The sequence below is a fragment of the Scylla paramamosain genome, chromosome 32 (assembly GCF_035594125.1).
Source record: "Scylla paramamosain isolate STU-SP2022 chromosome 32, ASM3559412v1, whole genome shotgun sequence".
NCBI classification, from domain to species: domain Eukaryota; kingdom Metazoa; phylum Arthropoda; class Malacostraca; order Decapoda; family Portunidae; genus Scylla; species Scylla paramamosain.
The window spans coordinates 9,785,696-9,857,784 of NC_087182.1; the positions used below are offsets into that span (position 1 = coordinate 9,785,696).

Here is a 72,089-nt window from a genome sequence, read left to right on the forward strand (position 1 = left end):
GATAAAAAAGGAGGGAAAGTACTCTATATGGGAAAACAAGACATTACCAAAACGTCTCTTTATGGTGTTTTTGAGCTACTTACGTACCAAAAACGCTGAAACGCTTGCAAAAAAAAAAAAAAAAACATGAAGAAAAGTATAAGTATCAAAAACGTGTTTTTGTTTGTTTTTGAGCTTAGTACGTGGAAAAATGCCAAAATGCAAGCAAAAGACTCTGTAATATTAAACGCAAAGATATTAGGAAAAAGGTGTATTATGAGAGTTTTAGAGCTTCTTAGGTAGCAAAATACTAAAACGCATGAATTTTATAGTGCACTTTATATCGACAAATAAGAACAACATTAAGAATAATTTGTATTTGGGTGTTTATTTATTTTTTTTTTTATTATTAGGTACCAAAATGCCAGTCACCTATATATGGAAACAAAACTACATTACTAGAAAAATGTTTTTTGAGGGTTTTTTATTTATTTATTTATTTTGTTTTTTTTTCGTATTAGGCATCATAACGCTAAAAAAAAACATAAAAATCACCCTATATGGGAATATACATGTAAAACAACATTACGAACAAGTGTCTTTTCAGGGTTTTTGAATTTCTTTAGCACCAAAACTCTAAAACATGCAAAACACACTTTATAAAAGAGAGAGAGAGAGAGAGAGAGAGAGAGAGACAGAGAGAGAGAGAGAGAGAGAGAGAGAGAGAGAGAGAGAGAGAGAGAGAGAGAGAGAGAGAGAGAGAGAGAGAAATAATAACCTTACGAAAAACAAATATTTTGAGTTTTTTTGAGTTTGTTACGTAAAGAAGCGCCAAAATATATGCAAAGTCCTCTATTTTGGGAAACGAAAGGACATTATGAAAGATCTATTATAATCGTTTTTTTTTTTTTTTACCTTTTTAGGTACAAAGACGCTAAAACGCATTGACAGCACTTAAAAAAAAAAAAAAAACATTACCTAAAACTTATATTTTGAGTGTATTTAACAAAACGCCAAAATGCATGCAAAGCATATCTGGCAATATAAAACATCATTACGAAATAAACGTGTCTTTTGAATGTTATAGAGCTTCCTACGTACAAAACGCTGTAACGAATACAAAACACTTTATGGAGAAAAAGAATAATATTACAAAAAATAACTATTTCGAGTGTTTTTAGCGTGTTACGTACAAAAAATGCAAAAATGCATGAAAATAACGTTATATGGGGAAACGAAAGGACATTACGAAGAAAATCTATTATAAGTGTTTTGAACATCATAGGTAACAAAATGCTGAAACTTAGGAATAGTACTCGATATCGAGACCAAAAAAGGTGTATTTTGAGTGTTTTCACATTAATAAATAGCAAATCACCAAAATGCATCGAAAATCCTCTATATGGGTAAAAACGAGATTTCCAGAAACGTATCTTTTAAATGTTTTTGAACGTGTTAACACCAATACGCTAAAAAGCATGGAAATCACCTTATTTGAGAATACAAAACGACTTAACGAAAAATATGACTTTTTGAGTGTTTTTGAACTTCTTATGTACCAAAAAGGTAAAATGTATGCAAAACACCCTTTATGCAGAAACAGAATAACATTGCCAAAAACAAGTATTTTGAGTGTTTTTGAGCTTGTTACAGAATAACACCAAAATATATGAAAAGTATACTATTTGGGGAAACAAAAAATACATTAGAAGTGTATTATAAGTGTTTTTGAGCTTCCCAGGTACCGAAATGCGAAAACGCGTTAATACCACCTTATACAAAGAAACAGAACAACATTACCAAAAACCGCGTAATTTGAGTGTTTTTTTTTTTCCACATTGTTAAGTACCAATATATTTGGAAACGATACTACATTTCAAGATATTTTTTTTTTTATTGTTTAAAATGCAATGGTAAACACCCTAAATGGGAATAGAAAACAACTTTACCAAAAAACGTGTCTTTTCAGTGTTTTTCACCCTCTTACGTACCGAAACCCTAAAAAAGCATGCAAAACACCTTTTATGTAGAAGAATATCATTACCAAAAACAAGTATTTTGAGAGTTTTTTTAGTTTGTTGCATACAAAAACATTAAAATGGATGCAAAATACTCTTAATAGGTAGACGTAATGACATTACGAAAAACATGTATTATAATTATTTTTTTTAACATTTTAGGTATTGAAACGGTATACCTATAAACAGCACTCTATGAAAAAACAGAACAACATTAACAAAAACGTGTGTTTTGAGTATATTTCACATTATTAGGTACCGAAACGCCAAAATGCATGGAAAGCCCTTGATATGGGGAAATTAAATTGTTACAAGAAAGCATGTTTCGAAACGAAAAGACTTTACAAGAAACGTGTATTATGAAAGTTTTTGGTTCTTAGGTACAAAAACGCTAAAACGCATGAATAACACTTTATATGAAGACACATAACATTATTAATAACATATATTTTGAGTCTATTTCGCTCAAAAAGACCGAAGAGAAACGTTTTTGGTAATGATGTTTCTTTTTTTCCATATAGGGTACTTTTCATGCTTTTTTAACCGTTTTGGTGCCTAACACGCTCATAAACACTCAAAAAACACATTTCTAGATATATCGTTTCCTTTTCCTATAAAGTGTGCTTTGCGTACATTTTGGCATTTTGGTACCTAACCATGTGAAATACACTCAAAATTCAAGTTTTTATAATGTTAATTTTCTCCATATATTTAGGCGTTTTAGCGTTTCAGTACCTAAGAAACTGAAAAAAACACTCATAACACAAGTTTCTCGTAATGCGTTTTTGTTTCTTCAGATCGTGTAATCAAGGATTTTTGCGTTTTTCTAGGAAATAAGCTCAAAAACTCTCGAAATACTTGGTTTCAGTAATATTATCATGTTTTCTACATGAGTGTTTGCATGCATTTTTGCGTTTTGGTACTTAACAAGATCATAATCACTCAAAAAACATGTTCCTGGAAATGTCTTTTTTTTTTCCTCATATAGGGTACCTTACATGTATTTATGCATTTAATTACTTAACAGTGTAAAAGAATACACAAAACACGTTTGTTTTTTCTTTTGATGTTGTTCTGTTTCTCCATTTAGAGTGTTATTACAGGGTTTTCGCGTTTTCGTAGACAGGAAACTCAAAAACACTCATAACGCACATTTCTCGCAATGTCTTTTCATTTCCTCATTCGTTGCATGCATTTTGGCGATTTTGTACGTAACAAGCTCAAAAGCATTTAAATACTTGTTTTTGTTAAGGTTATTCTCTTTCTATTTAAAAGGGTGTTTTCCATTCGTTTTATGGTTTTTGTACATAAATAGCTCAAAAACACACCAAACACACGTTTTTAGAAATGTTGTTTTGCTTTCCCCATAGAGGAACTTTTCCATGCCTTTTAGCGTTTTTATGCCTAACACGCTCATAAACACTTAAAAAAATAAATAAAATGCATGTTTATGGAAATGTCGTTTCGTTTCCCTAGAGAGGGCACTTTGCATGCATTTTGGCGTTTTTGCTATCTTACAATGTGAAATAAAACTTAGAAATCACGTTTTTTGGTAAGTGTTTTTATTTATTTATTTTTTTTCCATATAGAGTAATACTATTTATGTTTTTTAGCGTTTTGGTACCTAAAAAGCTTAAAAACACTGATAATACACTTTTCTTGCAATGTCTTTTCGTTTCTTAATATTAGGTACTTTGCATACATTTTGGCGTTTTCGTAGGTAACAATCTGAAAACCCTTAAAAATACTTGTTTTTTCGTAATTTTATTGTGTTTCTCCATAAATCATGTTTCACGTGCGTTTTAGCTTTTTGGTAAGTAAGTAGCTAAAAACATTTTGGTGCCTAACACGATCATAAACACTCAACAGACACGTTTCACGAAATATCATTTTCTTTCCCAACTATAGCCTATTTTTTCAGTTTTTTTTGGCTTTTTGGCACCTAATAATGTGTAATACACATAAAACACAAGTTTTTGGTAATGTTTTTTTTTTTTTTTTCCATTGAGTACTATTAATACCTTTCAACATTTTGGTACCTAAGAAGCTCAAAAGCACTAATAATACACGTTTCAGGTAATGCCCTTTCATTTCCCATAGTGTACTTTGTGTGCATTTTGTCGTTTTTGTAACAAACTCAAAAACATTATTTTTTTCACAAATATATAATGTTTCGCCATAAATTTTTTTTTTTCATGCCTTTTAGCATTATGATACGTAATTACCTGAAAACACTGAAAAGAGACGGTTTCGGTGACGTTTTGTTATCATATAGGGTGTTTTTTATTTTTTATTTTTTATTTTATTTTTTTTTTTTGTCGTTTTGGTACTTAACATGCTAATAAACTCATAAAAGACACGTTACTAGAAATTTAATTTCTTTTCCCTATATAGGGATCGTTGGATGCATTTTGGTGTTTTGGTATCTATGAATGTGAAAAAAAAAGCACTCAAAACACGTATTCCGTAATGTTGTTTTGTATCTTCATATAAAATGTTATTCGTGGTTTATTGCGTTTTGGTACTTAAGAAGCTCAAAAACATTCATAACACGTTTCTTGTAATGCCTTTTCGTTTCTCCATATAAAATTTTCGTACCTAAGAAGGATGTATTTTGGCGTTTTTCCACCTAAGCTCACAAAACACCCTCAAAAAACTTGTTTTTGGTAATATTAGTCTTTTTCTCCATAAAGTGTGTTTTGCATGCGTTTTTTGCGTTTTTGGTACGTAAGATACTGAAAAAACACTCAAAAGAAACGGTTCTTCGTACTATTGTTCTGTTTTTTTTTTTTCATATAGAATGTTATTCATGCGTTTTAGAGTTTGGTACTTTAGAAGTTCAAAAAAACAGATTTCTCGTAAAGGCTTTTCGTTTCTCCATATCGAGTGCTTTGCATGCATTTCGCTGTTATATCTCCTAATAATATGAAATACACTTAAAATACACGTTTTTTGGTATTAATCTTTTTCTCCAAATCAAGCGCTATTCATGCGTTTTAACGTTTTGGTACCTAAGAAGCTAAAAAAAATAAATAAATAATGATAATAAACGTTTCTTGTAATGTCATTTTGGTTCCCCATATAGGATAGTTTGTATGCATTTTGGTGTTTTTAACGTATTTAATAACTCAAAAACACTCGATACTTATTTTCCATAAGGATTTTTTTTTTTTACCGTTTTTTTAAAACTATTTTCCTTGCTAATACGTTAAAAAGACTGAAAATATATGATTCTGGAAACGTAGTTCTGTTTCCCTTTATAGGGATATTTCCATGCACTTCACCGTTTTGATACCTAACAATGTTAAAAACATTCAAAATACAAGTTTTTTTTATAATAATTTATGTTTCTTTTATATAGTGTGATATTCATACATTTTTTTTCTGGTTTGGTACCTAAGAAGCTCAAAAACAATCATAATACACGTTTCTCGTAAAGTTCTTTCGTTTACCCTTATAAACTATTTTCCATGCAATTCAGCGTTTTTGTACGTAAAAAGCTGAAAAAAATGCAAGTTTTTTGCTAAAGTTATTTTGTTTTTCCATAAAGCATTTGCATGCGTTTTATCATTTTACGACGTAAGTAGCTCAAAAACTCTCAGAAGATGTCTTATTAATGTTCGTTTTACGTTTTTTTTTTTAGCATTTTTGTGCCTAGCACGCTCACAAACACACAAAAGACCCGTTTCTTGAAATCTCGTTTTCTATCCCGATATAAGGTACTTTCCGTACATTTTGGCGTTTTGGTATCTAACAATGTGAAAAATCACTCAAAATATCAATTTTTGGTTATCTTATTATGTTTCTCTATATAGGGTGCTATGCATACTTCTTCTCGTTTTGGTACCAAAGAAGCTCAAAAGCACTAAAAATACACGTTTCTTGTAATATCTTTTCGTTACCAGATATAGGGTAATTTACATGCATTTTGGCGTTTTCTACGTATTGAGTTGAAAAGCACGAAAAACACGTTTCTTTTGTAATTTTTTCTATTCCTTTATACGTTTTTTTTTTTTTTTGCATGCATTTTAGCGTTGTGCTACATACCTCAAAATACACTGAAAATAGATGTATGTAGTTATATTATTTTGTTTACTCATACAGGATGCTTACATACATTTTAGGGTTTTGGTGCTTAGCACGCTCATAAACACTCAAAAAGACATATTGCCTAACAATATGAAATGCAGTCGAGATACATGTTTTCGATAATGCTTTTTGTGTTTCTCCATATAGAGTGTTATTCATGCACTTTAACATTTTGGTACCTAAGAACCTCAAAATACTCATAATAGAAGTTTCTCATGAAGTCTTTTTGTTTCCTTTGCATGCATTTTCGCTTTTTCTACGTAACAAGCTATAAAAAAAATAAAATAAAAAAAATGATGATTTTGATAATATTATTCTTTTTCTACATTAAAGTTTTTTGCATGCGTTTTAGCGTTTCGGTACGTAAATAGATGAAAAGACTCAAAAGGCACGATTAATGTAATGTTGTTTTGTTTTTCGAAATAGAGAAATCATGTATTTTGAGTGTTTCACATTGTTACCCGCCAAAACGCCAAAATCCATGCAAAACCCTTTATAATAGGAGAGGAAGCGACATTTTTCAGAAAAAAAAGAAATAGTGCTTTGAGGGTTTCTAAGCCTGTAAGGCACCAAGGTGCTTAAAATCACTATGTATGAAAATTCAAAACATTACGAAAAAAAACGTATCTTATGAGTGTTTTTCAGCTTCTTACGTACCAAAACTCTAAATTACATGCAAAAACAGCCTTCATAAACACAATAACTTCAAAAAGAAATATGTGTTTTAAATGTTTTGAGCTTGTTACGTTGAAAAGTAAAAATGAATGGAATTTACTCTATACGGGGAAACGAGAAATTACGAGAAGCGTGTATTATGAGTTTTTTTTTTTTTTCTTATATATTCTTAGGTACTGAGTGTTTTCTCACATTATTAGGTAGCAAAACAGCACGAGGCAAGGAAGGTTTATATATGAGGAAACGAAACAGCATTACCAGAAACGTGTCTTTTCAGTGTTTTTGAGCGTGTAAGGCACCAACACGCTTAACAGCATGGAAATCACCTTATATAAGAATACAAAACAACGTTACGTACATGTCTTTTGAGTGTGTTTAATCTTCTTACGTACTGAAACGATAAAACCCATATAAAACACAGTTCATGGTGAAACAGAATAATTTTACCATAAACAAGTATTTTGACTGTTTTCAGGTTTTTTTACGTACAAAACCGGCAAAATGCATCCAAAGTTCCCTATATGTTTAGACGAAAGGGCATTGCGAGATCCATTTCTTAAGAGTGTTTTTTTGGGGCTTCTTAGGTACAAAAACGAGAAATCGCATGACTAGCGATCTCTTTGGAGAAACAAAACAACATTACCAAAAACGTGTATTTTAAGTATATTTCACATTGTTAGGTACCAAAACGCCATTGTCTATGTAATGCACCCTAAATAGCGAAACGAGTTTTCCAGAAGTGTCTTTCCAGTGTTGATGAGCGTGCTAGGCACCAAAACGATAAAAGCGAAAACGCTTTGTGTGTCCACTATATCTGGGAAAACAAAACAACATTACAAAAAATGTCTCTTTTCAGTGTTTGTGAGCTACTTACGTTTCCAAAAGCTAAAACGCATATAAATATGCTTTATTCAGAAACACAATAACTTTATTTAAACTTTTATTTCAATTGTTTTCTGAGTTTGTTACGTACAAAAAAGAAAAAAAACCGTGCAAAGTACTCTCTATGATGAAACGAAAGGACATTACGAGAAAGTGTTTTTTAAGCTTCTTAGGTACCAAAACGGAAAAATGCGATAATACAACTATATATGGAGAAACAAAACGACATTACCAAAAACACGCATTGTGAGTGCTTTTTACATTACCAAAATACCTGAAAAGCCTTTATATACGAAAATGAAACGTGATTACAAGAAACGAGAAACGTGTATTTATGTGTCTTTCAGCACGTTAAGCAACAAAACGCTAAAAAGCATGGAAAATTACCTTATAGCGGAATACAAAACGTTACGAAAAACGAGTCTTTTGAGAGTTTTGTTTTTACTTTTTACGCTAAAACTCATGCAAAACACCTTTTATGGAGAAACAGAATAACATTAAAAAAAAAGTGTTCTGAGTGTTTTCGGCTTGTTACTTGGAAAACTCAGAAACGCATACAAAGTATTCTATATGGGGAAACAAAAATGCATTACGAAAAACATGTATAATGGATGTTTTTAGCTTTTTAGGTACCAAAAATGAGGAAAAGTAAGAATAACACTTCCTATTCAGAAACACAACAACATTAGTAAAAAACGTGTATTTTAAGTGTTTTTCGTATAGTAAGATATGAAAACGACAAAATGGATGCAAAACTCTTTATATTCAGGAACGAAGCAATATTACAAGAAGTGTATTCTTTTTGTGTGTGTTTTTGTGCATGTTAGGCACGAAAATGCTAAAAAGAATGGAATACACCTTATATGGAAAAACAAAACAACATTACTAATATTGTACATTCTGAGTCTGTTTTCAGCTATTTAGGTAACAAAACGATAAAACGCATGAAAAAAAAAACTAGAAACATTGCCATTACCAAAAAAAAAAAAAAAAATGTTTGTGTCTTTTTCAGCATATTAGGTCAATATGCATGCAATGTACAATGCAATAGGGATTGGAAAAGGCATAACGAGAAACTTGTATTGTGTTTTTTTTTCAGATTTGCATGAGTAGGACTCTATAAAGAGAGAAACAGAACAACATTATCAAAAACGTGTATTTTAAGTGCATTTCATATTTTGAAGTGACAAAACGCCAAAATGCATGCAAAGCACTTTATATTTGGGAAAGGTAACGATATTTTAAGAAACGTCTTTTTAGTGTTTATGAAAACAAAACAACATTACCAAAAACGTGTCTTTTCATTGTTTATCAAGTTACGTACTAAAACGGTAAAACGTATGTAATAAAAAAAAATGTATACATTTACCCCCCAAAAAAAATCGTGTATATTAAGTGTTTTTGAGTTTCATGCGTAGAAAAATGCCAAGATCATGAAATTACCCTATATGGAAACAAAAAGGCATTACGAGAAAAGTGTATTATGAGTATTTTTGAGCTTTTTTTTACCAAAACGTTTAAAAAAAACATGAAAACCACTCTATATGGAGAAAAATAACAACGAAAAATTGTGTGTTTTTCACATTGTCAGTTACCAAAACGACAAAATGTATGCAAAGAACTCTATATGGGAAAAGAAACGAGAATTACAGAAACGTGTCTTTTGAGTTTTTATGAGCGTGCTAGGTACGAAAACACACACACCAAAAAAAGCATGGAAAGCACCCTAAAAGGCAAATCAAAATACCATTACAAAAAAAAAAATGTACCTTTGAGCTTTTCACCTACCAAAATCCAAAATCATATGCAAAAGACCTTTCATGGAGAAACATGATAACATTACAAAAAAAAAAAAAAAAAAAAAAAACTATCTTGAGTGTCTTTGAGCTTTTTACGTAGAAAAACGACAAAATGCATGCAATGCAAAGTATTTCCTATGAAGAATCGAAATGACATTACGAGGAAAGAGCATTATGAATGTTCTTGATTTCCTTAGGTACGAAGACGCGAAAACGCTTTAATACACTCTATATGAGGAAAGAAAAAGAAATACTTTCAGAAACGTGTTGTTAATGTCTAATCAACATTACCAAAAACTTGTATTTTGTGTGAATTCCTCAATGATAGGTAGCAAAACAGCCTACATGTTGAAAGGAAACAAGATTTTCAGGAAAGTGTCTTTTTCGTGTTTATGAGCGTAATAAGCACCAAAACACTGAAAAGCATGAAAAGCACCTTATGTGAGAAAACAAATCATTACGAAAAACGTCTCTTTTCAGAGATTTTGAGCTGTTTACGTACCAAAACGCTAAAACGCATGCAAAACACCTTTTATGAAGAAACAACGATTACTCAAAAGAAATATTTTGAGTGTTTCGGATCTTCTTAGATACGTTCCATACATTTTGGCTTAGGAAAACGCCAAAATGTATGGAGAAACGAAAATACACTACGAGAAACATGTATTATGAGTTTTTTTGAACTTCTCAGGAATCAAAACGCTAAAACGTATAAATAGCTCTCTATATGGAGGAACAGAATATTACCAAAAACGTGAATTTTAAGTGTTTCCACGTTATTAGGTGCAAAAAAGCCAAAATGCATGCAAATTCCACTATATGGGAAAAAAAAGACATTGCAAGAAACTTCTCTTTTGAGAGTTTTTTAGAGTCTTAGGCACAAAAAGCTAAAAAAGCATGGAATTTTTCCGTGTATAGGTATACAAAACAATATTACGAAAAAAAATTGTTTTTTCACTGTTTTTGAAATTCTTATGTAACAAAACGCTAAATGGCATACAAAACACACTTAATGGAGAAATACAATAACATTATCAAAAACAATTATTTTTAGAGTTTTTAACTTATTACGTACAAAATCGCTAAAATGCATGCCAAGTACCCTATATGAGGAAACGAAAAGACATTACGAGAAACAAGTATTACTCGTATGAAAGTTTTTGAGCTTCTTAGGTAACAAAACGCTAAAAGACATGAATAGTTTACTATACTGAGAAACATAACCACATTAACCAAAATGTGTATTTTGAGTATATTTAACGTTGTTAGGTATAAAAATGCAAAAAAATACATGCAAAGCACCCTCTATGGGGAAAGGAAACTAGATTTCAAGAAACTAGTCTTTTGAGTGTTAATGAGCGTGTAAGGTACCAAAACGATAAATAGCATCTAAAGCACCCTATATGAAAAAAAAAAAAAATAGTGATTTTTCAGTGTTTTGAACTACTCACGTACCAAACCATATGCATGCAAAACACCTTATATGGAGTAAGACAATAAACAGGTATTTTGTGTGCTTTTAAGCTTAAGTACAAAAACGTCAAAAACGTACTTCTATATGAGAAAACGAAGACATTATAAAAAAAAATCGTGCATTCTGATCTTCCTAGGTGCTAAAACACGAAAACGCTTGAGTCTATATGTAAGAAAAAAAAAGAAAAGGAAAACAGAACATCATAAGAACCGTGTATTTTAAATGTATTTTACTCTGTTAAATACTAAAATGCCAAAATGCATGCAAAACATCTTATATGGGGTCAGGAAACGATATATATAAAAAAAAAATGTATCTTTTGATATGTTTTTTAAGCACTCTTTAGGGACAAGCTAATAACATTACGAAAAACAAATGTTTTTAATGCAAAATGCAGGCAATGTACCTTATATGGGGAAATAAAAGGACATTACCAGATACGTGTATTATGAGTGTTTTTAAGGTAAAACACTAAAACACATGAATAGCATTCTATATGAAGAAACATTATAACATTAATAAAAAGGTTAATTTTCAGCGTACTTCACATCTTTGGGTACCAAAACTCCAAAACAATACCAAAACGTGTCTTTTGAGTGTTTATAAACGCGTTAGGCACCAAAACGCTCTAAAGCATGGAAAACTCTCTATACAGGGAAACAAAAAAAAAAAAAAACGTTTTTTCTGAGTGTTTTGAGCTACTTCCGTACTAATACGCCAAAATTCCTGTAAAAACTCATTTTCTGGAGAAAGAGAATAACGTTACCAAAAACAATTATTAAGAGTGTTTTCATCATAAAAAATCCATGGAAAGTACCCAAAATGGGGAAACTAAAAGACATTACGAGAATTCTGCATTTCAAGTGTGTTTAAGCTTCTTAGGTATCAAAACTTTAAAAGATATGAATAGCATTCTATATGTAGATAAAGAACTTTACCAAAATGTGTATTTCTAGTATTTTCACAATACAAAATACTTTTTATGGGGAAACAATAACATCAGCAAAAATGCTTTGAATATTTTTTTTAGGTTCTTAGGTAACGTCAAAATATATACTGAAATAAATGATATAATCGGGAACCGGTATTATGAGTGTTTTTCAGCTTCTTAGATTTCAAAAGGCAAAAACGCGTGAAAGCAATTTATATGGAGAAACAGAACAATATTACCAAAATGTGTATTTTTAGTGTTTTTCATAATGTTAGGTACCAAAACGCCAAAATGCATAAAGAGCACCCTATACTGGAATACAAAACAATATTACCAAAGGAAAAGTCTTTAGGGTGTTTAGGAGCATCTTACGTATCAAAATACTAAAACACGTGTAAAACAACCTTTATTGAAAAAACAATAACATTACCAAAAATTTGTATCTTTATTTTTTAGCTTATTACGTACAGAAACGGCGAAAAAAAAACATATAAAGTACCATATATAATAAAATAAAACAACATTATCAGAGACGTTTATTATCAGTGTTTTTGAGATTCTTATGTACCAGAATCCTAAAACGCATGAATCGGATTCAATATGAAAATACAGAATGTGGGGGAGATATGGGGAAACGGTACAGTATTTCTAGATACATGCCTTTCCGGTGTTATTTACGTTTTAGTCACCAAGATAAAAAAAAAAAATCAATAAACTTGTTTCCATGCGTTTTAGCGCTTTGGTACGTAAACAGCTCAAAAACTCTGAAAAGAGACGTTTTGGTAATGTTTTGTTTTCTCACATAAGGTGCTTTTCATGCTTTTCAGTGTTTTGGTGCTTATTACGCTCATAAACACGAGAAAGACACTTTCCTGGAAATCTCGTTTCCTTTTAACATGTAGGGTGTTTTGGCACCTATCATTGAGGAATTCACACAAAATACAAGTTTTTATTAATGTTGATATGTTTCTCCATATAGAGAGTTATGGGTTTTAGAAATTTGGTAATATAGAAGCTCAAAAACACTAATTTCTTTTAATGTGTTTTCGTTTAATTTGCAAGCATTTTTGCGTTTTTTTACGTAACAAGCTCAAAACAATAAAAAATATTTGTTTTTGGTCATATTGTTTCTGCATAAAGTGTACTTTCCAGGCGTTTTAGCGTTTTCGTACATTTTCTCCATAATTGGGTGTTCTTGCATACGTTTTAGTGTTTTGGTGTGTAAGCTGAGAAAAACTCGACACGTTTTTGGTAATGTTTTCTACTTATATATATGGCACTTTCCATGCTTTTTACCGTTTTGGTGTCTAAGAACCACAAAAACACACAAAATATACGTTTCTTGAAATGTCGTTTCGTTTTTTTTTTTTTTTTAATATAAACGGCTTTTTCCTATGCATTTTGTCGTTTTGGTATCTATCAATGTGAAAAACACTCAATTTACATTTTTTTTGGGGGGGCAATGTTCTTCAGTTTCTAAATATAGAGTGGTAACAACACGTTTTCGCGTTTTATTACCTAATATGCTGAAGAACAATAAATATATGAATACCGCTCTATATGAAGAAAGAACAACATTACCATAATACACGTTAATAGTAATGGCTTTTTTTTTTTTTTTTTATTACCAGAGACGTGTCTTTTTTAATGTTTTTGAGCGTTTTAGATATCAAAACGCTAAAATACATGGAAAGCACCCTATACTGGAATACAAAACAATATTACCCAAAGAAAGTCTTTTGGGTGTTTAGGAGCATCTTACGTATCAAAATACTAAAACAACCTTTATTGAAAAACAATAACAATACCAAAAATTTGTATCTTTATTTTTTAGCTTATTAGGTACAGAAACGGCGAAAAAAAAATACATATAAAGTATCATATATAATTAAATAAAACAATATTATCAGAGACGTTTATCATCAGTGTTTTTGAGATTCTTATGTACCAAAATCCTAAAACGCATGAATCGCACTCAATATGAAAATACAGAATGTGGGGAAAATATGGGGAAACGGTACAACATTTCTAGATGCATGCCTTTCCGGTGTTATTTACGTTTTAGGCACCAAGATAAAAAAAAATAATAATAATAAACTTGTTTTTTTTTGTAATGTTATTCTGGGTTATGAAGAGTGTCTTGCATGCGTTGTAGCGTTTTGGTACGTATCTCAAAAACACTCAAAAGACACTTTTTTGTTAATGGTGTTTTATTTTACAAAATAGGGTGCTTTCCATGCTTTTTTAGCGTTTTATTGCCTATTTCGCTCATAAACAATGAAACACTTTTATAAATCTGATTTCCTTTCTCCATGCATTTTGGTGTTTTGGTACCTAAGAATATGAAATACATTCAAAATAACGTTTTTGATAATGTTCTGTTTCTACATATGGAGTGACATTCATGATTCTTAGCGTTTTAGTATCTAAGAAGCTAAAAACCAGTCATAATACACGTTTTTTGCAAACTTTATTCGTTTCCCCATGTAGGTTACTTTGCCTGCATTTTGGCTTTTTTTCTATGTAGCAAGCTCAAAAACATTTATAATAGTTGTTTTTTTTGGGTAATGTTACTCTGCTTCTAAAGAAATCGTTTTTTGCTCTTTCTTTTTTCTCGGGTTTTGGTACGTAAGAAGTTTTATAAGCATTCAAAAGACACATTTTTTCCTAATGTTGTTTTCGTTTCCCATATTGAATGATTTTCATGCTGTTTTAGCGTTTTGGTGTCTAACACGCTGATAAACACTCAAAAAAACACGTTTCTGGAAGCGTTTCGGCGTTTTGAACCTATCATTGTGAAAAAACATATATAGACTGCTATTAAGGTTTTTTTTCTAGCTTTTTCGTACCTAAAATCTCAAAACCACGTATCTTTATTGAAAAACGATAACATTACTAAAAATTTGTATCGTTATTTTTGAGCTATTTTTGTGCATTCTGATACAGGTTTCTTTTTCTATCTTTTCGTTTCCCCATATAAGGTACATTCATTTTGTTTTTGCAAGTAACAAGCTCAAAAACACTCACATATTACGTAGACAAACACCAAAATGCATGCAAAGTACCCTATATGAATATGAGAAAACTTTACGAGAAACATGGATTATTAATTGTTTTCAACTTCTTAGGCATCAAAACGATAAAACTCAATATGAAACTCAATATGGAGAAACAAGAACATTACCAAGAGTGTGTATTTTGAGTACAAAAAGTGTATTTTAAGTACCAAAAAGTCAAACTGCATGCAACACAGGGGGAAAGAAAAAAGAAATTTCTAGAAACGTGTCTTTTAAATGTTTATGAGCATTCTAGGCACTAAAAAAAAAAAATGGAAAGCACTTCATATAGGAAAAAATAAAAAAAAATATCCAAAACGTCTCTTTTTAATTTTTTTTCCTACTTATGTACCAAAACACTAAAATACCTGCAAAATACTCTTTATGGATAAGCAGCATAACTTTACTGAAAAACGTATATTTTGAGTGTTTTTGAGCTTGTTACGTAGTAAAACGCCAAAATCCATGAAAATTACCCTATAATGGAAAACAAAACGAGATTACCAGAAACATGTATATACTATGAGTGTTTTCGAGGTTCTTAGGTTTGAAAAAAAATAAATATATGAATACCGCTCTATATGAAGAAAGAACAACATTACCAAAAACGTGTATTTTGAGTGTTTTTTAAAGTTACCAAAAAGCGAAAATGCATGCAAAGCCATTTTGCAAAAATGAAAATGGAGAAATAAAACGGCATTATCAGAAACGTGATTTTGTGTTTTTAGCGTGTTATATACATACATATATATATATATATATATATATATATATATATATATATATATATATATATATATATATATATATATATATATATATATATATATATATATATATATATATATATATATATATATATATATATATATATATATATATATATAAACGAATCTACATTACCGGAAACTTTTCTTTTCCAGTATTTTTGACTGTTAGACACCAAAGCGATAGAAAGCATGAATTCACCCTGTATGGGAATGCATAACAACATAACGAAAAACATGTATTTTAGTGTTTTTGATCTTACCTACCAAAAACCATAGCGCATGCTTACTTTATACACGCATACTTTATAGAGAAACATAGTTACATTATCAAAAATAAATATTTTGAGTGTTTTGTCTTAGTTACGTAGAAAAACGCCAAAAACAATGCTAAGTACCCGAAACGGGGAAACGAAAAGCATTAAGAAAAACGTGTATTTTAATTGTATTTCACATTCTTAAGTACTAAAACAGCAAAATTCTTAAAAACAAAGCTACATATGGAAAGGAAAGGAAGTTTCCAGAATCGTGTCTTTTCAGTATTTAAGACAAAGCTGTACACCAGCAAGCTAAAAGGTATGGAAATCATCCTATAAGGGAATGAAAAAATACATAAAACATCTCTTGTGAGTGTTTTTGATGTACTTATGTACCGAAACGCTAAAATGCATCCAAATACTATTTATGGAGAAACAGAATAATATTACTAAAAACAAAAATTTTAAGTGTTTTCTGAGCTTCTTATGTAGAAAAACGCCAAAATGTATGCAATGTACCCAACATGTGGAAACGAAAAGGCATTACGAGAAACGACTATTATGAGTGTTTTTGAGCCTCTTATCCACATAACCTCAAAAAGGATGAATACCACTCTATATGGAGGAATAGAACAACATTACCGCAAACGTGTATTTTGAGTGTATTTCACATTCACTATATGGGGAAAAGAGACAAGATTTCTAGAAACGTGACTTTTATTTATTTATATTAACTGTACTGATTCTAATCGACCTATATCTTTCCTGTAATGTGGGGACCAAAACTGCATAGCGTAGTCTAGATGAGGTCTGACCAGCGCCAAGTATAATTTTAATATTACTTCCGGCCTTCTACTTTTAACACTCTTAAAAATGAACCCTAGTACCGTATTTGCCTTGTTTCTGGCTTCTATGCATTGTTTCCCTAGACGGAGTTCAGAGCTAACTATAACTCCTAAATCTTTCTCGTACCCTGTACCTACCAGAGTTTGGTTTTTTAATGTGTACTAGTTGTTTAATGTGTACATTAAAAAAATAAACAAGCATTTTGAGTGCTTTTGAGCTTTTTATGTACTAAAACTCGAAAACTATATAAGAAGAATCAGAACACCATTACCAAAAAAGAGCGTTTTGAGTGCATTTTACATTGTTAGATAGCAAATCCCCATAATGCTTGCAAATCACCCTATATGGGGTAAGAAACGACTTTTCTAAAAGACTTCTCTTTTGAGTGTTTATGAACGTGGTAGGCAACAAAACACTAAAAAAAATGGAAAGCACCCCTACTTGAGAAAACAAAAATATCACTATCAAAATTGTCTTTTTTCAGCGCTTTTGAGCTATTTACGTAAAAAAAAAAGAAAGAATATGTAAAACACCCTGATTAGAAGAAACAGATTATAACCAAAAACAAGATTTCGAGGGTTTTTCGGCTTTTTACGTAGAAAGATGCATGGAAATTACAAGCTATGAGGAAAGGAAAAGACACTAGTCGAAACATGTGTTATGAATGTTTTTGAGCTTCTTAGGTACAAAAACGATAAAACGCATGAATAGCATTATATATTGAGAAACAGAATAACTGCGAAAAACGTGTACTTTGACACCTTTCATGGAGAAACAGAGTAACATTACCAAAAACAACTATTTTCAGTGTTTTTTGAGATTGTTACGTACAAAAATGCCAAAATGCATCCAAGGTACCCCATATGGGAAAACGAAAAGACATTACGAAAAACGTTTATTATGGTCTAGTTACGTACTAAAGCAATAAAATGTATCAATAGCACTCTATTTGAAGAAACACAATAACATGAACAAAAACATGTATTTTAAGTGTATTTCAAAGTTAGATATCAAAACGCCAAAATGCATGCAAAGCACTCTATATGGGTATAAGAAACGACATTTCGATAAACGTGTCTTTAGAGTGTTTATGAGCGTTGTAGACACCAAAACAATAAAAAAAAAAGTTTAGAAACACCTTATATGGTAAAAGAAAACAGTACTACTAAAAATATCTCTTTCCATCGATTTCAAGCTAATTATGTACCAAAACACTGACAAGCATGTGAAAAGCCTTTGTTAAGAACCAGTATAACTTTACAAAAAAACGTGTATTATGATTGTTTTTTTTTATTTGTTACCTAGAAAAATGAATGGAAGAGCATTTTTTAAAGAGACGAGACGACAATCCAAGGATCGATTTTTTTTTTGCGTGCTTTTATGCATACTAGCCACCAAAACGCTAAAAAGCATTGAAATCATCCTTTATGAGAATAAAAACCAACATTACCAAAAATGTGTCTTATGACTTTTGCAGTTTCTTACCTACCAAAATGATTAAACGCATTTAAAAGGACTCTTTTTTTTTTCAAGAAACAGAATAAAATTACCAAAAAACAAGTATTTTGTGTGTATTTTAGTTTGTTATGTACAAAAATACCAAAATGGATGTAAAGGAAGATATGGGAAAATGAAATTACATTAAAAAAAATGTGTATTTTGAGCTTCATAGATACTTAAATGTTCCAACGAATGAATAGGACGCTATATCGAGAAACAGAACATGTATTTGGTTAGGTTGGGAGATCAAAAACATGTATTTTGGGTGTTTTTCCAATTATTATATACCAAAACGTCAAAATCCATTGAAAATCCACCATATGGAAAAGAAAACGTGTCTTGAGTGTTTTTTTTTTTTTTGAGGTACGTACCAAAACATTAAAATGCATTCAATAACACCCTTTCATGGAGAAACAGAACAACATTACGTAAAAAAACTAATTTGAGTGTTTTTTGACCTTTTTACGTACAAAAAAAAGTAAAAAATGCATACATAACGAAGACATTACGAAAAAACTGTATTATGGGCGTTTTCAATCCTTTTAGGTATCAAATCGATGAAAGGCGTCAATAGCAATCTATATGGAGAAACATGATATAAAAAAAACGTTTTTTTTTTTTTCGTATTTCACAAACATCAAAACACCAAAATGCATGCAGAGCACTCTATATGAGGAAAGGAAACGAAATTTACAGAAACATGTCTTTTGAGTGTTTATGAGCGATATAGGCACCAAAACGATTAAAACATGGAAAGCACTGTAAATACGAACAGTAAACAATAATACCAAAAACGTCTCTTTTCATTGTTTTTGGGTTATTTATGTACCAAAACGCTGAAAAGCATGCAAAAAATTCCTTAATGGGGAAACAGTATATCTTTATGAAAAAAAACGTATATTTCGAGTGTTTTAAGATTGTTATGTAGAAAAAATTATAAAATGCATGCAAAGTGCTCTACATAAGGAAGCTAAAAGACATTACGAAGAACATGTATTATGAGAGTCTTTCAGATAAAAAAAAAGAAACGCTAAAACAAATAACTATCACTGGATATGGATAAATAGAATAAAATAAACGAAACAGTATATTATGAGTGTTTTCACATTATTAGGTACCAATACGCCAAAATGCATGCAAAGTCTCCGATATTGGAAAAAGAAACGAAATTAACAGATTTGTGTCTTTTGAGTGTTTTTGAGCATGGAAGTCACCCTATATGGTTATACAAAACATTACGAAAAACGCATCTTTTGAGTGTTTTTTTTTCTTTTACTTCTTACATAACAAAATGCCAAAACTCAAGGAAGACACACTTTATAGAGAAACGGATTAACATTACGAAAAACAAGCTCTTAGAGAGTTCAGCTTGTTACGTAGAAAATCACCTCAAATGCATGCAAAAAAATCTATAAGGCGAAAAAAAAGCCATCATGATTATGAGTGTTCTTCCGCATCTCAGTCAAGGAAACGAGAAAACACGTTGATACCACTCTATATTTAGAAAAAAAAAATATTACCCCCCCAAAAAAATAGTTTTTTTTTTTCAAATTGTTTGATACCAATACGCCAAAATGCATAGAAAAAGCCCTTTATATGTAGAAACGAAACGACACTCTGAGAAACTTATCTTTTGTGTTTTTTTCTTTTTTTTTTTGTGCATGTTAGGCACCAAACCGCTAAAAAGAATGGAAAGCACCACTTATCAGAAAATAACATTACGAAAAACGTGTTTTATTTATTTATTTATTTATTCATTTTACGCTCAAACGCATGCAAAACTTCCTTTACGAAGAAACAGAATGACATTACCAAAAACAAGTATTTTGAGTGTCGTTGAGCATGTTATGTACAAAAAACAACAAAAATGCATGCAAAATAATCTATATCAAGAGCAAAAAGAACATTACCAGAGACGTGTATTATTAGTGTTTTGAGCTTCTTAGGTACCAAAATCATAAAACGGATAAATAACACTTTATATGAAGGAAAAAAAGCAACATTACCAAAATACGTGTATATTGAGTGCATTTCACATTGTTAGGTACGAAAACGGCAAAAAGCATGCAATAAAGCCTACATGAGGAAAGGAATCAAGTTTTCCAGAAAAATGTCTTTTGAATGTTTTGAACGTTTAACGTTAAGCAACATAACCTTAAAAAAAAAAGCATGAAAATCAACCTATATGGAAAAACAAAACAACTTTACGAAAAAGATGTCTTTTAAACGTTTTTGAGCTTCTTACATACTAAATCACCTAAATGCATGCAAAACGACCTTCTTGTAAAAACAGAATAATATTCCAAAACATAAGTATTTATAGCATTTAAATGCATGGGGAAACGAGAGAATACTACCAGAGACGTGTATTATAAGCGTTACTAAAACTCTAAAACATATTTTATATGGAAAACCAAAACATTAATAAAAATGTGTATTTTGATTGTTTTTACATTATTAGTTACCAAAACGCGAAAATACATGCAAAGCCTGCAATATGAGGAAGCGTAACGACATTACCAGAAACGTGTCTTTTCAGTGGTTTTTAGCATGTACTACACCAAAACACATAGAATTCACCTTGTATGCCAATATAAAACAAAATTACGAAAAACGTGTCCTTTGGGTGTTTTTGATCTTCTTACGTAGCAAAACAATAAAACGCATGTAAAACACACTTTATGGAGAAAGATAATAACATTCCCAAAACAAGCATTTTGAGTGTTTTTTTTTTCAGCTTCTTACGTACACAAACATCAAAAGCATGGAAAATACCTTATATGAAGAAACAAAAAGGCATTACGAGAAACGTATATTTATGAATGTTTTTTTTCTGCATCTTTGGTTCAAAAACTTGAAATAGATTGAATAGCACTTTATATGTATGCAAATGCATGGACACAAAATGCATGAAAAGCACAATATATGTGGAAAGAAAATGGCGTTTCCACAAACGACTTTTGAGCTTTTATGAGGTATTATCCAGAAAACTTTAAAAAAACATATAAAACATTCTATATACGAAGATAAAACATTATGAAAAACACGTCTTTTGAGTGTTTTAAACTACTTACGTAACAAAACGTTAAAAAGCATACAAAACACTGCTTATGAAAAAAAAAAAATATATATATATATATATATATATATATATATATATATATATATATATATATATATATATATATATATATATATATATATATATATATATATATATATATATATATATATATATATATATATATATATATATTGGTAAATAACAAGCTCAAAAAAACACTCTTAATAGACTTTTCTGTTAATATCGTTTTATTTCAAAATATCGGGTAATTTGCATGCATTTTGGCGTTTTGGTACCTTTCAAGCTCAAAAACACTCAAAACACCCGTTTTTGTTAATGTTCTGTTACTCCATAAAGATTGTTTTGGAGCGTTTTAACGAGTTGGTACGTAAAAAGCTCAAAAAATAAGCAAAAGACACGCTTTTGATAATGTTTTATTGTCCCATGTATAGTGTTTTCCATTCTTATCAGCGTTTTGATGTAAAAAAAAAAAAAAAACACCCAAATGACACGTTTCTGGTAAAATCGTTTTATTACCCCAAATAGGATATTTTGCATGCATTTTGTCGTCTTTGTACCTAACAAGATGGAAAACGCTTAAAACACACAAGTTCGTAATGTTGTTCTACTTGCCCATGAATGGCGTTTTGCATGCATTTTAACGTTTTAGTACGTGAGCAGAAAAAAAAAAAACATTTTTCGTTACATTTTTTCTGTTTCTTTATATAGAGTGTTATTCATATATTTTTGAGTTTTGGACAAAATCTCATAATGCACTTCTCTGTTAATATCGTTTCGTTTCCTAATATCGGGTAATATGCATGCATTTTGGTGTTTTGCGATCTAAAAAAGCTGAAAAACATTCAATACAAATGTTGTTTCTCCATAAAAAGTTATTTTCCAAGCGTTTGAATGTTTTGGTACGCAAGAAACTAAAAAAAAAAAAAAAAAAAAAAAAAAAAAAATTTTTCAGCGATATGGTGCTTAATATACCCCAAAACAACCCATATGACAATTTTCTGGTAATATCGTTCCGTTACTGCAACGAGGGTTCTTTACATGTATTTTGGCATTATGGTACTTATGAATCTCAAAAAACACTCAAAATACACGTTTTTGCCAATGTTGTCCTGTTTCTCCATTACACGTTATTTTGTATGTTATTTAACGTGTTTGTACATAAGAAATAGAAAGAAAAAAATTTTATTTATTTTTTTCCCATATAGGGTGCTTTGCTTGCACTTTCTCGTTTTAGTACCTAACAAGCTCCAAAATTTTCATAACACAAGATATTGGTAATGTTGTTCTGTTTCTTCATTTAGGGTGCTTTGTATGCATTTTCTCGTTTCGGTACCTGACATGGGGAATATTGTTAATATCGTTTCGTTTCCCTATATAAGGTTTTTTGCATGAATTTTGGCATTTTATTACCTAATAAGCTCAAGAAAAAAAAATCAAAACACACCTTTTTGCTAACGTTCTTCTGTTTCTTTAATAATGGGTGGTTTCGACGCATTTTAGAATTTCGGTACGTAATAAGCTCAAAACACAAAAAAAGTTTTTTTTCATGAAGTTGTTTTGTTTTCCTATATAGAGTATTTTCCATATCTTTTTTTTTTCTAGCGTTAGGTGCCTACTATGCTTAAAATTAATAAAACAACATGTTTCCGGGAATGTCGTTTCGTTACCCGAAATAGGGTCCTTTACATATATTTTGAAAATTTTAAATATAACAAGCTGGAAAACACTCAAAGCACACGTTTTTGGTAATGTTGTTCTGTTTCTCAATAAAGGGCGTTTTGTATGCGTTTTAGCGCTTTGGTATGTAAAGAGCTTTAAAACACTTAAAGGCAAGTTCTCGGTAAAAGTTGGTTTTATTCCCATGTACTGTGATTGCCCAGCTTTTTAGTGCTTTATTACCTATCACGATCAAAAAACACTCAAAAGACACTTTTCTGGTAATGTCATTTTTTCCCACATAAAGCTAGTTTCGCATGCAATTTGGGGTTTTGGTAACTAAGAATATGAAAAGCACTCAAAATACACGCATTTGGTAAGGTTGTTCCGTTTCTCAATCAAGAGTGTTATGCATGAGTTTCAGCATTTTGGTATCTAAGAAACTTCTCCATATACACGAGTTTTTGCGTGTTTTGCCTTGTGGTTCTTGTGAAACTATAAAACACTCATTATACACGTTTCTCGTAATGTCCTTTTGTTTCCCAATATAGAGTGCTATCCATCCATTTTCGCGTTTTTTGTAGGTAACAAGCTCAAAAACATTCAAAATATACCTTTTTGGTAATGTTATTCTATTTCTTCATATTGGTTGGTTTGCATCCGTTTTAGCGTTTTTCTACGTAAAACACTGAAAAAAACATGTTTTCAGTAATTTTGTTTTGGATTCCCATATAGAGATACTTCCATATTATTTATCGTTTTGGTGCCTAACATGCTGAAAAACACTCAAAAGACAGGTTTCTGGTAAAGTCGTTTAATTTCCCCATATAGGTGGCTTTGAATGCACTTTAGGGTTTGGTACATAACAGTCAGAAAAAAAAGCTGAAATTAACTTTTTTCATGATGTTCTTTTTTCACATAATTTCCCTGAATTTTGCCAGAATTTTGGCACCTTCGTATCTATGAAAATTAATAAAAAAAAAAAAACCTATTTATTATTTATTTATTTTTCCTCTATAAAGAGTGTTATTTTTGGGTTTTAACTTTTTGGTACTTAAGGAACTTAAAAACACTCATAATACACGTTTCTCGTAATGTCCTTTCCTTTCCTAAACATAGGGTTCTTTGCATGTATTTAAGCGTTTTTATAAGTAACGTGATCAAAAACACTCAAAATACATATTTTTGGTAATGTTATTCTATTTCTTCATATTGGTTGGTTTGCATCCGTTTTAGCGTTTTTCTACGTAAAACACTGAAAAGACACGTTTTCACTAATTTTGTTTTGATTGATTGATTGATTTCCAAATTATTTATCGTTTTCTTGCTTAACATGCTGAAAAACACTCAAAAGACAGGATTCTGGTAAAGTCGTTTAATTTTCATATGTAGGTGGCTTTGCATGCAATTTATAGTTTGGTATATAACAGTCCGAAAAAAAAGCTAAAATTAACTTTTTGGATAATGTTCTTTTATCACATAATGGCCATGAATTTTGCCAGAATTTTGGCATCTCGGTACCTGTGATGATGAATAACAAAAAAAAAAGAAAAAAAATCCTATATTTTTTTATTTATTTATTTATTTATTTCTAAATAAGGAGTGTTATTTGTGGGTTTTAGCTTTTTAGTACTTAAGGAACTTAAAAACACTCATAATACACGTTTCTCGTAATGTCCTTTCCTTTCCCAAACATAAGGTTCTTTGCAGGTATTTAAGCGTTTTTATAGATAACATGATCAAAAACACTGAAAATATATGTTTTTGTAATGTTATTCTGTTTCTCCATACAGGGTGTTTTGCATGCGTTTTAGTGTTTTGGTATGTAAGGAGATCAAAAACACTTAAAGTCAAGTTCTTGGTAAAAGTTGGTTATATTCCCATGTAATGTGATTGCCCTGTTTTTTAGTGCTTTATTGCCTAACACGCTCAAAAACACTCAAAAGACACTTTTCTGGTAATGTCATTTTTTTCCCCCAAATAAAGCTAGTTTCGCATGCAATTTTGGGTTTTGGTAACTAAGAATGAAAAACACTCAAAATACACGCATTAAGCTTAAAAGCACACAAAATACCTGTTTATTGTCTTACTCCATATAAGGTGTTTTGCATGCATATGGTTTGGTACGTGAGTAGTTAAAAACACTGAAAAATCACTATTTTTTTTTTTTTTTTTCATATAGGGTGCTTTAGATGCTATTTAGCGTTTTGGTACCTTACACGCTCATTAACACTCAAAAGACTAGTTTCTTGAAATCTAGTTTCCTTTCCCCATAGAGGGTGCTTTGCATGTATTTTTTTGCATTTTTATACCTAACAACGTTAAATATACTCAAAATACACGTTTTGGTTAATGTGGTTATTTTCCTCAGTATAGTAAACTATTCATGTCTTTTAGCGTTTTGTTACCTAAGAAGCTCATAAACTCTCATACGAGTAATACTTGTTTCTCGTAATGTCTTTTCGTTTCCCCATATAGGGTACTTGGCATGCATTTTAGCGATTTTGTACGTAATAAGTTAAAAACTCTAAAAATAATTGTTTTTGATAATGTTATTGTATTTCTCCATTAAGTGTGTTTTGTATGCCATTTAGCGTTTTGTTACATAAGAATTTCAAAAACAGTGAAAAAACAATTTTTTTTCGTAATATTGTTTTGTATACCTATACACGGAAAAATTCCATGCTTTTTTAGCTTTTTGTGCCTAAGACTCTCAAAAACTATCAAAAGACAAGTTTCTTGCAATGTCTTTTTTTCCCATATAGTGGAATTTGCATGCATTTTGGCTTTTTTGCACCTAATAACGTGGAAACACTTAAAATTCACGTTTTTGGTAATATTCTGTTCCTCCATATAGAGAGCTATTTATACGTTTTAGCGTTTTGATTCCTGAGAAGTTCAAAAAAACTCATAATACATGTTTCTCGTAGTGTATTTTCGCTTCTAGATACATTTTGGCGTTTTCCTAAGCCAAAATGTATGGAACGTATCTAAGAAGATCCGAAACACTCAAAATATTTCTTTTGAGTAATCGTTGTTTCTTCATAAAAGGTGTTTTGCATGCGTTTTAGCGTTTTGGTACGTAAACAGCTCAAAAACTCTGAAAAGAGACGTTTTTGGTAATGATTTGTTTTCTCACATAAGGTGCTTTTCATGCTTTTCAGTGTTTTGGTGCTTATTACGCTCATAAACACGAAAAAGACACTTTCCTGGAAATCTTGTTTCCTTTCAACATGTAGGCTGTTTTGCCACCTATCATTGAGGAATTCACACAAAATACAAGTTTTTGGTAATGTTGATTAGACATTAACAACACGTTTCTGAAACTATTTTTTTTTCTTTCCTCATATAAAGTGTATTAAAGCGTTTTCGCGTCTTCTTACCTAAGGAAATCAAGAACATTCATAATGCTCTTTCCTCGTAATGTCATTTCGATTCTTCATAGGAAATACTTTGCATTGCATGCATTTTGGCGTTTTTCTACGTAAAAAGCACTCAAAATAGTTTTTTTTTTTTTTGTAATGTTATCATGTTTCTCCATGAAAGGTCTTTTGCATATGATTTTGGATTTTGGTAGGTGAAAAGCTCAAAGGTACATTTTTTTTTTTGTAATGGTATTTTGATTTTCCTTTTAGGGTGCTTTCCATGCTTTTTTTGGTGTGTGTGTTTTCGTACCTAGCACGTTCATAAAAACTCAAAAGACACGTTTCTGTAATTCTCGTTTCTTTTCCCATATAGAGTTCTTTGCATACATTTTGGCGTTTTGGTAACTGACAATGTGAAAAACACACAATTTTTCGTTGTTATTTTTCTCCATATAGAGTGGTTTTCATGTTTTTTTTTAAACGTTTTGGTAAAAAAAAAAAGCTCAAAAATACTCATAATACACTTTTCTCGTAATGTCTTTTTGTTTCCATATAGGGTAATTTCATGATCTTGGCATTTTTCTACGCATGAAACTCAAAAACACTTAATATACACGATTTTTTTTGGGGGGTAAATGTATACATTTTTTTGTTTTTATTACATACGTTTTAGCGTTTTAGTACGTAACTTTATAAACAATGAAAAGACACGTTTTTGGTAATGTTGTTTTGTTTTCATAAACACTAAAAAGACGTTTCTTAAAATATCGTTACCTTAGCCAAATATAGAGTGCTTTGCATGCATTTTGGCGTTTTGTCACTTCAAAATATGAAATGCACTTAAAATACACGTTTTTGATAATGTTGTTCTGTTTCCCACTTTATAGAGTCCTACTCATGCAAATCTGAAAAAAAAAACACAATACAAGTTTCTCGTTATGCCTTTTCCAATCCCTATTGCATTGTACATTGCATGCATATTGACCTAATATGCTGAAAAAAACACAAACATTTTTTTTTTGTAATGGCAATGTTTCTATTTTTTTTTTTTTTTTCATGCGTTTTATCGTTTTGTTACCTAAATAGCTGAAAACAGACTAAAAATGTACAATATTAGTAATGTTGTTTTGTTTTTCCATATAAGGTGTATTCCATTTTTAGCATTTTCGTGCCTAACATGCACAAAAACACACAAAAAGAATACATTTCTTTTAATGTTGCTTCGTTCCTGAATATAAAGAGTTTTGCATCCATTTTGTCGTTTTCATATCTTACAATACGAAAAACACTTAAAATACACGTTTTTACTAATGTTGTTGTGTTTCTGAATAGGAAGTGTTATTCTTACTTTTCCTCATTTTTGGTACCTAAAAAGCTGAAAACATCCATTATACATGTTTTTTGTAATGCATTTTTGTTTCCCCATATAGAATACTTTGTATGCGTTTCTGAGTTTTCCAAGTAACAAGCCGAAAACACTCAGAACACTTTTTTTTTTTTTATGTTATTGTGTTTCTCCATAAAAGGTGTTTTGCATGAGTTTTAGCGTAAAAAGTAAAAACAAAACTCTCAAAAGACTCGTTTTTCGTAACGTTTTGTATTCCGCTATAAGGTAATTTTCCATGCTTTTTAGCGTTTTGTTGCTTAACGTGCTGAAAGACACATAAATACACGTTTCTCGTTTCTTGTAATCACGTTTCATTTTCGTATATAAAGACTTTTCAGGTATTTTGGAAATGTAAAAAGCACTCACAATGCGTGTTTTTGGTATTGTCGTTTTGTTTCTCCATATATAGTTGTATTATCGCATTTTTCCGTTTTGGTACCTAAGAAGCTTAAAAAACACTTTCTCGTAATGTCCTTTCGTTTCATCATAGAGAGTACTTTGCACGGTTTTTTTCTTTTTTGTACGTAACAAACTCAGAAAACAATTGAAATACAAGTTTAAATAAAGTTGTTGTGTTTCTGAATAAAGCATATTTATATGCGTTTTAGCTTTTGCAAACGTAAGTAGCTCACAAACACTGAAAAGAGACATTTTTTGTAATGTTGTTTTGTTTTCCCAGATATAGTGGACACACAAAGCGTTTTCGCTTTTATCGTTTTGGTGCCTAGCACGCTCATCAACACTGGAAAGACACTTCTGGAAAACTCGTTTCGCCATTTAGGGTGCATTACATAGACAATGGCGTTTTGGTACCTAACAATGTGAAATATACTTAAAATACACGTTTTTGGTAATGTTGTTTTGTTTCTCCAAAGAGATCGCTAGTCATGCGATTTCTCGTTTTTGTACCTAAGAAGCACAAAAAAAAATACTCTTAAGAAATGGTTCTCGCAATGCCCTTTCGTATATATATATAGGGAACTTTGGATGCATTTTGCCGGTTTTGTACGTAAAAAAACCTGAAAACAGTCAAAATACTTGTTTATGGTAAAATTATTCAGTTTCACCATGAACTGTGTTTTATATGGGTTTTATCGTTTCAGTACGTAAGAAGATTAAAAACACTCAAAAGACATGTACGTAACGTTGTTTTGTATTCTTATATAAGGTGATTTCCATGCTTTTAAGCGTGTTGGTGCCTAACACGCTCAAAAACACTGAAAAGACACGTTTCTGGTAATGCTGTTTCGTTTCCCCATATATGAACCTTCCTTGCCTCGTGCTGTTTTGCTACCTAATAATGTGAGAAAACACTCAGTACCTAAGAATATAAAAAAAAAAAAACTTATAATACACGCTTCTCGTAATTTCTCGTTTCCCGGTATAGAGTAAATTCCATTCACTTTTACTTTTCAACGTAACAAGCTCAAAACATTTAATACACATATTTTTTAATAAAGTTATTGTGTTTATGAAGGGTGTTTTTACATGACATTTAGAGTTTTGGTACGTAAGAAGCTGAAAAACACTCATAAGATACGTTTTTTTCGTAATGTTTTGAATTTTCATACATAGTGATTTTAAGCACCTTGGTGCCTTACATGTTCAGAAACCCTCAAAGCACTATTTTTTTTTTTTTTCTGAAAAATGTCGCTTCCTTTCCTATTATAAAGGGTTTTGCATGCATTTTGGCGTTTTGGCGGGTAACAATGTGAAACACACTCAAAATACATGATTTCTCTATTTCGAAAAACAAAACAACATTACATTAATCGTGCCTTTTGAGTCTTTTCATCTATTTACGTACCGAAACGCTAAAATGCATGCAAAAAACTTTAATGTAGAAAAAGAATAATATTATCAAAATCATCATTTTTTTATTTTTTTTTTTATAGCTTGTTACGTAGAAAAAGCGAAAATGCATGCAAAGGAAACAAAAAGACTTCATGAGAAACTTCTATTATGAGTATTTTGAGGTTCTTAGGTACCAAAATGTTAAAGTGCATGAATAACACTCTATATGGAGAAACACAAAAAGCATTATCGAAAACATGTATCTCGACTGCATTTCATATTGTTAGGCAATATGTCTTTTTGAGTGTTTATGAGCGTGCTAAGCACCAAAACCCTAAAATGTATGTAAGCATCCTGTATGAGTAAACAAAATAATATAACTACATACATCTCTTTTCAGTGTATTTTGAGGTATGTACCACAACGCTAAAATGCATGCAAAAAAAAAAAAAAAAACGTATAGAGGAAGAGTAAAAAATTACAAAAGAAACATGTTTTTAGTGCTTTTCAACTCAATACATAGAAAACGCCAAAATGCATGTAAATTACCCTATATCTGGTAACGAAAAGATATTACAAGAAACGTGTATTTTTAGTGCTTTTGAGCTTCTTTGGTACCAAAACGAGAAAAAGTATGCATAGCACCCTATATAGAGAAACATAATAAGATAACCAAAAATTGGTATTTTGAGTGATTTTTCACATTGTTAGATACCAAAACGCCAAAATGTACGGAAAGTACCTTATATCGGGATAGGAAACGAGATTTCAAGAAACGGGTCTTTTGTGTGTTTGTGAGCGTGCTAGGCACAAAAATGCTAAAAAAAAAAAAAAAACGTAAAACAAACATTAATAAAACATCTTCCGAGAGTTTTTGAGCTACTTACGTCGTAAAATGATAAAACGCATGCAAATGCTTTATGGAAAAACAAAATAACTTTAGCAAAAAACTTGTATTTTTTTCAGCTTTTTACGTACAAAAACGCTGAATTGCATGGAAAATAGTTTATAAGGGTAAACGAAAGAACTTTACGAGAAACGTGTATTATGATTGTTTTTGAGCTTCTTAGGTACCAAACCAGAAAAAAAATGTATGAATATCACACTATATAAAAGAAACATAAATTATTATAAAAAAAAAAAAAAATTGTATTTTGAATGTTTTTAAGGTATCAAAACGGTGAAGTGCATGGAAATATCTCTTTAAGGGGAAACAGAACTACGTTTCCAGAATCATATATTTTTAGTCCTTTTAACGTATTAGCAAGGAAAATGGTTAAAAAAAACGGTAAAAAAAAATCCTTATGGAAAATAAGTATCGAGTGTTTTTGAGTTATTAAATACGTCAAAAACACCAAAATGCATACAAACTATCCTATATGGGGAACCAAAATGACATTACAAGAAACGTTTATTATCATTATTTATTTTTTTTTTTAGCTTCTTAGGTACCAAAACGTTAAAACGCATGAATAGCGCTTCATTTGGAGAAAAAGATTAATACCAAAAAACGTGTATTTTAAGTGTATTTCACATTATTAGGAGATATAACTGAGAAATGCATGCAAAGCACTCGATATGGAGAAACGAAAAGTCTTTACGAGAAATCTGTTTTTTGAACTTCTGAAGTACCAAACTCTAAAACGCATGAATAACATTCTATATGAAAAAAAAAAAAAAAACAGAACAATAGTACGAAGAACCGTGTCTTTTGAGTGTTTTTTTCAGTATCTTACGTACCAAAAACGCAAAAAACGCATGCAAAACACACTTTATGGAGAAAAAGACTAATATTACCAAAAACAAGTTTTTTGGGGGTGTTTTGTGAGCTTAGGTGGAAAAACGCCAAAATACATCCTTCTTAGGTACGAAAATTTTATATGGAGAAACGAAAAGGCATTACAAGAAACGTGTTATGAATGTTTTTGAGCTTCTTAAGTACCAAAAGTCAATAAACCACGAATAACATTCTATATGAAGATACAAAACAACATTACCGAATACGTGTTTTGAGTGCTTTTTTTTTTCACATTCATAGATACCAAAACACCAAAATGCATCCAACGATCCCTATATAGGGAAAAGAAATTAAATTTCTAGTAACGTGTCTTTTATGAGTTTATTAGCGTGTTAAGTACCAAAACGACAAAAAAAAAAAATAAACAAATAAAAAATAAAAAACACCCTATATGATAACAAAACGTCACCGAAACCGTCTCTTTTCAGTGTTTTCAGGTAATTACGTATCATAATGCTAAAACGCATGAAAAAAAAAAAAAAACATTTATGGCGAAACATTATATATTTGCGAAAAAAAAATAAAGTTTTTGAGTTTGTTACAAAAACGACAAAATGCACACAAAGTACACTATGGGAAACGAAAGGGCATTACCTGAAACGTGTGTTATTAGTGCTTTTGAGCTTCTTAGGTACCAAAATGTTGAAAGGTATTAATAGTACTCAATGGAAAAAAAAAAACATTACCAAAAACTTGTGTTTTATGTGTATTACACATTATTAGGTGCCAAAAAGCCAAAAAACAGGAAAAATAGGCTATAGTTGGGAAAGAAAATTATATTTCGTGAAACGTGTCTGTTGAGTGTTTATGATCGTGTTAGGCACCAAAATGTTTTTGAGCTACTTACGTACCAAAAAGCTAAAACGCACGTGAAACATGATTTATGGAGAAACACAATAAGATTACGAAAAAACAAGTATTTTAAGGGTTTTCAGACTGTTACCTACGAAAACGCCAAAATGTATGCAAAGTACCTAATATCAAGAAACGAAAAGACATTGCAAGAAAAGTGTATTATCAGTGTTTTTAAGCTTTTTAGGTACCAAAACGCTAAAAGACATAAATAGTATTACTCTATATGGAAAAAAAATAAATAAATAAAAACACTTACCAAAAAACGTGATTTTTAAGTTTTGTTTCACATTGTAGGATAGCAAAAACGCCAAAATGCATGCAAAGTGCCCTCTCTAGGGAAACGAAACGACATTTCCAGAAACATGTATTTTTTTTTTTAAGTGTTTATGAGCGTGTTAGGCACAAAAACGCTAAAAGGCATGGAAAAGTTCCTCTATGGGGAAAGCAAAACAACATTTCTAAAAACGTGTGTTTGGTGTATTTTTGAGCTATTTATGTACAAAAACCATAAAACGAATGGAAAACACCCTTTTAAATAGAAAGAGAATAACCTTAACAAAAACAAGTATTTAAATGCTTTTGAGCTTGTTACGTACAAAATCACCAAAATTCATGCAACGAATGAGGAAATGAAAAGACATTGCGAGAAATGTGCGTTATGAGTGTTTTTGAGTTTCCTGTCTACTAAAACGCGAAAACCCTGTAATAACACTCTAAATGGAGAAACAGAACAACATCAAAAGAAAAAACAAACGTGTTTTGTGTATTCTTTTACACTGTTAAGTAATTAAATGCATAAATACATGTAAGGTACCCTATATGAGGAAAAAAAAAAAGACATTTCCAGGAACATGTTATTTGAGTGATTATGATCTTGTTAAGTACCAAAACGCAAAAATGCATGCAAACACTCATGTAGAAAACATGATAATATTACTGAAACCAAGTATTTCGAGAGTTTTTGAGCTTATAACCTAGAAAAACGCAAAAATCCTTGATTACACGATCTGAAGAAACAAAAACGTATTACGAGAAACTTGTGTTATGAGTGTTTTTTTTTTCAGTTTCTTAGGTACTGAAACGCTAAAACGCCTAAATGTATGGAGAAAATTAACATTATAAAAACTTGCATTTTGAGTGTATTTCACATGGTTAGGTACCAAAATGCCAAAATGTACGCAAAGCACACTTTATAGGAAAAGGAAACGATATATCCAGAAATGTGTTTTTTGAGTGTTTATGAGCGTGTTAGGCACCAAAACGGTTAAAAAAGCATGAAAAGTACCCTATATGGAAAAAAAGAAACATCATTACCAAAAACGTTTCTCTTCGGTCTTTTTGAGCGAAACAGACTCAAAATATATGTTATTAATAATGTTATGTGTCTTCATATAAAGTGTTATTCATGCGTTTTAGCGTTTTTGTACCTAAGAACCAAAAACTTTCATAATACACGTTTCTTGTAAAGTCTTTTCGTTTCGAAACATGCTTTCTTGTAACAATTTAATTTCCCCATATCAAGGGCTTTCCATGCATTTTGGCGTTTCGGTACCTAATAATGTGAAATATGCTCAAAACACACGTTTTTGTTAATGTTGTTCTGTTTCTTCATAGAGTGCTGTTTATAGGTTTAGCGTTTCAATACCTAAAATGTAAAAAAAAATAATTATAATACACGTTTTTCGTAATGTCATTACGTCTACCTATTAAGAGTATTTTGCATCCATTTTAATGTTTTTGTATGCAACAAACTCAAAAAACTCTCAAAATACTTGTTTTTGGTAATGATATTCTTCTACATAAAAGGAGTTTTGCATGTTTTTTTAGGGTTTCGGTACGTAAGAGGCTGAAAAACACTCAAAAGACACGTTTTTTGGTAAAGTTGTTTTCTATTCCCATTTCGGGTGTTTACCATTGCATTTTAAACACTCAAAAAAAAAAAAAACATTTCTTGAAATGTAGTATCGTTTCCAAATATATTGGTACTTAACAATGTGGAAAAAAAAAAAACACTCAAATTACGCGGTTTTTGGTAATGTTGTTCTGTTTCTTTGTATAAGGTGGTATTAACGCGTTTTCGCATTTCGGTACCTGGGAAGCTCAAAAACACTTATAATACACTTTTCTTCTAATGTCTTTTTTGTTTCCCCAAATAGTATACTTTTCATATATTTTGGTGTTATTCTGTAACAAGCTCAAAAACACTCAAAATACTTGTTTTTGGCAATGTTATTCTGTTTCTGCATAAAGGGTGTTTTGCATACATTTTACCTTTTTGGTACATAAGAAGTTCAAAAACACTCAAAAAGTCATATTTTTCGTTAAGTCGTTTTGTATTCCAAATAAGGTGATTTCCATGCTTTTTAGCGTATTGGTGTTAACACGCTCAAAAACATTTAAAAGATACGTTTCTGGAAATCTCGTTTTTACCCATATAGAGGATTTTCGATGCATTTTGGTGATTTGCTATTTATTAATGTGAAAACACTCAAAATACACCTTTTTTGGTCTCGATATCGAGTACTATTCCTAAGTTTCAGCATTTTGTTACCTATGATGTTCAAAACACTTATAATAGATTTTCTTCGTAATGACCTTTCGTTTCCCCATATAACGTTATTTTCATGCATTTTTGCATTTTTTGTACGTAACACGCTTAAAACACTCGAAATAGTTATTTTTTGTAATATTATTCTTTTTTTCCATAAAGTGTTTTGTATTCGTTATAGCGTTTTGTACGTAGGAAGCTCTATAACATTCAAAAGACACGTTTTTTTCGTAATGATGTTTTATATTGCCAGATATGCTTTGCATGCATTTTGGCGTTTTGTTAAATACACTCAAAATATAAGTTTTAGGTAATGTTTTTTTTTTTATTAAGTGCTGTCAATGCGTTTTAGCGTCTTTGTATCTAAAAAAGGTAAAAAAAAAAAAAACGATTATAATAGATCTTTCATAATGTCCTTTCGTTTCCCAAAATAGAGGATTTTGCATATATTTTGGCGTTTCTTTACGTAACAAACTCAAAAAAACTCAAAATATTTGTTTTTCGTAAGGTTATTCTTTCTCTCTCTCTTTTTTTTTTTATAAAGTGTGTTTTGCATGTTTTAGAGTTTTCGTGCTAAAGAAAATAAAAAACCCTGAAAAGACACTTGTTCGTAATGTTGTTTTACATGTATATTCCCATATAGGGTGATTTCTATGTTTTTTTTAGCGTTATGATGCCTAATACGAAAAAAAAAATAAATAAATAAATAAATAAAAAACCCTCATAAAACATTTTTCTAGTAATGTAGTTTTGTTTCCATATATAGGTGACTGTGAATACATTATGGCATTTTGGTACCTAATAATAAGAAAAAATAAATAAACACCCAAATACAAATTATTCTTAATGTTGTTCTTATTTGTCGATATAAAGTGCACTATAAAATTCATGCGTTTTAGTATTTTGCTACCTAAGAAGCTCTAAAACTCTCATAATACACCTTTTTCCTAATGTCTTTTCGTTTTGCTTGCATTCTGGGATTTTTAAACGTACTAAGCTCAAAAACAAACAAAAACACGTTTTTGATACTTATACTTTTTCTTCATGTTTCTTTTTTTTTTTGCAAGCGTTTCAGCGTTTTTGGTACGTAAGTAGCTCAAAAACACAATAAAGAGACGTTTTGGTAATGTCTTGTTTTCCCATATGGGGTACTTTCCCTCCTTTTTTATCGTTTGGGTGTCTGCAGGAACATAAATATTAAAAAAAAAAAACACGTTTCTGGAAATCTCGTTTCCTTTCTCCATATAGGGTGCTTTCCACGGATTTAAAAACCTAACAATATGATATACACTCAAAATAACACGTAATGTAATTCTGTTTCTCTCTATAGAGTGTTATTCATACTCATTCATAGCGTTTTGGTACTTATGAAACTAATAAAATACTCATAATACACGTTTTTCGTAATGTTTATCCATTTCCCTATTTAGGGTACTGTGCTTACTTTTTGGCGTTTTTCTACGAAACAACTTGATAAAACACTCAAAATACTTATTTTCTTAATGTTACTAATAATATTTTGCATGCGTTTCAAAGTTTTGGTACATAAGTTGCTCAAAAACAGTGGAAAAAAAAAACGTTTCTGGTAATGTGTTGTTTTCCCATATAGGGTGTTTTTTTGTTTCTTTTTTTTTTTTTCGTTTTGGTGTCCAACACGCTCATTAACAATCAAAAGACACTTTCCTTGAAATCTCGTTTTCTTTCATTATATAGGGTGTTTTGTTTGCATTTTGGAGTTTTGGTACCTGACAAGGTACCAAAACCAAAATGAAACCAAAATGAAACCTACCAAGGTAGGTTTGTTACCTAAGAGGTAAAAAAAAAAAAAAACTTTCTCGTAATATTTTTTCTTCCATTTAACCAAATAGGGTACTTGGAATGTATTTTGACGTTTTTCACGTAACAGCCTCAAAAACAATCAAAAAACTTGTTTTTGGTAATGTTATTCTGTTTCTCCATCAAGGGTGTTTTGCATGCGTTTTAGCGTTCTGATACCTAAGTTGCTCAAAAATACTGAAAAGAGACATTTTTGTTAATATTTTGTTTTCCATTACAGTGTGATTTCCATGCTTTTCATCGTTTTGGAGGTAGAACACTCATAAACACTCAAAAGACACCTTTCTGGAAAACTCGTTTCCTTTCGCATGCTTTACATGTGTACCTAACAAAGAGAAATACACTCCAATTACAAGTTTTTGGTAATATTATTATGTTTCTCCATGAAGATTTTTTTTTTTTTTTGCATGCGACTTAGGTTTTTCGTATGTAATAAGCTCAAAAACACTTAAAAGACACGTTTTCCTTAGTGTTCTTTTGTTGTTCAAATCAAGTGATTTCCAAGCTTTATATCGGTTTAGTGTCTAAACACTCAAAAAACACGTTTCTGGAAACATCGTTTCATTTCCTCATAAAGGTTACTTTGCATGCATTTTTGCGTTTTCTACGTAACAAGCTCATTAACACATAAAATACTTGTTTTTGGGAATTTTATTCTGTTTCTCCATAAAGAGTGTTTTGTAAACGTATTAGCGTTTTGGTACGTAAGAAGTTCGAAAAGATTGAAAAGACATGTTTTTGATAATGTTTTTTATTCCCATATGGTGATCTTTCCATGCTTTTTAGCATTCTGGTACCTAGCTGATTCATAAACATTCAAAGACATGTTTCATTAAATTTAGTTTTGTTTGTTAGTTAGTGGGCTTCCATACATTTTGGCGTTTTGGCACCTAACAATATGAAAAAAACACTCAAAATACACGTTTTTGGTAATGTTGTTATGTTTATCCATACAGAGTGCTATTCATGCGTTTCACATTTTGCTACCTAAGAAGCTCAAATTTACTCATAATACACGTTTCTCGTAATGTCTTTTTCTTTCTTCATATAGAATACTTTCCATACATTATGGCGTTTTTCTTACTAACAAGCTCAAAAACTCTCAAATGATTTCTTTTTGGTGATATTATTCTGTTTTTCCATAAAGTGTGTTTTTCATGCATTTTACGTTCTTGGTACGTAAGAAGCTGAAAAAAAAAATGAAAAGACACGTTTTTGGCAAAGTAGTTTTTTATTTATTTTTTTTTATTTCCATGTATATGTGTATATAAACTTGTTAACTACAAAATAGTAAAAAGCATGAAAACTTCCCTATACTGGAATAGCAAAAACAACATTCCCCCCAAAAAAACGTATTTTTGGGGATATTTTTCAGCTACTAACGTACAAAAACGCTAAAATGCTTGCAAAAATCCCTTCATGGAAAAAAAACAAATAACCTTACCAGAAACTAGTATTTCATTTTATTTCTTAAGCTTGTCACGTACAAAAGCGCCAAAATGCATGCAAAGTACACTATATATGGATACGACAGTGCATTACGAGAAACGTGCAGTATGAGTGTTTTCAAATTATTAGGTACCAAAACGCTAAAGCGAATGAATAGCACTCTATATGGAGAAACAAAAACGTTAAAATGTATGCAAAGCATCATATATGAGGGAAAATACGACACTTCTAGAAACGTGTCTCTTCAGTGTTTGTAAGCGTATTAGGTACCAAAACGCTAAAAAGCAAGGAAAGAACCATACATGGGAAAACAAAACATTACAAAAAAGTCTTTTCATTGTTTTGAGCTACTTATATACTAAAACGCAAAGGCGCATGCAAAACACCTTTTATGGAGAAACAGCAAAACTTGTATTTTTAATGTTTTAAGATAATTACGTAAAAAATTTTCAAAATTCATGTAAAGTTCCCAATATGGGGAAACGAAAAGACATTACGAGAAACGTATATTATAAGTGTTTTACACCTTATTAGGTTGAAAAATACGAAAATGCATGAATACCACTCTATATGGAGTAACAGCAACATTACTAAAAACGTGTAATTTGTTTGTTTTAACAAGGTTATGTACCAAAACGTCGAAATTCATGCAAAGTGCAATCTATGGGAGAAACGAAACGAAATTACCAGAAACGTGAATTTTGAGTGTTTATGAGCGTGTTAGGCACCAAAACTCTAAAAAAATATAAATGGAAAGCATTCTATATGGGAATACAAAACAAAATTATCAAAAAAATAGTATTTTTTTTAGTGTTTTTGAGTTACTTTTATATCAAAACACTTGAACAGACGCAAAACACGCTTTATGGAAAAACAAAATAACAATACAAAAAAAAAAACTATATTTTCAGTGTTTTTGAGGTATGTAAGTAGAATAACGCCGAAATGTATGCAAAGTTCTCTATGCCGGGAAACGAAGACATTTCGAGAAACGTGTATTATGAGAGCTTTTGAGCTTTTTTAGGTACCAAACACAAAGGCACCTTAATAGTACTCTATATGGAGAAACAAAACAACACGAATGAAAATATATATTTTGAGTGGTTTTCATATTATTAGGTACCAAAGCGCAAAAATACATGCAAAGACCTCTAAAAGACGACACAAAACGACATTACAAGAAACCTAACTTTTGTGAGTGTTTCTACGTGTTAGGCACCAAAACAATAAGAAGTATGAAAAGAGCACTATGTTGGAAGGGAAAAAAGAAATAACCAACAAAGTGACTTTTCACGTGTTTGGAAGTTTTTAATTTTATAATGTACCAAAACGATAAAACATGCAAAACACCCTTCCTGCAGAAACAAAAAAACATTACCAAAGCATTTTGAGCGATTTTTCAGCTTGTTATGTACAAAAGCGTCAAAATGCATATAAAGTACCCTATGTAAGAAAACGAAAATCCCATCCCACGGCAAGAAGTATGGAGAGGCCTGAGAAAAAGAGGAGTGCCAGAAAAGTATGTCAGAATTGTCCAAGAATGCTACAGGAATGTTACAACTAGAGTTCGGAGTACAGTTGGCACAACGGATAGCTTTCAGGTGAAAGTCGGCTTACACTAAGGATCGGCACTAAGCCCACTATTATTCAACATAGTGTTCGATGTCATAACGGAAAATGTCAGAGAGGAACCACCCTGGTGTGTATTATATGCTGATGACATTGTCTTAGTGACCGAAAGGAGAGGACACCTGGAAAGAAAATTAGAAGAATGGAGAGTTGCTTTGGAAAGCAGAGGAATGAGGATTAGTAGGTCCAAAACTGAATATTTTACGACGGATACAAGGGGCGATCAACAGGCCACAATTAGACTGAATGGTGAAAAGTTGAAGAGAGTGAAAACATTTAAGTACTTGGGATCGATGGTAGACGAGACAGGGGAAATGGAAAAAGAAGTGAACTTTCGGATTCAGTGTGGCTGGAACAATTGGCGGCAAGTTTCGGGTGTGATATGCGATAGAAGGGTACCAGAAAGAGTGAAGGGCAAAGTCCACAAAGCAGTCGTTAGACCTGCTTTGATGTATGGGCTAGAAGCAGCACCTTTGAAGAAGATTGAAGAGAGGAAGATGGATGTAGCGGAGATGAAGATGTTGAGATGGATGGTGGGAGTCAACAGAACAGACCGAATTAGGAATAAGTACATAAGAGGAACGGTGAAAGTAGTTGAAGTCTCCAAGAAGATCCAGGAGTCAAGGTTGAGATGGTATGGACACTTGAGAAGAAGAGTTGGCGAAGACCACGTAGGAAGGGAGATCATGGAAATGGAGGTGGAGGGAGTTAGAAGAAGAGGACGGCCCAAAAGAAGATGGATTGACTGCATAAACGGAGATCTTGGGGAGAAGAATATAAATCCAGAGATGGCAAACAATAGAAATACGTGGAGAAGGCTCATTCACAACGGCGACCCCGAATAGGGAAAAGCTGGGAAAAAGAAGAAGATGTAAGAAAACGAAAAGACATTAAGAGAAACCAGTATTATGAGTTTTTATTTTTTTTTTAGCTTATTAGGTACCGAAACGATAAAACGCACGATTTCCCTTATGTATGGAGAAAACGTGTATTTCAAGTGTATTTAGCTTTGTTAGGTATCAAAACGCCAAAATGCATGCAAAGCACCCGATATGGGGAAAATAAACGACATTTCCAGAAACATGTCTTTTGAGAGTTTATGAGTGTGTTAGGCACAAAAAGCTCTTAAAAAGCATGGAAAGTATCGTAAATGGGAAAACATTAAGTGTTTTGAGGTACTTACATACCAAACCGCTAAAACGGTTGCAAAACACACTTTATGGAGAAACTCAACAGCTTTACCAAAAACATGCATTTTGAGAGATTTTGCGCCTGTTACGTACAAAAACGATCAAATACATGCAGATAACTCTGAAAGGGGAAAAGAAAACATTAATAGAAACGTATATTTTGAGTGGTATTGAGCTTCATAGGTACCAGAACACTAAAACGTATGAATAATACTCTATATGGAGAAACGGAACAAGATTAACCAAAACTTGTGTTTTAAGGCTTTTTTCACGTTATTAGATACCGCAACGCGAAAATGCATGCAAAGCATACTATATGGGGAAAGGAAACATTTCCAGAAACATGTCCTTTCACTGTTTATGAGCATGTTAGGTACCAAGAAGCTAAAAACCAAGGAAAGCACCCTATAGGAGAAAACAAAAGATTACCAAAACTTTTAATTTCAGTGCTTATAAGCTACTTACATACAAAAACACTTAAACAAATCCAAAACGCCTTTTTTTTTTTCTAAACTGAATAACATTACCAAAAAAGCGTATATTTTCAATGTTTTGAGCTTGTTACGCAAAAAAAAAAAGTAACCAAAGACACTATGAGAAACTTATATAAAGAGCGTTTTTGAGCTTCTCAGGTACCAAAACGCGAAAATGCATAAATAATACTCTTTTTAGAGAAACACAACAATATTAGATACCAAAACGCTAAAAAGCAACGAAAGCTCCCTATTTGGAAAAGCAAAACATTACCAAAAGCGTGTCTTTTGAGAGTTTTTACAGCTACTTACGTATCAAAACGCTAAAATGCATGCAAAGCACATTTTATGGAGAAACAGAATAACATTTCAGCATGTTAGTCACCAAAACAATAAATAATATGGAAGTCATTCTATGTGGAATCCAAAACAAAATTACTGAAAACTTGTCTTTTCCGTGTTTTACGTAGAAAAACGCTAAAACGGATGCAAACCAACCAAAATGAAGAAATAGAATAACATTACCAAAAAGATACATTTTGAGTGTTTTTGAGCTCTTTACTTACAAAAAACGCGAAAATGGATGCAAAGCTCTCTATATTGGTTAACAAAAGGACATTACGAGAAATGTGTATAATGAGTGTTTTATAGATTCTCAAGAACCACAAGGCAAAAAACTCAAAAACTCGTATATATGGAGATACCAAAATGCTGAAACTCCTGAATAACACTCTTAATTGAGAAACAGAACAACCTTACTAAATGCGTGTATTTTGAGTGTTTTTCACATTCTTAGTTACCAAAACCCCAAATTGCATGCGAAACTAGCTTTATGTGGGGAAAAAAGTGACATTACCAGAATAGTGTCTTTTCAGTGTTTTTGAGCGTGTTAGGCAATAAAGCACTAAAAAGGAGAGCAATCACATTACATGGAAATAAAACCAACTTTTACCAAGAACTTGCCTTTAAGTGTTTTTGAGCTAAAACGCATGCAAAACACCCCTTATGGAGAAACAGAATAACATTACCAAAAACATGTATTTTGAGTGTTTTTGATTATGTTACCTATAAAAACTCTAATTAAAAACATGCAAAGAATCTTATATTTGGGAAACGAAAAAACATTTCGAGAAACGTGTATTATGAGTGTTTTTATTTTTTTTAAGTACCAAAAAGCTAAAACCCAAAAATAACATTCTTTAGAGAGAAAAAAATAGATAAATAAAAAAATTGGATTTTTTTTTTTTTTGTTATTCATCTTCATAGGTACCGAGATCCCAAAATTGCGTTAAAATTCAGGAAAATTATGTGAAAAAAGATTATTATGAAAAAAAGTTAATTTTAGCTTTTTTTCGGACTGTTATGTACTAAACCCTAAAGTGCATGCAAAGCCACCTATATTGGGAAATTAAACGACTTTACCAGAAACCTGTCTTTTGAGTGTTTTTCAGCATGTTAGGCACCAAAACTCAAAATGGGAATCCATCACAAAATTACTGAAAAAGTGTCTTTTCAGTGTTTTACGTAGAAAAACTCTAAAACGGATGGAAACCAACGAATATGAAGAAATAGAATAATATTACCAAAAGGTATATTATGAATGTTTTTGAGCTTCTTACCTACAAAAAAAGCGAAAATGGATGGAAAGCACTCTATATTGGGATAAAAAAGGACATTACGAGAAACGTGTATAATGAGTGTTTTATAGTTTCACAAGAACCACAAGGCAAAAAACGCAAAAACTCGTGTATATAAAGAATTTTCTTAGATACCAAAATGCTGAAACTCAGGAATAACGCTCTTAATTAAGAATACAGAACAACCTTACCAAATGCGTGTATTTTGAGTGCTTTTCACATTCTTAGTTACCAAAACCCCAAATTGCATGCAAAACTAGCTTTATGTGGGAAAAAAATGACTACCAGAAAAGTGTCTTTTGAGTGTTTTTGAGCGTGATAGGCAATAAAACACTAAAAAGCAGGGTAATCACATGACGGGAATAAAACCAACTTTTACCAAGAATTTGCCTTTAAGTGTTTCTGAGCTCCTTACATATCAAAACGCTAAAACGCATGCAGAACATCCTTTATGGAGAAACAGAATAACATTAACATACCAAAAACATGTATTTTGAGTGTTTTTGATCATGTTACCTATAAAAAAAGCTTAAATACATGCAAATAACACTATGTTTGGAAAATGAAAGGACGTAACGAGAAACGTGTATTATGAGTTTTTTTTAAGTTCGTTAAGTATGAAAAAGCTAAAACCAATAAATAGCACTCTTTATAGAGTGTTTTCGTACCTAACAATGTGAAAAACACTCAAAAAGCACATTTTTGGTAATTTTGTTCTTTTCTCCATGTAGAGTGCTCTTCAATGCGTCAAATAGGTCTTGGTACCTAAGAAATAAAAAAAAAACACTCATTATAAAAGTTTCTTCTAATGTCTTTTCGTTTCCACATGCAAAGTGTGTTTTGCATACATCTCAGCGTTATGGTACGTAAGTAGCTGAAAATACCCAAAAGAAAAATTTTTGGTTGTCTTGTTCTTTCATATAGTAGGTAGTTTTCAATGTTTTTTTTTTAACTTTAGTACCTAACACGTTCATCAACACCCAAAAGACATGTTTCTGGAAATGTCGTTTCATCTCCCCATAGATGGTGCTCTGGAGGCATTTTGACGTTTTGGTACATAAAATTGTGAAAACCACTCAAAATAAACGTTTTTGGTAATGTTCTGTTTCTCCATATACAGTGGTACTAAATAGTTTTTGCGTTTGGTACCTAAGACGCTGAAATACACTAATAATACATCTTTCTCGTAATGTCCATTATTTTATCCATATTGGGAGATTTACATGCATTTGGCGTTTTTGTTACGTAACAATGTGAAAAAACACTCAAAATATACGTTTTCGGTAATGTTTTCTGTTTCTTCATATACTCGTATAATGTTATACATGCGTTTGTGCATTTTGCTACCTAAGAATCTCAAAAACAATGATAAATGAAGTATCTTTTTATTTCTCTTCGTATCGCCATTTAGGATACTTTGCATGCATTTTTGCTTTTTTTTTTTTATACGTAAGATAAAAAAAAAAATTCAAATTACACTTTTTTTTTTTTTTTTTTATGTAGGAAGGATACTGGCCAAGGGCAACAAAAATCTAATAAAAAAAAATGCCCACTGAAATGCCAGTCCCTTAAAAGGGTCAAAGCAGTGGTCAAAAATTGGTGGATAAGTGTCTTGAGACCTCCCTCTTGAAGGAATTCAAGTCATAGGAAGGTGGAAATACAGAAGCAGGCAAGGAGTTCCAGAGTTTACCAGAGAAAGGGATGAATGATTGAGAATACTGGTTAACTCTTGCGTTAAAGAGGTGGACAGAATAGGAGTGAGAGAAAGAAGAAAGTCTTGTGCAGCGAGGCCGCGGGAGGAGGGGAGGCATGCAGTTAGCAAGATCAGAAGAGCAGTTGGCATGAAAATAGCGGTAGAAGACAGCTAGATATGCAACATTGCGGCGGTGAGAGAGGGGCTGAAGACAGTCAGTTAGAGGAGAGGAGTTGATGAGACGAAAAGCTTTTGATTCCACCCTGTCTAGAACAGCAGTATGAGTGGAACCCCCCCAGACATGTGAAGCATACTCCATACATGGACGGATAAGGCCCTTGTACAGAGTTAGCAGCTGGGGGGGTGAGAAAAACTGGCGGAGACGTCTCAGAACACCTAACTTCATAGAAGCTGTTTTGGCTAGAGATGAGATGTGAAGTTTCCAGTTCAGATTATAAGTAAAGGACAGACCGAGGATGTTCAGTGTAGAAGAGGGGGACAGTTGAGTGTCATTGAAGAAGAGGGGATAGTTGCCTGGAAGATTGTGTCGAGTTGATAGATGGAGGAATTGAGTTTTTCAGGCATTGAACAATACCAAGTTTGCTCTGCCCCAATCAGAAATTTTAGAAAGATCAGAAGTCAGGCGTTCTGTGGCTTCCCTGCGTGATATGTTTACCTCCTGAAGGGTTGGACGTCTATGAAAAGACGTGGAAAAGTGCAGGGTGGTATCATCAACATAGGAGTGGATAGGACAAGAAGTTTGGTTTAGAAGATCATTAATGAATAATAAGAAGAGAGTGGGTGACAGGACAGAACCCTGAGGAACACCACTGTTAATAGATTTAGGAGAAGAACAGTGACCGTCTACCACAGCAGCAATAGAACGGTCAGAAAGGAAACTTGAGATGAAGTTACAGAGAGAAGGATAGAAACCGTAGGAGGGTAGTTTGGAAATCAAAGCTTTGTGCCAGACTCTATCAAAGGCTTTTGATATGTCCAAGGCAACAGCAAAAGTTTCACCAAAGTCTCTAAAAGAGGATGACCAAGACTCAGTAAGGAAAGCCAGAAGATCACCAGTAGAGCGGCCTTGACGGAACCCATACTGGCGATCAGATAGAAGGTTGTGAAGTGATAGATGTTTAAGAATCTTCCTGTTGAGGATAGATTCAAAAACTTTAGATAAGCAGGAAATTAAAACAATAGGACGGTAGTTTGAGGGATTAGAGCGGTCACCCTTTTTAGGAACAGGTTGAATGTAGGCAAACTTCCAGCAAGAAGGAAAGGTAGATGTTGACAGACAGAGCTGAAAGAGTTTGACTAGGCAAGGTGCAAGCACGGAGGCACAGTTTCGGAGAACAATAGGAGGGACCCCATCAGGTCCATAAGCCTTCCGAGGGTTTAGGCCAGCGAGGGCATGGAAAACATCATTACGAAGAATTTTAATACGTGGCATGAAGTAGTCAGAGGGTGGAGGAGAGGGAGGAACAAGCCTAGAATCGCCCAAGGTAGAGTTTTTAGCAAAGGTTTGAGCAAAGAGTTCAGCTTTAGAAATAGATGTGATAGCAGTGGTGCCATCTGGTTGAAGTAGAGGAGGGAAAGAAGAAGAAGCAAAGTTATTAGAGATATTTTTGGCTAGATGCCAGAAATCACGAGGGGAGTTAGATCTTGAAAGGTTTTGACATTTTCTGTTAATGAAGGAGTTTTTGGCTAGTTGGAGAACAGACTTGGCATGGTTCCGGGCAGAAATATAAAGTGCATGAGATTCTGGTGAAGGAAGGCTTAAGTACCTTTTGTGGGCCACCTCTCTATCATGTATAGCACGAGAACAAGCTGTGTTAAACCAAGGTTTAGAAGGTTTAGGACGAGAAAAAGAGTGAGGAATGTACGCCTCCATGCCAGACACTATCACCTCTGTTATGTGCTCAGCACACAAAGACGGGTCTCTCACACGGAAGCAGTAGTCATTCCAAGGAAAATCAGCAAAATACCTCCTCAGGTCCCCCCAACTAGCAGAGGCAAAACGCCAGAGGCACCTTCGTTTAGGGGGATCCTGAGGAGGGATTGGAGTGATAGGACAAGATAAAGATATGAGATTGTGATCGGAGGAGCCCAACGGAGAAGAAAGGGTGACAGCATAAGCAGAAGGATTAGAGGTCAGGAAAAGGTCAAGAATGTTGGGCGTATCTCCAAGACGGTCAGGAATACGAGTAGGGTGTTGCACCAATTGCTCTAGGTCATGGAGGATAGCAAAGTTGTAGGCTAGTTCACCAGGATGGTCAGTGAAGGGAGAGGAAAGCCAAAGCTGGTGGTGAACATTGAAGTCTCCAAGAATGGAGATCTCTGCAAAAGGGAAGAGGGTCAGAATGTGCTCCACTTTGGAAGTTAAGTAGTCAAAGAATTTCTTATAGTCAGAGGAGTTAGGAGAGAGGTATACAGCACAGATAAATTCAGTATGAGAATGACTCTGTAGTCGTAGCCAGATGGTGGAAAACTCGGAAGATTCAAGAGCGTGGGCACGAGAGCAGGTTAAGTCATTGCGCACATAAACGCAGCATCCAGCTTTGGATCGAAAATGAGGATAGAGAAAGTAGGAGGGAACAGAAAAGGGGCTACTGTCAGTTGCCTCAGACACCTGAGTTTCAGTGAGGAAAAGAAGATGAGGTTTAGAAGAGGAGAGGTGGTGTTCTACAGATTGAAAATTAGATCTTAGACCGCGAATGTTGCAGAAGTTAATGAAGAAAAAGTTGAGGGGGGTGTCAAGACACTTAGGGTCGTCGACGGAAAGGCAGTCCGACCTGGGGACATTTATGGTCCCCTCCCCAGATGGGGACTCCGAGGCTGGTGTAGGAGTCGCCATGATTTTAAAATTTTTTGAGTGAAGGGTGTGTGTGTTATTAGGTGCTTGTAGTTTTGTGTGGAGGAAGAGAGTTGTCTTTAGAGGGCAGGCTGTGACTACCCCCTTGTGTTGTGAGACACAAAGGGAAACGTTCAGTGAGGTCACAGCTGGGTTTAATGATAAGTTCACAGCACCCCCTGAACAGTGCTTTAGACCTCACTGGGAGTAATTATCGTTTCGGCAGGTGTCTACTGCCTCCTCCTATAGGAGGAGGCAGTAATGTTATTCTGTTTCTCCATAAAATGTGCTTTGCATGCATTTTAGCGTTTTGGTACGTAACTAGCTATAAAAACTCTCAAAAGACACGCTTTTGGTAATGTTTTGCTTTTCCAAATAGAGAGTTTTCGTTGCTTTTTAGCGTTTTGGTATTTAATATTGTTGTGTTTCTCCAAAGAGAGTATTATTCATGCATTTTTGCGTTTTGGTACCTGAGAAGCTCAAAAACGCTCTTAATATAAGTTTCTCATAATGCCTTTGGTTACTTTTTTTTTTTTTGGTTAAGCTCAAAACATTGAAAATATACTTTTTTTGGTAATGTTATTAGGTTTTTCCAAAAAAAAAAAGGCGTTTTGGATGCGTTTAAGTGTTTTTGTATGTAAGTAGCTCATAAGCACTGAAATTAAAAGTTTTGGTAATCTTTTGTTTTCTCCTATAGGGTGCTTTCCTTGGTTTTTAGCTTCTTGGTACCTAACACGCTCATAAACACTGAAAGGACATGTTTCTGGAAATGTTTCCTTTCCCCATATAGTATGCTTTGCATGCATTTTCGCGTTGCGGTACCTAATAACGTGAAAAAAGCCTTAAAACACAAGTTTTGGTTAATCTTGTTCTGTTTCTCCATATAGAGTATTATTCATACGTTTTAGTGTTCTGGTACCTATGAAGCTCAATACTACTCAAAATATATGTTTCTTTTAAAGTTTTCTTTTCCCCTTTTATGGTTATTTGCATGTATTTTATCGTTTTTGTACGTAACAGGCGCAAAATTTCTCAAAATGCATGTTTTTGGTAAATCTGTTGAGTTTCTCCATAAAGTGTGTTTTCCAACCGTCTTAGCGGTTTGGTACGTAAGTAGCTCAAAACAATGTTTTCCCATTTACGGTACTTTCCATGCTTTTTAAGAGCTTTTTGTGCCTAACACACTCATAAACTCTCAAAAGACATGTTTCTGGAAATGTCGTTTATTTTCCCCATATCGGGTGCTTTGCATGCATTTTGGCGTTTTGATACCTACCAACACTAAATACACTTAAAATACACGTTTTCTCAATACAGAATGCAAATCATACGTTTTATTGTTTTGGTACCTAATAAGCTAAAAAAAAAAAACTTATAATACTGGTTTCTTTTAATACCTTTTCGTTTTCTTATATAGGGTACTTTATATGCATTTTGATGCTTTTGTACATAACAAGCTCAAAAATCGCTGAAAATGCACGTTTTTGGTAATGTTTTATGTTTCTGCAGGAAGGGTGTTTTGCATGTTTTATCGTTGTGATACAGTATAAAATTTAAAAACTTCCAAACACGTGAATAGTCACTTTGTTGGTTATTTCTTTTTCCCTTCCAACATAGTGCTCTTTTCATACTTCTTAGTGTTTTGGTGCCTAACACGTAGAAACACTCTCAAAAGATAGGTTTCTTGTAATGTCGTTTTGTGTCGTCTTTTAGAGGTCTTTGCATGTATTTTTGCGCTTTTGTACCTAATAATATGAAAACCACTCAAAATATATATTTTCATTCGTGTTGTTTTGTTTCTCCATATAGAATACTATTAAGATGCCTTTGTGTTTGGTACCTAAAAAGCTGAAAAGCTCTCATAATACACGTTTCTCGAAATGTCTTCGTTTCCCGGCATAGGGAACTTTGCATACATTTCGGCGTTATTCTACTTACATACCTCAAAAACACTGAAAATATATATATATTTTTTGTATTGTTATTCTGTTTCTCCGTAAAGCGTGTTTTGCGTCTGTTCAAGCGTTTTGATATAGAAGTAGCTCAAAAACACACAAAAAATACTATTTTTTTTTGTAATTTTGTTTAGTATTCCCATATAGGAAGGATGCTTTCCATTTTTATTTTTTTAGAGTTTTGGTGCCTAACACGCTCATAAACACTCAAAATTCACGTTTCTGGAAATTTCGTTTCGTTTCTCCAATAGATTGAACTTTGCATGAATTTCGACGTTTTGGTACATAACATTGTGAAAACAAACAAAATACACGTTTTTAGTAATGTTGCTCTGTTACTCCATATAGAGTGGTATTCATGCATTTTCGTATTTTTCAACCTAATAAGGTGTAAAACACTTATAATATACGTTTCTCGTAATGTCTTTTCGTTTCCCCATATTGGGAACTTTACATGAATTTTGAATTTTTTACGTAATTATATTAAAACATTAAAAATACAAGTTTTGCTGTTTCTCCATAAAAGGTGTTTTGCATGCGCCTTTGCGTTTTAGCATGTAAGTAGCTCAAAACAATGAAAAAACTTTTTTGTAATGTTTTGTTTTCCCATGTATGGTTTTTTCCTTGCTTTTTAGCATATTGGTACCTAATACGCTTACAAACACTGAAAAAACATATTTCTAGAAGTGTCGTATTTTCCCTCATATATAATGCTTTGCATGCATTTTAGCGTTTTTGTTTCTCCATATAGAGTGCTATTCATTCGCTTTAGCGTTTTAGTACCTAATAAGTTGAAAACACTCATACTGCACGTTTCTCGTAATGTACTTTCGTATCCATATATAGTGCACTTTGCATGCATTTTGGCACTTTTGTACGTGACAAGCTTAAGAAATAAAATGAAATACTAGTTTCTGGTAAGGTTATTTGTTTTTTCCATGAAGGGTATTTTGCAAGCATTTCAGCGTTTTTGTACGTTAGTAGCTGAAAAATACCCCCAAAAATAAGTTTTTTGGGGAATGTTGTCTTGCTTTTCCAGTACAGGGAAGTTTTCATGTTTTTTACTGTTTTGTGGTTAACAAGTTCATGTACACATATACATGAAAAAAAACCTACTTTGCTAAAAACGTGTCTTTTGAATTTTTTTTTCAGCTTCTTACGTACCAAGAAGGTAAAATGCATGAAAAACACCCTTTATGGAAAAACAGAATAATAAAACACTTTTTATGGAGAAACAGAATAAAATTGCCAAAAACAAGTTTTTTATGTGTTTATGAGCTTGTTACATAGAAAACGCAAAAATGCATGCAGAGTAACTTTTATGAGGAAATGAAACGATGTTTCCAGAAACGTGTCTTTGGAGTGTTTAGACACTAAATCGATATAAAGCTTGGAAATCACTTGATTTGAACAACAAAACAACACTAAGGAAAACGTGTTTTTTAAGTGTTTTTGAGCTTATTACATACCAAAAACCTAAGCCGCATGCAAAAAAAAAAAAAGAAAAAAATCGTCATCGAGAAACATAATAACATTTTCAAAAACTTGTAATTGGAGTGTATTTTTCATTGTTAAGTACGTAACACTGGTGTGATGTGGCAGCATGATGCAGCACTGTGATGAATGCAGCTGTGCCACAGTAGTGTGATATCTCATTTGTTCATGTGTTTTTTGCAATGCAGCAACACCATTTTAACCAAAGATTATATTAAAGTTTTGTATAATCTTAGGTTGCAGCAACAGTAGCACTATATAGTGTGACACTGGCTGTAGTTAGACACCCAATTTCTTTATGTTTTCACAGGGCAACAGTGCCATTGTGGTCACTGCATACTATTACACTGACCTTCCTCTCCCCATCTCACAGGTAAACTGCTGGTAGTAGTGTTGTAGTAAGCAGCCACATGAATAATCTGTATGTTCAGATATGCTGTATATATCTGCTGTAATTTTTCTCTGAATTGTCTTTCTCTCTTTTGGTATTATTCTATACACCCACACAACAGCAGCTCTTCCTTGTTCCCACTAACTCGTGGTCATCTTCACATCTCTGCCATTCTGTCACTTGTTGCTTCCCACCATGGAGCACATGCTAGCTTTCTTTATTGTAGAAGGTATAGGACAAAAACAGGAATAAGGTTGAAGAAAATCTCCATAAGACAGAAATGTCATAAAATTTGTTGTACATGTAGAGAATACTGTACAAAAACATTTTGTGTACTGATGTCCAGTAAATTACAAAAATTAATCAGACTTGAAATACCTCGACATGCTGTGCATGGATCAGGACAGATATTGGAGGGATTGTTGTATTGCATCTCGCACACAAATAAGTGCCAGAACTTTTGTTGGATAATGTATCATAAGGACAGATAACGTTTTAATACAGCCGAGTTGCTGGTGTCAGATATTGTTGCATGATGGATAAAAGAGTCTTGAGTGGATGGTACTTAAGTTGCTGGTAATTGGTTATGACACATCCTCCATGGTTGTGGCAGGTAGCTAGGTGGTCAGGCTGATCCATCCCTCAAGAATGCATGACTCCAGTTTTTCCAGTACATTTAACACAAGATTCTTCATAAAACTATACAGAAAGAGTGCACTGAAATATGTCAGGTGTTTGCCTGTCTATATACTCTGATACTTTTGTTTTGACCTCCCTCAGGAAGGTGGACAGAATTCTCTGTAGTTTTCTATTATGGCTGTCTTACTCTGCCCTGATTTATCACACTTATAGTGGATATTTCAGGCTGAGAGATGGACTGTGTGAAAGTAAATTAAATCATACTAAACAAGTCACCCAGCAAGTTAAACTACTGACTAACAGAGCTAAATGTTTAATAAGTGTCAATCTTTAGGCAGGTAATGTTGCAGGACATGTTTAGAATGTTAAGGCTTGTAGTGATGTTTTCTTAGGAGTGAAACACAGCAGAGCATCAAGAATGTATCTCTTTCTCAGGATGTTGCTGAGAAGTGCAAGACTCTGGGCATCACCTGCCTGCACATCAAGATACGTGCCACGGGCGGCAACAAGACCAAGACGCCAGGACCCGGTGGCCAGTCTGCCCTGCGAGCTCTGGCCCGTGCCGGCATGAAGATTGGACGTATTGAGGTGAGTGTTGTGCCTGTCTTTACTCCTGTTATGTCTAGTACATTTTCCTCAGTAAATATTCTAATACCTGTTAAGTAACATTAATTGCTGCCTGACAGTTCAGATTTTATCTTGATTTTTTTTCCTTTGTCTGTTTTATTCTTGTTTATTGCATGTAATTTCATCTTATATTTTGATTGTTTTCTTCCATTTACATTTCTCTGTACTATCTCCTCTATTTGTAATTCTTCCCTTTTTTTTTAATATATACCTCTACAAGGGTCATGATCATCATCTGTGTCTCTTGAATGGTGTCTCCTGCACCAACACATATTGCACTCAGCTTTTCCCTCCTCAAAAGACACCTGTACATTCATTGTGCTCAGTGTAACTCAAGAAGGGAGAATAAACCACAGCTTCTCAGTAATGGCTACATTCTTCTTGTGGCCCTTCATGAAACTTTGGAACATTAATTCCTAGATGAATTATGGGTTTATCAAATTCCTGTGTTCAACAGTATATTGATAAATGTATTTTAGGGCTTAACATAATCTGATATTACATTTCATGTAAGCTGTATTTCTCAATTTCTTAAAATTAACATTGATAGATCAGTATAATCTTCCCTCAGTCTTTAATGGATTTGCTTTAGAGTACCATCCTAATGAAATATTCTAGAACATGCTAATGCAAGAACTGTTTGAGTCAGGTTATCAAGGCATATTATTCATAGCAAAATATTACTTATATGGTGCAGCTGGTAATCAGTTCTTGGTCTTTGATTTTTTATCGGCTTTAATTAATCCCATTGTCAGTGTATGATCCTTTTAAACAAAATCCAAGCTAAGGCCATAGTGATTCAAGATGCCTGCCTACATGTGTCCCATAGCTGATTGCTTGTCTGGTGTGTAGAGAGACCAGATCACTCCAGCATGAAACAAGTTGAGGGCTGGGTGTGTTGACAAAGTGCAGTGTGCTGGTGTAGTGTGGAGAATAAGAACCTAATTGGCCACATTTTTTGATACCAACACAGAGCAAGTTATTTGCACATGAATAATTATATGTATTATTTACAATATCAGTGATCATACATTTGAGCCTTAAAATATATGAATTGTGTATTCTGATATTGATATGAAAGGTGTTTTCTAATACACCACAAAATTCCCTCCAGTGGTCCAGTACTATCTCATATTTGTGGTCTTTAGTTGTGTTGTTGAACATAGGAATTGAGATGTTTATGCAGTTTTTTCATCTTCCTTTTACATAGTTTATATATTGATTTAGATTTATTCCTTAGAACCCAGTCACAGCTGGAATTTAAGTCTTCATATTCGGTTCTTCCATCTTTGTATCTTCTCACTCTTCTGACTTTCCTCATAACTATTGAATATTTTAACTTGCCTTTATGTACATTATTTTCAGTTGTCTATGGCTCCTTTTGTACATCTGATGGCAGGTCCAGAGACTATATTTATTTGTAACTTAACTCATAAGTGATTTTTATTGTAGTTTTACCATCCTCTTTTCATGAAACTCCACCGTCTTACAAATGTTTTCATGCATTCTTGCATTGGTGTTATATCTCACCATTTTCTATTTAATCTTTCCAAGATAAGTAAGAGGATTTTGATTTTATCTTTGAGATTGTTTGTGTGTGGGGCTTTGTTCCTTTGCAGTGACCATCATTTTCCTTGGGGGATTGGTTGGAATTTATCTGCCACTTTTTATTGTGGCTGTAGAGTATATCTTCTCTGATGTTCCTTTTCATGTTTTTTTTCTCAACACACCATCTCCAGGTTTTCTTGTATCTCCCCACTGGTCTTCCTGCAATAATGTAATCTTGTTATACAGATGGATAGTAATTTTTAGATATAAGCCTGTGAAGTTTTCATTCCTTTATTCTTAATTGAAGGAATTAAACTGATGGTGAGGGAAGTGGTGTTTGAAGCGTCTTTTTTTGTTTGCAGGATGTGACGCCAGTGCCCTCAGACAGCACACGCAGGAAGGGTGGCCGCAGGGGCAGGCGCCTGTAATTGTCTGGCTCTAATTATAGTGATCCGTTAACTGTTTGTTTTCCTGATGCAATTTTATTCCAAGATTTCCTATTTGAGTGGATGGATTAGTGGGAAGATCAGTAATGTGTCTGTGTGGCATATGGTTCTCTTTGAGCTAAGACAGTTATGACTGAAATTCACTTTAAATATAGATATCTTAAACTTAAGTATGTCTTTTAATATGAATAATAACTACATGTAGTTATCCTGTGGTCAAGACATGAGAGGGGTCTTAGCACAGGACATTGTCTTGTAGTACCTAAAGAATCACTGAATGAAGGTGGTGGATGGGTCTGTGTGAGTGCTTGGCTTGTAGTTGAAAGCTTGAGTTCAGTCTCCACTCTGGAATTACTTGATTGGATGGATGACATTCTTATAACCTTAGATAATGCCATGTGATCTTGCTATTGTGGCACCATAACTCAGTCAAGCTCCACTTTCCATTGTTAAGAAAAATTTTCTGTATTGCTTGAAACATGAATGATGAAGATGGAAAGTTAAAGTTGCAATGGACATCAGTCTCTTAATGTGCAGCACTGGTAGTTGCTGCCTTTTGCAGGACTTTCTAATGTACAGGAAATGCTCTAAATTCTTACTTGTATCTCTTCAGAGTTCTTAAGGATCAGGTGGCTCTGTCTCATTTTTGGCTGAGCTGAAGGGTTGCAAATTTTATCATTGCTCAAAGTTGTCATAGTGGGAACCCTAGCCAGAGTCAGATGACCTTGTTAGACACCTTCAGTTGTTTTAAATCTCTTCGGGTATTGCAATTAATATATTAACCTGTCAGTGTCAAGGATGGATCACTTTGGCAGTCCCTTTATACTTTTGCAGTTACTTTTAATATCTACACTATGAAGGCTTACATTTCACTTTTAATTCTTACACCTAGTCTTTAAGGAGCTTGAGCTTACAATGCCTCCAGCTTACTTGTTTTGTTGCTCTCATTGTGGTGAACATCCAGGAAATGGCACTGGGTTCATAAAAGGCTATTGAGATCTAAGAGATAAATCAATACAGAACATTAATGGAAACTGCATATAGCCAGTATACCTACACTTGGCATTCTATATTTGTGTGCACCTGTATTTTTTTGTCCTACATGATATAATCCTTTCCACTGAATGCAATGGATTATTCTGAATAGACGTTTATCATTAAATTGTAAATTTAATGCAGGAAACTGTTTTCATGGCGGTATAGGCTATAGTCAAATGGTGAATCTCGAGTTGGAGTCCATAGAAATGTGTCAGCATGGTAAAACAATAGGTGTAGTAGGATCCGGAGCTTTTTATTTATTTATTTATTTTATATTTTTTATGTAGGAGGGACACTGGCCAAGGGTAGCAAAATTCCAATAAAAAAGCAAAATGCCCACTGAGATGCCAGTCCCATAAAGGTCCAAAGCAGTAGTAAAAAATTGAAGGATGTGTCTTAAAACCTCCCTTTTGAAGGAATTCAAGTCATAGGAAGGTGGAAATACAGAAGCAGGCAGGGAGTTCCAGAATTTACCAGAGAAAGGGACGAATGATTAAGAATAATGGTTAACTCTTGCATTAGAGAGGTGGACATAATAGGGATGAGAGAAAGAAGAAAGTCTTGTGCAGCGAGGCCGCGGGAGGAGGGGAGGTATTCAGTTAGCAAGATCAGAACATAAGAACATAAGAAATAAGGGAAGCTGCAAGAAGCGACCAGAGAGCAGTTAGCATGAAAATCGCGGTAGAAGACAGCTAGAGATGCAACATTTGCGGCTATTGAGAGAGGCTGAAGACAGTCAGTCAGAGGAGAGGAGTTGATTAGACGAAAAGCTTTTGATTCCACCCTGACTAGAAGAGCGTTTTGAGTGGAACTCCCCCAGGCATGTGAAGCATACTCCATACATACACGGATAAGGCCTTTGTACAGAGCAGCTGGGGGGTGGGGTGAGAAAAACTGGCGGAGACGTCTCAGAACACCTAACTTCATAGAAGCTGTTTTAGCTAGAGATGAGATGTGAAGTTTCCAGTTCAGATTATAAGTAAAGGACAGACCGAGGATGTTCAGTGTAGAAGAGGGGGACAGTTGAGTGTCACTGAAGAAGAGGGGATAGTTGCCTGGAAGGTTGTGTCGAGTTGATAGAGGAATTGAGTTTTTGAGGCATTGAACAATACCAAGTTTGCTTTACCCCAATCAGAAATTTTAGAAAGATCAGAAGTCAAGCGTTCTGTGGCTTCCCTGCGTGAAATGTTTACTTCCTGAAGGGTTGGACGTTTATGAAAAGACTTGGAAAAGTGCAGGGTGGTATTATCAGCGTAGGAGTGGATAGGACAAGAAGTTTGGTTTAGAAGATCATTAATGAATAATAAGAAGAGAGTAGGTGACAGGACAGAAAATGTGTTGTGATAGGAAGTGCCTGCTTGGATGAAAATCCGCGTGATTGGTAGGAAGAAAAGGATATACAAAACTTATTGTAGATAAAAAAGAAAATAACAATAATAATTGACATGGTTACATAAGGAAATGGAGATAATAGTGGTAATAATAAAATACTAGTGGGGAGAAAAGGAAAAATGGTTTAAGGCTTGTCTACTGTAGGTTGTGTATGAAAAGTTTCTGGCACTGGCTATAAATATACATCTCTATAAATAAGAATTGGGAATTTTTCATAGAATCTCGGATATCTTTTATTTCTAGCCGATAATTTTTGAATACTAAATGTGGAAGCACGGAGTTGAAGACTTGCGGGACCCGAGTAAACACTGAATAGTAAATGGCACGTGTCGAGGCACGGGGACTTGTGTATCCAAGCATTCCACTGGAGCATTCAGGTGACACGTGGTAAGTTGAACTGAAGTGCTGTGGTAGCTCCATGTCCTTTGTAGTCATGGGAATTGTGTAAGACTGGTTATGAATATAACAAGGGAAAGGAGGTGAAAAGATTGTTACTAATCAGCTTATTTTCAAAGCCTTTGTTTGAACTGACATACGAACTGATCTTAATGGCCAGACATTAGTCCGGTTCTCGTGATGGTGCAGAATCCGTGTTCATCTATTACTAGAATCTCGCTAAATATCTGTTAAGATGCCTTTTCCTTCGGGAGGAAAAAAAAAAAAAAAAAAAAAAAATATATATATATATATATATATATATATATATATATATATATATATATATATATATATATATATATATATATATATATATATATATATATATATATATATATATATGTTACAGTCAAAATCCGGAATCAGTCAAAACTAGTTTTAACTAAACCCGGAATCAGTCAAAACTAGTTTTAACTAAACCCGGAATCAGTCAAAACTAGTTTTAACTAGGTATTTTCAATGTGTTGGTGAACAACTGGTATTACCTAGGCAAAACTAGTTATACCTTAATGTGTTTGATATAACTAGAAATATCAAAGTTTAACCTAACCTAACCTAACCTAACTAGGTTAGACTAAAAGTGAAACTGGTGTAGTGCCTGGGAAAACATTTATATGTATAAGTAGCATTAGGTTAGGTTAGGTTATGTTAGATGGGGATGTTATGTTTGAGTTCCCCAAAAATGATACTCAAACGAGCAATGGTACTCAAACGAGTGGTCATATCCCTCACCTACTTTTGACATTCAGTACCGTTGTTGAATCTAGTTTTAACTTACACGATCAGATAAAACTAGATTTAACTAGTTAAACTTTGATATTTCTAGTTATATCAAACACATTAAGGTATAACTAGTTTTGCCTAGGTAATACTAGTTGTTCACCAACACATTGAAAATACCTAGTTAAAACTAGTTTTGACTGATTCCGGGTTTTGACTGTAACATATATATATATATATATATATATATATATATATATATATATATATATATATATATATATATATATATATATATATATATATATATATATATATATATATAATCTATTCATGACCCTTCTGTTGACTGACTTCTTTCATAATAAATAACTTATGGTAGATTCAGGTATGAGTCATGCCTTTAACTCTTGTCATTACAAAGTAAGAGAGACGCTTCAACTTTGTGCAAGATGTTAATCTCTGGATGTCAGATGAGGCTGGTCAACAGTGTCTAGATGTCAGATAAGCCATGACAACAGACTTAGGATGTCAGGTACGGTGTTGTGGAAAAAAATCGGGGCAGGCGAGAGAATAACTTAACCAAACTAATCTAACATAAACTAACCTATACTAAACTAAACTAACCTAACATATCTTCCACTGGAACAAATTTTTCCAAATGTTTTCCGCCTTTCCAACGGGAAAGATCCACTCCTGCGCATGCGCGGTGGTACCATTTTTGTTGCCCTCTTTTTTTTTTTTTTCACGACAACGGCATGCCAACGGTCTCTGAATGTCAGATGACATTGACTGGTAATGTGTCAGGAAAAAGCGTGCCGCCGCGACGGTCATGACGCTGTTTAAAATCCGAACAAGGCCTTACCTCATGCGAATCGGTCTTGCCTTCAGGTAAAGTTCTCAGTGTTTCCCTAATATCTCAAAGTAGAGCATCACGCCACTGGCAGTGGAGTAGTTCCAGTCGTGGTTTGTGGCTTGTGAGCCGTGCCACATGTTGGAAAGAGATTAGAGACCATGGCCTCTCTCCTCGAGAGCGAGGGTTTCCTTCTTGTAACACCTGGAGGCGCGTTTTTATCGTCTAAGATCGCGCTTGTTTTCGAAGCGCGATCTTCGGTGAAGTAAAGATGGCGTGTTTTTGTCGTCAACATTTCGGCGATCTTGCTTCGAAGTCGCCGGTTAGAAACCAAGACTTTCTTCAAGGCCAAGGATCTTCGACAAATCCCACCGCTGCCACCGTTGTGATGCTATACCTTGGAGCATCATGGTGACACCGAGAAATTTATCTGAAGGCAGGACAGATTCGCCCTCACCCCAGTAAGAACCCGTGTGAAGATCGTCGCGGCAGCATGGTTCTTCTGACACATACTGGTCAGGCCATAAGCAATCTCCGAGGTACGAGTGATTTTTGGTTGATCTTTACTGCCCGGGCACCATAACGTGGTCCAGACTACATCTTCTTTGGGCAGAGCGTGGAGGGGATACCAAGGGACAAGCCTACATTGCATTCTCGTTTCCTGTTCTGTCAGCTGCTACTAAACTTCGTGTGCGTAGCAGAACAGGAAATACGTTTCAAAAGGAAGTCTTATTTGAGGATGCTTTTTCTGGCGGTTGCCACATCTTAAATTTTTACATGTCCTATGATAATATCCTTGGTCGCATCCATCTGGTTTATTGATAATATGATAACTTCCTCACACGTGCTTTCCCTTGGTATAATTTGTAACAAGGAAAATGGGTTGGCGACCAGACAGGGTCAAAGGTCTCCTTGAGCTGAACGCACATGCCACTACTTTCCTTTCTCGTGCAGTAAGTGGCCAGAGTGACGACGCGGGGAGGGTTGTGAAGCAGCCAAGTGTTCTGGTTGCCACGCTTGGAACCCGTGCTGCACTCGGGGCTACTTTTTTCTGCTATCTGATTGAGTGAGTTGGAAATGTAAGGATATAAGACGAATTTATGAACAGATGAGGGGTAGATATTTTTAATCTAGTATGTTTGAAACGGATGCTCCCCCATGTGGACCTGCTGACTTCTTGCAGCCACCCCTAAGTTCTTGTCAGTGTGGCAGGGCAGGACGTGTGCCTCCCCCGCAACATGAATCATGATGTCGCAATCCCGCGTCCACGCCCACATAAGGAAAATTTTTTCTGGCAAATTCTATAAACTCTTTTAACGGGATTTTCATCACCCATTGTGCTGCCCTGAGAAGTAACCCAAGTTTCTACAGATCCAACAGGTTTAGAGGCAGACCCCGTAACGTACGTTCACACTGCATACATGGCTGTTAATACCACCTGCCACTCGGGACAGTGATAGTGCAGCTTTCGCACACCAAGACGCTCTTTGTCTCCACATCCAAGTTGAATGAAGTACCCGCGCTGTAGATTGTGACAGCAGACAGAACATGCGTCACTTTAAGCTACTCAATGTGATCAAAGAGAGGTTATCAAAGCCGTCAAACACGTAACCTTGAGGCAGCTCACTCCTTGAACCTCTCCTTCATGAGCTGCTGAACAAAGGAAGACTGTATAGTGCGTCCTTAGCTTGATTCCCTCCTGCTTCAGCCTCACTGGCACTGAAAGGGCGTGCCAGGCTGCTGAGAGGACTTTCACTGCCCTTCACAGCATCAGATCGAGTTGTGATGGCAAGAGGGAGGAATAGGGAGTGGTCAAAATGCCACCTTCCGCGTTTCTTGCACGAAAGATGCCGGGCTCGTCTGCCATCTGGTATTGTGCTAATCAAGGCCTTGGTGCTAATCACAGAGATAACACTCGTCTAGGGAGGTCACCGTCTGCGCACTTGGGCCACGACATTATTGTTGGTTAGCATTCTCAAATGTTTTGCTGTTATTCCGACCACTTTTATCAGGTTACAGAGGAAGTATTATAAATGTTTTAATGATTCATGATGGAAATAATGATTTAACAAGGATTCAGCATTAACAAAGGGAAAAACCGTTCATGAAAACTCGATTGATGGGAAAAACACTCATGAAAACCTGATCATTCTGCGGCCTTTGAAAATAGTCCTGACGAGAGAACAAAACATTTCAAGATACGAGCTATAACAGTGCGAGTCAGTGCATGGCAACTGTAATGAACAGACTATTAATGATAGACTAATAGTAATACTTTAACAATCATGAAAATAAATACATATATAAAATAAGAAATCATAAAAGCTATATAGAGGCTGGTAGAGTTAAGATATACAAGCTTGATAAACATCACACTTAAACGATGATGCATTTCGGCTCTCCGTAGGGTTGGGTACCAAAGTGTGTGTGTGTGCGTGTGTCTGTGATGAAGGAGGGTGGTAGGCTATCGAGGGAGGGACGGGAGGCCTGGGGGAGTGTGAAGCAGCTGCCGGCGAGGTGGGAGGGAGTCACTGCCTGCCTTGCCCTCAGCTATTTTTATGAGCCTTAGCCTCTACACGGCCTCCCGCATCCTGCACCAGTCACACAGCCTATTGGTGCACGATGTAAAAGCATCACACGTATTATTAGCTCTCGGAGAACAAATCTACCAGGAAAATGTGATTAGTCAACTTGGACAAAGCGGCAGTTGGCGGGAGGAGGCTGAAGGGGAGGCGAGGGACAGGGGAGCGCAAATTCACTGTCGGCGCCACCTAATGTAACTTTTTTTTTTTCTCTCTCTCTCTCTCTCTCTCTCTCTCTCTCTCTCTCTCTCTCTCTCTCTATTTCTTCTTGCGTCAAGCGTGTCTACGTGCGTGTGGTGTGATGGGAGGTAAAATTTAGAAGCGGAAATGGGTATGTGGTGAGTTACAATGAGTTAATACTAAAAAGGAGTCACCCGTCTTGTAAAAGGGAATGCGGTGCGTTGTGCGTCACAGCACTGTATACGTGACGTGTGTAAGATTTTTCCTTCTTCTATCTTTGTCACTATCACGGTAAACAACACTGACAATACGATATAACTGTGATAATGCTGTTCTTCCCCCTACTGCTATACTACTACTACTACTATTATTACTCATACTACTACTACTACTACTACTACTACTACTACTATTAGTACTGCTACTACTACTACTACTGATGGTTATATGAAGGGTAACATAACCAGGTGCAGGACAAAGAGCAGAACAATGACTGATATTATTTTCAGTGAGTAATGGATGCAGGGGAAGCGATCAGAGCCGGGGAGACCATCTGTCGATCACTGCCAGCCACATCCCAGCGTCTCTATATACCATCACCCACCATTACCTAGGACCGCCTCACGCCTGCCAGGAGAGAAATGTAGTTGAATCACGTGCATATCAGACACCCCTGGTTCTTTTTGGAGTGGGTCAGGTCAGGTTGGGTTAGATTAAGTTAGGCTGTATTAGATTACATTAGGTTAGATTAGATTATGTCAAGCTGTATTAGATTACGTTAGGTTATATTAAGTTGTATTAGATTACGTTATGTTAGGTTAGACCATGTTGGGCTACGTTATATTAGAATAGGTTAAGTTAGTCTATATTAGTTAGGTTAGGCTACGTTAAGTTTAGGCTGTATTACATTACGTTAGGTTAGAAGTGTCAGTTTCTAAATCAAGTAACGTTAATCTAAGCCGTTCTTACAAATCCTAGTTCAAGATATTAGCGATGAAGAATTTAACCACTATTTTTAATGTATTTACTGATACTACCTCTAGTTCCCTCTTCATGTTACAATAATACATCTACATACATTATCCTAATCAGCCTAAGTAATTTCACTGCAGGATAAAGCTTGGGACAGTTCAGTAGTCTGTCCTTGGGCGGCATACTCAAAACTTCACAGTACAAAACCACAATGATATCGGACGCAGCTGGGGACTGAAAAGTAATGATCCTCTGTGTGTGTGTGTGTGTGTAGCCCTTAACCATCTGCCCCGCCGCTGGACGTGATATTGAACTCCATCCGCCTATTGGACTCGCACGTGGCCCATTTATACAGGCCACGTGTCGCCAGCCAATAGCAGCATGGCTTGCCTGTACTCACTGTGACGTCACCACCCGGACAAAAGCTTCTCTGGGAGGGGTACAAGCGGGCGGGATTTTGATGTGTGTGTGTGTGTGTGTGTGTGTGTGTGTGTGTGTGTGTGTGTTTCAGGTATGAGATTGTCCTCGCCTCTACTTCCTGCCTCACGTGATGAAACTTTCTAGTTAATATTCTCTCTGGACCACGCTCCCTGCTTTCACTTCATAAGGAAAATAACAAGGACTACGGTGCACAGAAAAACCGTGTAATTTCGGAGCAAGAAAGGTATGCCCGGGACAAATCTACACACTATAGACCATAGTGATGTAAAGTGATGTATCGGATATCTGCATCCGTATTGGCATCCGCGGAGCATCTGCACTAAAGATAATATCTGCATTACTATTCGCATCCGCGTGTTGATATAACTAAAGATCCGCAACCGTATTTGCAGATAACAAACTATCCGCCTCCTTCCCCGTCAAAGAAACACAGAGATTGTAAATCTGTGTGTGTGTGTGTGTGTGTGTGTGTGTGTGTGTGTGTGTGTGTGTGTGTGTGTGTGTGTGTGCGCGGACGAGTGAGGGTGACTGACAAAGTGTGAAGGACAATGTAAAAGTAAGAGAGAGAGAGAGAGAGAGAGAGAGAGAAAGAGAGAGAGAGAGAGAGAGAGAGAGAGAGAGAGAGAGAGAGAGAGAGAGAGAGAGAGAGAGAACGCAAACGTAACTAAAGTGAAAGTTAGGGGAAGATAAAATGTGAGAATAAGAACTATCCTGAAGATTGATAAACAGAATGAGACACTGAGAAAGAGAATGGAATTATTCGAGTGGATGAGAGTGAGGAAGGATGGAAAGTAAATGCAAGGACAGTGGCTGGCTGCGTGGTGAACCCTAGGATGCATGAATTTTTTCAAAGGGAACTTGGAAATAATGGGGTACATAGCATGACCAGTGCATAATATAAGAGTGCACAGTAGGAAAAGATGTTTTTAGAAGAAAAATTGTGTGCCATGTAACATGTAGCTACATGACACGACGAGTATATATGTACGAGAATGTACAGAAGGAGAATTTGTTTTAGGAACAATATTGTCATGTAAGAAATTAAATTAAAATTAAAATATTACAAATTTGTGTATCATATTAATATACTACACTGAGACGCAGCTCACGTGTCACAGGTATGGGATGTGGCAGTTTGTTTTATGATATATTTAGCACTTATATAACAATTATTTAGGATCGAGTAGTTATTTTCAATATTTAAAATCGAGACCGAATAATTTTACCTATATATTTTCAGTCTTTGAACTATATAGAAAAAAAAAACACGTCAAATATTCATGTAAAGTGGTGAAAGAAATTCGCAACCACTTCCGCGTCCCCAAATACTATTGATATTTGAACATTCGCAATCTTATCCGCAACCGCATTTATGAGAAATGTATATCCTGCTCCGCCTCCCCATCAGCGGGGCTCTAGTATTTTGTATAAGATACATCACTACTGTAGACGCTGTCTGCTTCTTCAATTTTATTTATTTATTATTTATTTATTTATTTATTTATATTTATTTTATTTGTTATTTATTTATTTATTTATTTTATTTATATATTTATTTATTTTTTTTTATTTTGATGAGCTAGATTATTTTAAACTATATAACTATTTCTTAGAATCAATTGTCGACCATTCAATGAAGGGAGGTGTTCATTCTATCTCAAACTCTATCACATTTCCTTGAAAACGCTGGACAGAAAACGAACGTTTTATTATAATATAAATTGGTGGTTTATTATGCACGAGAGGAGAGTGTCATTTACCTCTTCTTCCTGTTCTAAGCACAAACAGCCATGTGAGGACCAATGGATCTATTGTTGGTCGTTCTTCCTTTTTGTTTCTCATTCTCTTCTCTTGACACGTGGACTTGAACTGTCTTCCATACTAAGTATGACTTTGTAGCGAGGCAGAGTTGTAGCTGTAGTTGTAGTTTAACGCATTCTCTAAAGAACCTTATATAGAAAAATGTAACACTTGTATTGAAACTTATAAGTGTGATTCTGCCTTACCAGTTAGTGAGTAGAATGGAAACTGCTAAGGTGGAGTTGCTAATCTGATCCTAATAAAACGCCAGTAATGAGCCATCTGCCGTGTCGGACTGAAGATGTATACACCCCCACTGAGTGGAGACGAATTAGTTTTCATACTTAAACCAAACGAATAAGAAATAAAATAGTGAAAAGAACAATATTACATATAAGTAACAAAAATATTCAGTAATAAAGGTAAAAAGGCTGATAATTCAAAAGTGGAGAAATTAATTTCCTTCTCCAATCAGATTAATGAAAAGTAAAATAACGAAAAGAACAACAGAAATTAAAAATCTTAATTATAAGTAATTAAGAAAATATAGTAAACTTGTCCAAAAAAAATGGACAAATAATTTTCGTATTTCAAAATAAGGTAAAATTTAATATAGGAAATAAAACGATGATAAAAAATAGTGAAGACAGTGTACAACGTGTCCACACTTCCCTCAGGCGGCATAAAAAAAACAACTGTAGCTAAAAATAATGAAAGGTGCTCACTCTACAGTTTTTCATCCGTGTGCCTCCGTGGTGGCGGAAGGTGAACACCCAGAATAGCGTGGGAGCGTGAGGGAGGAGGACGATGATGACAAGCATGAAGCCGGTGCTGGGGAGGTGCCAGGAAGGGGAGGGGCGGGACGAGGCGCGGCAGCAGGCACTTCTCGTCATCTTATCGTCATTAGTGTTATTACTGATGTTATTGTTATTGGTACTGGTATTGTGATTGTTTTTGTTATTGATGGTGGTATCATTGTTGTCGCTGTTGTTATTACCGTGCTGTTATTATTGTTCTTGTTCTTGTGATCATTGTTATTGACTTTGGTCTCATTACTACTACTACTACTACTACTACTACTACTACTACTACTGGAATTAGGACAGAAATTTATGATGAACTAGTTAAGAAAAAAAAATATTAATAGTAAACAGTAATAAAATCAAATAAATTCCAGGGTTTTCAGAGTCAAATCTTATCTTATCTTCATCTGGTGAGCTAGATACTGAATTATCTTGATACTTTGGTGACCGGAAGGGGAGTGTGCCAATGAAACACCTGTACTGGCAAGGGGAGAGTGAGAGCACGCTGCCTGTGGGTGTGTAGGTATACCTGTATCAAGACTAAGCCTCACCTGGCACCTGGCTTGGCTTGGGAACCTTTACTAATCTTTTCCGGGTCCTGATATTGCGCTGCGCCGAGTAAGGTTGACGTTCACTTTCTCCCCCTCCCCCTAACTCTCTCTTCTCTCTCTCTACTTCAGGCGTTTCTTTCAGTATAACATTATTTACTTATTAATTTCTGTCACATGTGGGAAATTCCGTCACCTCGCTGCCATAACATTGTTTATTTTATTTTATCATTTGTTTATTTATTTCTCATCTAAAGGAGCTCTGACCAAGGACAACAAAACTGGAAAAACTAGAAAAGAAAAAAAAAGAAAGTAAAAATAAAGAAAAAGAAACACTGAAGGTGCCAGTGCCTTACTAAGAAGTCAGTCTGAAACAATGTCCAAAATTATATTGTGAAGTGTCATGAAGCGTCCCTCTTGAAATTATTCGAGTTATATGTAGGGAGAAGTAGAGAACCAGACAGGGATTTCCAGAGCTTTCCAGTAAATGGTAAGGAAGATTATAATTCTTTTTTTTTTTTTTTTTTGTCACTTTTTGTATAGACATTATTAATTATAGCCTTGTTCATCTATATTCTATTTTTTTTTTTACTTTATCTGTTTGTCTATGTATTTATTTTATTTGCTTATTTTCTCATATTTTGGTCAGTTTTTATAGACATTATTATTTATAGCCCCATTTATCTAATAAGATATATTTATTTGTCTATCTATTTGTTTATTTATTTTTTACTTGCTTATTTTTCTCAGCTTTTGGTCGGCATTGTTTTCTTTTTGTCAGTTTTTGCATAGACATTATTAACCATAGCTTTATTTATCTATTAACTTATTTTTTGTTTATCTATTTGTTTATTTGTAGATTTTACTTATCTTTCTCAGTTCCTGGTGGGCATTCCTTCAAAATAACCTGTTTGTGGCATATATATTTTTGTACGGTATTTTCTCAGTTTTCTGGTGGAGATTCCTTCAACATAACCTGTTTGTGGCCATCTACATTTGTGTATCTTATTTATTTGCTGTGTCTGGTCACATAATTCTGCGTATGTTCTTGATTTACTAATTTATTCGTTATCTTTGTTATTATCGACGCGTTGATCTGATGTTGGCGGGAAACAGTTAAGTTTATTAAGGTCAGCGTCTCTCTCTCTCTCTCTCTCTCTCTCTCTCTCTCTCTCTCTCTCTCTCTCTCTCTCTCTCTCTCTCTCTCTCTCTCTCTCTCTCATCTTACAACCCGTCAGAGATGTGGCGTTCCTTAAGTGATGTGGAGAGGAGGAGGAGGAGGAGGAGAGGAAGGGGGAGGAAGAAGAAGGAAAAGAATAATATAAGATTTTAGGAAAACAATCATAATTGAAGAGAGATAGATAGATAGATAGATAGACACACACACACACACACACACACACACACACACACACACACACACACACACACACACACACACACACACACACACACACACACACACACATCCACACACACAGAGAGAGAGAGAGAGAGAGAGAGAGAGAGAGAGAGAGAGAGAGAGAGAGAGAGAGAGAGAGAGAGAGAGAGAGAGAGAGAGAGAGAGAGAGTGGCAAAGACGGATATGGAACAGTGGATGGGGAGGAGCCTTCGTCCTTTCCTATCTTACTATCCTAGCCCCATCTCTTCAGTTCAGATAGCATGGTGGAGCTTATTACAGACAACCTCAGAGGGATTAAGGCCACAGATGTTTGTTCTTCATTTGTGTTCCCTCGTGTTCCTTCGTCTAAGGACACAGATCCAGCTTGCTTTTCCTCTTTTATGAAGCAATCCACAGTGAATGTTTCTTTGTCTCACTCTGGGTTTTCATTTCCACGACTCGTCCGTTTCTACTTTGGTAAATAAATTAAGCTTAAGAAAATTAGTAGAGAGGAGGAGGAAGAGGAGGAGGAGGAGGAGATGAAGGAAAAAAAAGAAATAGTTGGGAGGAAGAAGAAGAAGGAGAGGAGGAGGAGGAGGAGGAGGAGGTGAAATAAGAGAAGGAGGAGGAAGAAGACGGAGAGGAGGGAGAAGAGAAGGATGAACGAGAAGAACAGGAAAGCAGAAAGGAGGAGGAGGAGGAGGAGGAAGATGAATTAAATCACACACACACACACACATACCAGAGCGGTCGCCAGGTGAAGGGTGATGACAAGAGTGTATATATGTAACCTAAAAGGTGTAATTTGTGGCCAAGACAGGTGTTAAAGGAAGGCCCACATACTTTAGAAATCCACACATTTATACATTTTTTTCACCTATAAACCTATTCACATTCTTTCTTCCCAACATAAATGCACTAATAAATGTCAGCATCTTTTATTTATTTTACGTTTCAATGCAGTTCTGAATGTCATTGCAATTTCTAAAAAATGAAATTATGCTGCGTCTCTTACTAGTGCTGCAATGAACGCCTTTACTTCCCATCTGACGTTAAGTTGAGGCATAAGGAAAGGAGGAAGAGCAGCGGTGACGGAGGAAGGGAGCGAGCGTGGAGGGAAAACAGGAAGGGAGGAATGAGCAGATAATAACTAGCTGGTGTAAAAACCGTAGGGGATGAAAAATAGCATGTGCTGAAATCTATTGCAAAGAGAGGGAGGGCGGAAAAAAAAAAAAATAGCGGAAGTTACGGTGTACATTACTGTGTGTGTCTTTTTGTCTGTTTTCCTGTCTTTCTTTGTGTGTGTCTGTTTGCTTTTTATCTTTGTCTGTCTGTCTGTCTGTCTATCTGCATGTGATATTGCGGTTGCTGATAAGTAGCAGCAACAGTAGTAGTAGTAGTAGTAGTAGTAGTAGTAGTAGTAGTAGTAGTAGTTGTTGTAGTAGTAGAGTAGTAAGTTAGCTTGTTGTTGTTGTTGTTGTTGTCGTTCTACTTTTTAGCTAAATAACAGCATGTGTCCATAATATAGTAGCATCACGTTACAACAACATCACAGTGTTATGTATTTGGTGTTGATTAGTCAGTGAGGTAAACTGGTGTGTTGATGACTGAGATGAACGCGTGATTCCACCTCATTCACCACCACTGTGGCGTCAGAAACGGTTCCGGCGTTTTTCAACACTTCACATTTCGAGCTGACAAACACGAGGACTCCAAGTTGATCCCTTTGACTCATTCATAAGGAGGAAGCAGTAAGCACCTGCCGAAAAGATAATTACTCCCAGTGAGGTCTAAAACACTGGATCAGGCGGTGCCGTAAATTTATCATTAAATCCAGCTGTGACTCACTGAACGTTTCTCTTCGTGTATCACATTACAAGGGGGCAGTCACAGCCTGCCCTCTAAAGACAACTCTCTTCCTTCACACAAAACTACAAGCACCTAATTACACACACACACCCTTCACTCAAAATTAAAAATCATGGCGACTCCTACACCAGCCTCGGAGTCCTCATCTGGAGAGGGGACCACAAATATCCCCAAGTCGGACTGCTCTTCTGGTATCGACCCTAAGTGTCTTGACACCCTCCCTCAACTTTTTCTTCATTAATTTCTGCAACATTCGCGGTCTTAGATCTAATTTTCAATCTGAAGAACATCATCTCTCCTCTAATAAACCTCATCTTCTTTTCCTCAGTGAAACACAGGTGTCTGAGGCAACTGATAGTAGCCCATTTTCTGTTCCCTCCTACTTTCTTCATTTTCATTTTCAATCCAAAGCTGGATGTTGCATTTATGTGCGTTTATGTGCGCAATTGCTCTCGTGCCCACGCTCTTGAATCTTCCGAGTTTTCCACATCTGGCTACGACTACAGAGTCACTCTCAAACTAAATTTATCTGTGCTGCATACCTCTCACCTAACTCCTCTGACTATAAGAAATTCTTTGACTACTTAACTTCCAAAGTAGAGCACATTCTGACTCTTTCCTTTTGCAGAGATCTCCATTCTTGGAGACTTCAATGTTCACCACCAGCTTTGGCTTTCCTCTCCCTTCACTGACCATCCTGGTGAACTAGCCTTCAACTTTGCTATCCACCATGACCTAGAGCAATTGGTGCAACACCCTACTCGTATTCTTGAGCGTCTTGGAGATACGCCAAACATTCTTGACCTTTTCCTTCTGCTTATGCTGTTACCTTCTCTTCTCCGTTAGGCTCCTCCGATCACAACCTCGTATCTGTATATTGTCCTATCGCTCCAATCCCTCCTCAGGATCCCCCTAAGCGGAGATGCCTCTGCTAGCTGGGGGGACCTGAGGAGGTATTTTGCTGATTTTCCTTGGAATGACTACTGCTTTCGTGACAGAGACCTGTCTCTGTGTGACGAGCGTATAACAGAGGTGATGGTGTCTGGCATGGAGGCGTACATCCCTCACTCTTTTTCTCGACCTAAACCTTCCAAACCTTGGTTTAACACAGCTTATTTTCGTGCTATACATGATAGAGAGGTGGCCCACAAAAGGTACTTGAGCCTTCCATCACCAGAATCTCATGCACTTCATATATCTGCCCGGAACCATGCCAAGTCTGTTCTCCAACTAGCCAAAAACTCCTTCATTAACAGTGTCAAAATCTTTCAAGATCTAACTCCCTTCGTGACTTCTGGCATCTAGCCAAAAACATCTCCAGTTACTTTGCTTCTTCTTCTTTCCTTTCTTTATTTCAACCAGATGACACCACTGCTATCACATCTATCTCTAAAGCTGAGCTCTTCGCTCAAACCTTTCCTAAAAACTCTACCTTGGACGATTCAGGGCTTGTTCTTCCCTCTCCTCCACCCTCTCACTACTTCGTGCTACCTATTAAAATGATTTGCAATGATGTTTTCCATGCCCTCGCTGGCCTAAACCCTCGGAAGGCTTATGGACCTGATGGGGTCCCTCCTATTGTTCTCCGAAACTGCGCATCCGTGCTTGCACCTTGCTTAGTCAAACCTTTCAACTTTGCCTGTCAACATCTACCTTTCTTTCTTGCTGGAAGTTTGCTTACATTCAGCCTGTTCCTAAAAAGGGTGACCGTTCTAATTCCTCAAACTACCGTCCTATTGTTTTAATTTCCTGCCTATCTAAAGTTTTTAATCTATCCTCAACAGGAAGATTCTTAAACATCTATCACTTCACAAACTTCTATCTGATCGCCAGTATAGGTTCTGTCAAGGCCGTTCTACTGTTGATCTTCTGGCTTTCCTTACTAAGTTTTGGTCATCCTCTTTTAGAGGTTTTGGTGAAACTTTTGCTGTTGCTGTAGACACATCAAAAGCTTTTGATAGAGTCTGGCACACAGCTTTGATTTCCAAACTACCCTCCTATGGCTTCTATCCTTCTCTCTGTAACTTTATCTCAAGTTTCCTTTCTAACCGTTGTATTGCTACTGTGGTAGACGGTCACTGTTCTCCTAAATCTATTAACAGTGGTGTTCCTCAGGGTTCTGTCCTGTCACCCACTCTCTTCCTTTTATTCATCAATGATCTTTAAAACCAAACTTCTTGTTCTATCCACTCCTACGCTGATGATACCACCCTGCACTTTTCCACGTCTTTTCACAGACGTCCAACCCTTCAGGAAGTAAATAGTTCACGCAGGGAAGCCACATAACGCACGACTTCTGATCTCTCTAAAATGTCTGATTGGGGCAGAGCAAACTTGGTATTGTTCAATGCCTCAAAAACTCAATTCCTCCATCTATCAACTCGGCACAACCTTCCAGACAACTATTCCCTCTTCTTCAATGACACTTAACTGGCCCCCCTCTTCTGCAC

The 72,089-nt window shown here is 34.4% G+C and overlaps 2 protein-coding genes across 2 annotated transcripts; both read left to right on the forward strand.

Moving 5' to 3' along the window:
- Positions 1 to 39,968: 39,968 nt before the first annotated feature.
- Positions 39,969 to 40,520, forward strand: LOC135089389 (uncharacterized). The gene has a single exon (XM_063984953.1). It carries the CDS (start codon positions 39,969 to 39,971, stop codon positions 40,518 to 40,520), a length of 552 nt encoding a protein of 183 aa, XP_063841023.1.
- Positions 40,521 to 51,080: 10,560 nt separating this feature from the next.
- LOC135089390 (uncharacterized) lies at positions 51,081 to 54,635 on the forward strand. The gene is made up of 4 exons (XM_063984954.1): positions 51,081 to 51,116; positions 51,282 to 51,344; positions 52,383 to 52,589; positions 54,539 to 54,635. The coding sequence occupies exons 1-4, from the start codon at positions 51,081 to 51,083 to the stop codon at positions 54,602 to 54,604; spliced, it is 372 nt and encodes a 123-aa protein (XP_063841024.1). The 3' UTR covers positions 54,605 to 54,635.
- Positions 54,636 to 72,089: the final 17,454 nt, after the last annotated feature.

Bases quoted from the DNA above. Each gene is read 5' to 3' on its own strand.
- LOC135089389 (XM_063984953.1), top strand. From the start codon at position 39,969: ATGGTAGACGAGACAGGGGAAATGGAAAAAGAAGTGAACTTTCGGATT.
- LOC135089390 (XM_063984954.1), top strand. From the start codon at position 51,081: ATGATGCAGCACTGTGATGAATGCAGCTGTGCCACA. The intron at 51,117-51,281 runs GTAGTGTGATAT...ATGTTTTCACAG, and splicing joins ATGAATGCAGCTGTGCCACA to GGCAACAGTGCCATTGTGGT. The intron at 51,345-52,382 runs GTAAACTGCTGG...GGCTTGTAGTGA, and splicing joins TTCCTCTCCCCATCTCACAG to TGTTTTCTTAGGAGTGAAAC.